This window comes from Mesocricetus auratus, unplaced genomic scaffold (assembly GCF_017639785.1).
Source record: "Mesocricetus auratus isolate SY011 unplaced genomic scaffold, BCM_Maur_2.0 Super-Scaffold_100021, whole genome shotgun sequence".
NCBI lineage: Eukaryota > Metazoa > Chordata > Mammalia > Rodentia > Cricetidae > Mesocricetus > Mesocricetus auratus.
Genome location: NW_024429202.1, coordinates 14,089,103 through 14,161,191, shown reverse-complemented (window position 1 = coordinate 14,161,191; position 72,089 = coordinate 14,089,103).

Below are 72,089 nucleotides of genomic sequence, written 5' to 3'. Positions count from 1 at the left end.
ACCAGGATCCTGATTGTCCCAAAAACTTTTAGAATCTTAGAAAAAACAAACCTATTTTTAGAGTAATTATTACTACACCTCCTTATTCATTCTATGTATGTATGTATGTATGTATGTATGTATGTATCTATCTATCTATCTATCTATCCATCTATCATCTATTTTCTATGTATTTATTTATCTATCAGTTATCTTTATATCATGCTCTATCAATCATCTATGTGTCATCTACCTATCATCTGTCTCTATCTATCTAGATATCTTATGGCACTGTCCAGAAGCTACAATATGTAACATGTAGTGAGCAAATGCAGAAACAGACACTAAATAATGTTTGCAAGGAAAAAGAAGAAGAAGAAGAAGAAGAAGAAGAAGAAGAAGAAGAAGAAGAAGAAGAAGAAGAAGAAGAAGAGTAATGCAGCTTTCAAGGAATAGTGAGTGAAAATTCATGGAGAACTATTATGCTACACTGCTACTTCACTTCAGGTGCATATGTCCTGAGATGGACCAGTGTGAGATGGATAGGAGTTAGAACTGCTCTCCTTAGTACCTCAGCTCTGAATTTCATAGAAATGAAGCCACAGTCCTTAGTCATGGCCATTATTAGCAGAAAGTAGGTAATTTAAGACTACATTATTAGATGATGTTGCAGAATCATAAGCATGAGGCAAAAGGAAGCAATATTCATCAGGGACACATCTCTGACTGATCTGCAGAACTGTAAGTCTAGGATCTTTCTTTATTTGTACCAGCAATTTAATGAGTACCTCCAGTATGCCAAGCACTGCACTACAAGGTGCACAGATGATCCCTGTTAAATCCTAAGTGAGCTAGCTATTTTCTGAAAGATTAATGAACCTACCTGTACTGACTACTTCTCAGAGTCATTGAGGCACTGAACATAATGAGACAAGGAATGCAGATATACGAGAGAACCAGTAAAACAGGCTACATCCATCATCTGCTATAATATTCAGGTCTTCTTAGGCACTGTCTGTTCTTTAACACAGCAAAGAGAAAAAAGACCCTACTTGATGTCAAGGGAGAGACAGCCTTCCCACAGTGTGACACACAAGTGGGTCTACTGTCAGAGGAAGAGAACAGAGCTAATTACAAGGATCTGAGAAATGTCAGACCACCAGGGCTGCCATGTTCTGGGACTACTGTGATAATTACTCTTTCACAGAAATTAAGAATCTGATAGGCCAAGGATGAATGTTAGTCATCTCATCGTAAGTGAAAAATGAGTAAGCACAAGCATCTTGGTTGTTTCCAAATACGTTAAAAAGCTTGATATCAAATGCCTAGAATATGGGAATATGCCACAAAGAAAGCCAATTCACTGGCTTGAGATTTCACTCATTGGGTAGAGCGTTTACTTAGCATGCTTAAATTCCTAAGTCAGTCTATAGCACTAATCAAACTGCGTGAAAGTGCATGCTTATAATCTCAGTACTAAAGATATGATAGGAAATAGACCACAGGTTCAAGAACATGCCTGGGATACACTAGAACTTCTCTCAAGAAAACCAAACAGAAAAGAAACAAATCAAACAGGCAAAAACATCAGAAAAACACAGGAAAGCCATTTGCTTCGGAAACCATAAGTTGATCCTTGTCCATAAGAGGACCAATAGTCTTTCTCTGGATCAGTTTCATGTGTGTCACTGGGAATAATCTGCTGTGAAGAAGTAATCTATTACAAACATACTTAAGATGGGAAGTTAACACTGGCAGGCTCTATAATGCTCTAAAGATGTCCAACGTCAATCCCATGTTCTTGTGGCACAGCTCTTTGCACAGTCATACACTGAAATATAGAGGAATTCTGGGGAAATGGACCAGGGAGGCCCACTACAATGTACAGAACTTGGAAGTAGAACTTCAGCAAAAACAGACTCAGGTGATAAGACAGAGTAGCACAATGTAATAGAATGCTTTGCTGTTGAGAAGGTCTGTGACAAAATGCATTGCTCTTTCTTTTTAGGGAAAAGTTGAATTTGCACTCCATGTGTATGTGTGTTTTTTCTTGAATCTCAGTGTACCAGGGGAGGGCAGCAGATACCCTCGGGCAGGAATCACAGATGGTTATGAGTAGCCGTGTGGGTGCTGGGAATTGAGTTTGACTTCAGAATAGTAGTCAGTGCTCTTAATCAATGAGCAATCATTCAAGGCCATTATTTTTCTTTCTTAATATAGTCCATAAAAATTTACCTAGGTCCAAAAATAACAGCTTACTTAATTGGGAAAACTGACAGGCATTTTTGTCAAAATCAGGAAAAGTGAAGGCATTCACTTTCAGTACTATTCAACATTGTACAGGAGGTGTATGCCAGCATTAGATGAGAGAACTCAGCTAGATGCTGACAACTTGCAAGTAGAGGTACAGAGAACAGCAACACTATTTGAAGCTGATATGATAATAACTAGAAATCCCCAGATATTAAAAAATAAGAATTACTCAAATAAGGAAAGATAGCAGGACATAAAATTCAACAGCCTGCACATAAACACATAGTAATGTAAAACAGACAATGGTGAAAAAACCACATTCTTAATAATTTGGAAATAAGATGTGCAAAACTAACCTGATAAAAATTTTTACTCATAGTCATATTAGAAAAGATATTATCTTATCCTGTGAAGGATGATTATACCACACAAAATGTTGAATTTCTTCAGTTAATATACTAATTTAATGAAAAAGTATTTTAATATGTATTGGTGGCATCTTTTGTTTTGAAGGTAGATAAGTTGATGTAAAAACTGATAAGAGACAAATAAGCATGAATGTGGCCAGGATATCCCTAGGAATCAAAGGCTCCCAAGGGGATTGTCTTGTTTTCTATTAAACACATTTGAAGACACTGATTACAACAGTGTGGAAATTGGTACATGAGCTGTCCAATTGAAGAGAAAGTCTGGAACAGAGAGAGCCTGTGGGGACATGGTGTGTGTGGATCAGGAGGCATGTCAACTTTCTTGGGACAAGATAGCTTCTGCAACAACAGGACAGTCATTTCAACATAAGGCATTTACTCTGTATCTTAGGAATTATTTTTCAGGAGATCAAATCTTTAACAATTAGCTATGGACCCTCTTGTATGTTATTTATCAATTGTTTTTCTCACAGTTATGACATACTACCCGACAAAAGAACATACCTTCCAACTTAAGGGAGGAAGAGGCTTGCTTGGATTCAATGTATGTGTCTGAGGGGAGGCCCAGCAGCAGAAGCAGAAGCAGCTGGTCACATGACAGCCGCAATTAGGAAGCTGAGGAAGATGAACCCTTCTGTTCACCTTGCTTTCTCTTTTGTGTTCAAGATGGAGAATGGTTCTCTTATGAAAACAGGCAATGAGGAAAATCTCTATGAACTAGTAAGGTGTGATTACATTTAAAGATGGAAAGAACTTGAGCTGGGGAAATGGCTCAGCAGTGAAAAGCACTCACTGCTCTTACAAACAATCGGGTTCAGATCCCAGCACCCACACCCAGGTATTTCACAATCACCTGAAACTCTAATCTAATAGGATCCAAACAATGCTTCTGGCCTCTTCAAACATCTGAACTCATATGTACAGACCCCCACACAGACAGACACATACACACAATTAAAAAAATAAACAAAGGAATATCTCCACTGTTCTTTTCTTTACTGCAACTTAGCCCAACCAAAACTGAATGGAATCTCGAACATCCCAAACCAAAAACACTCTTGAAGCTTTTCTCTCAAGGTGTATGTTGCAGGTGTACTTAAGTGATACATGACTAAGCATTCTGGGGAAACTCATGCAAGAACCAGCACAATTTCATGAATATGGTGATAGTATTTTTTTCTTTTACTAATCACATATGAGCAACAACAGAAAGAAAAAAATTATTGATGATGCAGGGGTAATTTTGCAGCTTATAATTAGGACAGGTTTTGAAGTAAGTTAGGAGGCTAGTTTTGTTACTTGTTGATCGTTTGACTATAAGACCTTCCTATAAGTCCAAAGAAACCAAAATATCCATACCTACTTTTTGTTGATATAAAGTTTAAATGATATACAGCATAGCATGTCATCATATTCTCAATAAAAATACCTGCTATTACTGTCTTTGTTAGTACCATGTGCTTCTTTTTTGGTGCTATGCCACAGCAGTGAGTTTGAGTTCTTGATACACATAGTAACAGCATGCATACGCTCAGGATGAGGCACAAACAGATGAAGTCAGATGTCTCCAGGTGTAGTTTACAGCTTTTTCTCTTGGTACTCAACTTGGTGTGTTTTACATGTCAAATTTTCATTCCACTTTAAACAATGCATGTCATGTTTTTTTCCTTCTCCCTTGAGTTTCAGAATCCGTTCAGCTTTTGACATGCTGCTGGGAACATATCACACTTTCAGAGCCCACCGGTGTGTAACAGGATAGTGTCTACTGACTTGTTGTCTTCTTTAGTTATTTTATATGTTTGGGTCGTGTTACATCAACAAGTGGTCAAAGATCTTGAGTGAAGGAGTCAGATTTTGTTGCTCTGAGAAATCTACCACAGCAACTAATGGGTTAGTTGCGTATTGTTAATTGCCTATAAACTCTCACCAGATAAAATAATTTGCAAAGTGTCACAATATATTTTGTAGTTATGTTTCAAGATAAGGGAGTCAAGCAATAAAAGTAGGCTACACACTTATAAAATCCATCCAGACTGTGAGACTGTATATCAAAGAATGTAGGGCTTGTATCACACAAATCATGCCATCATATAGCAATATGTGTTACCCTCGAGGGGCTCTTATCAGTTATGGAAAGTCTTTGACAAGTTGTCATATTTCAATCCAAGTTCTAACAGATTCTGACACTCTCCGAATCTTGATGTTATATGCCAGAAGTCAGCAGCCACCGTAGCTGGGGGACTTGCCTGCTCTGTCCATATTCATTCCTTAGGGTCTTACCACACCACCACTAAGCAAAGAGATTTCAACAGTATTTCTGATTCAGGCCACTGAGTAAGATAGCATACGCCAGGTTTTATAGAGAAGCAATAAGTGTATTGGGTTTGCTTCTTTGAAAATCAGGTTCTTTTTCACCCCTACCCACTAAAAGTTAAATCAGAAAAAATCAAACTTCAGAAACCTAAGAAGAATGAAGAGGGACACTTTCTTAATCACTAATTCTCCATTTAAACTAAGCATGAGCCTAGACTGCAAGACAAAACAAGAATAAAATCATGAGATATGACACATGATTTTAGTTATATTAATATAAACTGAACACCAAATACCCGTTCCAAACATTTCAGCTCAAGATAAAGTATTCATTATGTTGCAAACGGAATAATGACCCATAAAAATATGATTGTCTCCAGAACCCTTGAATTGCCCTTCTCATGTGGGAAAAGAATATCAAAGGTATAATTAAATGAGGTAAAATTACCATGGAGGGCCTGGGTGGGCACCGTTTATCACAAAATGAGAAATTGAAGAGAGTGGCAGAAAGGGCAAATCAAAGACAAAAGTGAAGGCAACACGGATGGGAGACACGCGGCATTGCTGGCTGTGAAGCAGGATAAAGCTGGCCACGAGTTGAGTCGTACTCACAATCACTTTCCAGCTGGTAAAAGCCAGGAAAGAACTTCCCACCTAGAACATCCCGAAGGGAAGCAGGTTGATCGCATCTTGATTTTATTTCATCCCTCTGAGACCCACACTGGACTTCTAAAACAGGAACATGAGGCAATAAAAAGGCATTGCTTTCAGTGACTAAGCTTGTGGTAAGTTGTTCCTGCAGAAGTAGAAGTAGAGAACAAATGTGCCTGAGGAATGGAATCTGCATGAGGGCGAGACATTGATCTGCTGACACTGCATTTCCATGGCCAGGAACTTGCTGGACCTACAGAAGCTCTTAACAAACATTCTTTGTTTTTTGTGTCTTTTTTTTTTTCGAGACAGGGTTTCTCTGTGGAGGCTGTCGTGGAACTAGTTCTTGCAAACCAGGCTGGTCTAGAACTCATAGAGATCTGCTTGCCTCTGCCTTCTGAGCGCTGGGATTAAGGGCATGCAGCACCACCAACAAGCCAGCAAACATTCTTTTAATGGAATATTCTTGAAACCATAATGCTTCATCCCAGTCACAGGTTTGAAGTGCTTGTCCCTTTTATTAGACATCGTCGGAATCACCTGAATTATTTTACTGGAGTCATGCTTAGGAACATTTTTGTGGTCTAGATAAGTGCAGGCAACTCTACCGGTAGTTCTAAAAGGCCACAAGTGGGCTGAAGGAGAGAACTCTCAATCTTCTCTGTAGGAAGGGATTTTATGGCTCATCCTGCTGTAAGTACCACATGCCCAAGTTGGGATAATATTCTGAAATTGCATGGGACTTTGAAGTTCATTCAAATTAGCAGTAGAATGCCAAGCTCGTAGCTTAAAAGAAATGCTTTGCCTTTCTCTTTGGAAATCTCATCATTCAAAGGAAGACAGTGCCCCCGGCTTCCTTCGCTAGTCATAAAGAACACAGCAGTAACTCTAATGGTTTCTTCTGGGTCAGGAGAATGATGAAGGAAAAGTAGCCACAGCTCTGCCCATACACCAACATCTAAGTGAGAGGGGCAAACCATCTCCTGAATTAGACCTCCCTCTCACCTTGGTAGTGCACAGAAACTCCACTGTGCCTGTACTTTGATTCTATGCTAGGTTTACTGGAGACCATATTATTCCCCCTCAGTGTAACAAATTGTCCTCAAACAACAATACATAATTCTTTTTCCTTTAAGACTTTTCAAGTCATTCATCCCAAGGGACACAGTAGAAATGTTTTGTCTCTTTTTCATAACATGGAGGGCTCAGCTGGACAACTTAACACTGGTGTCCGAGGTCGTGTGACAGCTTAGTGGACACTGTAGGATCTGCTTCCAATGTAGCTCACTTGTGTGGCTGTTAGACTGTAAGGGATGCTGCCAGAACACCTTCATCCTTGCGTATGCAAACTTACCCTCCAGAAAGATTTCCTGACTGTCTTCATGAGATGCTACCTGAGTCTCCTAGGGAAAAGAAGGGAACACAGCTGCCTTCATTCCCTTAAAGGCACACACCTTCATTTTCAGATTTTTCCCATGGTCACATAGCTTAGTCTTGAAATCACAAGAAAGAAAAAGAGAAGAAAACCAAAAAAAGATAAAGAAAAAGAGGGAACAAATTCATGAATTCCAGGAAGCTGGGGTTATTGAGATACATCTTTTCTGGCACATGGGCTGAATCAGTGTTTCGCTCTCAAGAAAACACCGTTAAACTTTCTATCATGTGAAATAGGATGATGCAGGATGACTCCTCCTCACAGTTAGGGCTGCCAAGGAGACAGCACTGTACCATCCCCTAGATGTGTAGCATCTGCTCACCGTAAGCCATGCTTATTCTACTATGACAATGACACACTGTTGTCTAGAAAACAAAGGTACTGACATCCACATTTTTATTTCCGAGCAAGATAGAAAATATTTATGCCTTGTTTTAATTAATATTAATGAGAATAGAAGCCAGTGGTTGGGTTGATAGTAGGAATCCATAGTTTTTACATGACCTCATTGTCATCAGGAAAGGGAAGCCAGAGAATGGAGGAATGTCCAGGCTGAGATAGAGCAGATCACACAGTAGGGTTAACAATTTTTACTGATTCTCAGCCACCAACTGCAAGAGAATCTGGAAAGTGTAGCTTTCCTTATTCCCAGAAGAATAAATGGAATAGGAAGAAATCAGAATAGCCTCTGCCACACATGATTTGCACAGAACCACCTACATCAACACACTGCTTTGATGTTAGAGGGAACTTTTTAAGATAGGGCCTTGTTTTTGGTTTTTTGCTTTGTTTTGTTTTCCTAATCCTGCTAAAATCTAGTTTTCAAATCGCCACTAATGGTAAAAGTCCAAGTAACACAACAAGGCATTCAGAGACCTGGGTCAGGGCCTTCATGCTTTCCTTCTCTTCCCATTCATCTTTCTCCTCTTCAGTTCTGAAATTTTCCCTTATCTTTGGCTCACTGCTTCCCTTTAGTGTTAGGTTCTAATCCTGGTTCCAGTTATATATCCTCAAGCAGGTGAATTAAACTACTGTAAATTACAGCGGCATCATTTGTGGAATTAAAGTCATAATATTCAGCACAGGGTTGTGAATATTAACGAATATTCTGCATCTATATCTGACTCTATAGGTATAAATGTAACATAGTACCTGGAGCACAGAAATAGCTATAAGTTCTGATGGTAAAGTAACTATTTTCTTTCCCTTTGCTTGATTAAAAACAATGTGTTGCACTAGAAGAATAATGGTATCTCACATTAATAATAGTAGTTGTTACTATATTTTTGATACAGGGTCACATATATCACAAGCTGACTTCAAATTCTCTATGTAGCTGAGGGTGACGTTGTCCTTCTTATCTTCTTGCCTCTACTGGCATTCAGGGATTTCAGGTACATGCCACCATACCTAGCTAATTCAGTATGATTGAATCTAGAATGTTTATGTACATGGCACATGCTAATGATAATTCTTATTATAAATTACATGTAATTTGGAGAAAGAATTTGAGTAATTCACTGAGAGGATGGATTCAAGTTGAATCATACATCTTTTACTTTAATTTTGAGCCTTATAACTTTACTTGACTTTAAACTTGGACAAAAGTTAGAATTTTTGGAATTTTGATTTTCATATCTGTTGAATGTATAAAGTCAAGGCAATAGGTAGGAGGAGTGGAAATGACTCAGTCAGTAAAGTGTTTGCCAGACAGGCAAGGGGACCTGAGTTCAATTCAGTGTCAACTCAAAAGTTGGGCATGACGCCTCAACCTCCCTGGAGAGTCGAGTGGGGATTGGATGGGGGGTTGTGGAGGTTTGCAGCAGGAGCGGGGGTGGGTTGGGATTGACATGTGAAGCAAGCTTGTTGCTAATTTAAATAAATTTAAAAAAGGAAAAAAAAGTTGGGCATGCCAGTACACTGTTTAATTCCAGAACCTGGAGAAGCCAGTCAAGAAGATCCCTCTGGATTGCTGGCAAGATATTCTAGCCAAGACATTGAGAGCTCCAGACTAATGAGAAACCTTGTTAAAAAACTAACACAGAGTTATTGAGGAATCATTCAACTTTGACCTCTGGCCTCCACATGCACATACATCCAACCCCAAAAGACATAGACAGGCATACACATACTTACATCCACCACCCACACTCAGGCATGCACACTTACATCCACACACCCACACACGGACATACATACACTTATATCTATACACCCACACACATTTAAACACACATCTACATCCACACACCCACATACGGGCATGCACACATACACTTGATAATAAATAAATGAATAGATGTCTATCACATGTTCAAAGATTATTTTCCAGTAAAACCCATAACTCTGAGATATCATTTCTTATTGATCAATTCCTTAAAGAAAAAGGTACCCTACCTAACTTTTACTTGAGTTGATTATATTTAAAAGATTGTGTTTGTTTGATGGTAGCATTTTCTTAGATTTTAATTCTTGTTTAATGGCCCAATTGTTGCCTAATGTTTTTCTATTTGTCTGATTTCTATGATGTTAGAGCATACATGATACTGGTTGCGGTAAGTCCACCTCAAGATTCTTCTTTATATACTATTGTTGAAAATTGTCATGCATTTATTCTTCCTTTATGGGAGTTTCTATAACACTGCAAATTTAGGTGCTAATTTTAATTACATTAAAAATACACACACCAGCACTTTTCTATGATACTGCTTTCTCATTTATCATTATGGTATATCGTTCTAATTTTTCCAAACCATCCAATAGGATTTTGTGCTTTGATTAAGAGATTTTTCAAGCCTTCTCTAGTTGAGGTTATCTTCAAAGTGTTAGGAGATGGAGTCTTGAAGATGCTTCTGTACAAGAAGCCTACTGTTTCTTACATAAACTTAAATGTCCAGTCGGAAGTACTGGGGGTAATAAAGTCTTCATGATACCCCTGACCCTTCCTTTTCATGAATCCTTGTCCAGCTACTGGACTTGTGAGCATAAGGCGAAAAAGTAGGAGGTGTTCTCTGTGTTAAATACCTGTTCTGTTTGTTTATGCTTGTGCTCATGTTTCGTTCTATTGTCTTTTCAAGTATACTAATCAAACTGGGTCGGTCTTTGGTTTTGGACACAGATGAATCTCAGAAATTGGTGAGAGCTATTGTGGAGCTGCTGGCAGCTGGACAGCATATGCCAATATCAATAGTGTTTTCGTTTTAAGGACACTAAGATATTTGCCATAAGATCTTACTATGAATGTAGTCTAATTTTAATGACAACACAAAAAAGGAATCATTATCTATCACTCTAAATTCCTTTGCAAATAATTTTCCCACTGTTGTTGGAAGACACTTGTGCTAATAAAATTTGTGGGTTCTAAGTTTAATATCAGTCTTAATAAACATGGCATTATTTCAGTATCAATGAAACTTATCATTCAGGGTCAACTGTGGAGGGAAAATTAATTTGGAACTGCTTTAACAGAAACTTTCTCTTTGTTGTGCGTCTATGCCTGGGTTTTACAGCAGAGGCTTTTACTCTTCTATAGTGCAATCATTCCTTTAAGGGGATGTACTGAATGCAAGAGCCTGAAGTCCACTGATGGTCATTCAGGGAATTCAGAGGGGTATCAGCAGGTGCGACACGTGGGTGCTACTTATAGAATCTGAACAAAAACTAAGACCTAATATTTGTAAAAATATTGATTCGCTCCATGTTGGATTTATCTTTTAAGATAAGTTTGTAATTTAAGGTTTGTATGGTAGAGGAGGGCACACATTCAAATCTTAAATATTAAATTAAGAAAACAAGGCTTATTCAAGATGAAGGAAAATCAACGACAAAGTCTATCTACTAATGCATAGTTTCTGTTTTAAGTCACATGGAAAAGGAAACAAGAGAGATGGGACTTGGTAGAAAAATGGTAGAAGTTTCAGAACAAGATAGGCTTTATCAACTCTATTTGAGTTAATTATTAATTTCTGCTTATTAGATTAGGAAGTGTGCTGTTGAATCCTTTGGGGACTATAACATCTTTATTGGTTTATATTCTCTGTGACGTCATTATGATAATGTAATTAATGTGAGGATCTTAGAAATGTGTTGATGTATGAAGGGGAATCCATTTCCTAAGCACAAACTGCTATAACTAGTTATTTGTTTAGCATTTTGTTGCATTGGACTACAGAATAAATGTGTCCATATATCTTTGTCTTCTTCAGGTCTGCTTTCCTAAATTTTTTTATATACACTGATGAAAAGAAACAGCCAAAGTCATTTTCAGGAAATATTCCAGCACAATCTGTTTAAGGGGGAGATGATAAATCACTTTATCATTACATAAATAAAAATACTGAATGTTCATAGTGAATTATTTTAATTTAAATGACTTCAATTTCCAAGGCTTTTCCTAGAACATGAAAGACCACACTCTCATGATTGTCTGTACCCCAAGTAAATCATGACACAATTAAGAAAGAATACTACACATTCATTGTCAATAATGTTATAATAAACATGGGAGGGTATATATTTATTCTACATACTCTTTTCCTTTCTAGTGGATATATACTTAAAAGAGTAGAATCACTGTACTCCTACACTAGTTCTAATTTTGCAATGTTTTTAAAATTTTAAATTATAATATAGTTGCATCCTTTCCCCCTCTCCTTTAATCTTTCAAACCCCCCTGTAATCCCATGCACCCACGCATATTACCTTCTCTTTCTCAAATTCATGACCTGAGTTTCATTAATCACTGTTACATATACTTCTCTTTATAGGTAAATACAACACAGTCAGTCCACATGATGCCACTTGTATGTATACATCCTCAGGGATAATCAAACATTTTAAAGTGACTCTAATCTGTTTTCCTTAATGGCTGCATTAATTTAACCTCTCATCAAAAGTGTGCAAGGGATTCCTTGATTCCATATTCTCATTACTTTTTTGTATAATTTTTACTGATAATAATAGCTATTCTTACTGGGATGAGATGGTGTCTTCGAAAGAAGGCCGGTTGACCTTCTACAAACAGAATATTTGAACACCATCCTATAAAGGCTCATTGGGAGAAAGCATATGTCTACAAGTCAGGGACTGCCTGAAGCTACAAGAAGTTAGGAAACAGGCATATAACAGATTGCTCCCTAGAGCTCCCCTACAGGCAGTGTGGCTCTGCCAAAAACTTGATTGTTGTTTTCCTGTCTCCAAAACTATGACACAATACATTTCTGCTGTTGTGAGCTACCCGTTTACAATACTTTAAAATCTCAGAGTTATCATGCAATTACAGCGGCAAATAAGATGCTTTGGATTAGGGGAAAGGAAAATGGGAGCATGCACAGGCCACCACTTATATTACAACAAAGAAGATGCTTGATCATTTAATTCTTTCTTTTTATAGAAAACCGACAGTAACAATTTAAGAAGATTTTTGATAAAAATCACAAAGCATAGAATTCATTAGTTTTGAAGACAGGAATTTGAGCCACCAAGTGCAGAAAATTCTTTCAAGGTATTTTGTTGTCAAGGAGTTAAAAATTGTGGTAGATGGAAATCAAAGGAGGCTTGTTTGTTGTTGATTGGAAAACAAAAATTGTATGTGAAAATTTGATAAGGACACCCAGATGCAGAAAAGAGCATTGAATGAGTGACCATGTCAGGTGCATGAAAGGGACATGTTTCAAAGATGGGTATGGCCTTGACATGTAGTAGCAATTTTTTCTTTTGCCCATACTTTTCCAAACCATTTAAAAAATGTTTATAATTTTAAATACTGTAAAAATTTCTATATTAAAATTTTACTTTTCTAAAAATGGAGAATTAGGGGTTGATTAACCCTATTATAAAAGAATCTTTTAAATAGCAGGCTCCCCCAGTGCACTTAACGGAATTTAATATTGTATTTGTACTCTGCTTTTTTAAAGGAATGAGTCTATTGCATAACTCCGGGTACATCTGCATACAATTATACAGTGCAGAAGTAGAGACACATGTGCTACACGGTTCTGCATATAGTTTATAATGTAGAGCACTTTCCTAAACACTTGGACTTTAATAATTTGGGAGGCTGTTTTGTTTAATTTTTGTGCTGGCAGGATTATGGAGTGGGGATTGCTGACATGTTTGCATATTTCTCACTTGAGTGGATGTAGCAGCTGTATGAGATTTTTTTTCATAAATGAGTAAGTTAAATGTAATTTTTGGTTTCCTTGACTGCCTCTTTGCCTTTATGAAGCCTACACAAGTGCCCCAATGTTCCATTGTAATTTAGCTATAAACTATAATAATGCATTAAAGGGAGGTGGTAATGTTTATCATAAAGTTGTAGTTTTTCCACTTTGCTTTCCAAATCTATTTATGTTAACAGCACAAAGCATAGTTCCTTTATAATCCTTATGTTTCTAGCAAAGGCATATAAATATTCTACCCACAAAACTGGTTCATAAAGGGCATGTCATAAGAATGGATATTTTAGGTAACATCGGTACATATGTGTAAACCCTACATAATTGAGGCCATAAATCCACAGGATCTCAAAACTGTGCTCAGAGTTCATACAAACTTCTTAATGAGATCATAAGAGAGGCACCTGCTAAATTCCTCTCCGGAAATTATGGTATTGGGGGAACTCCCACATTAAATATAAGAAAAACTGGTACTTAATTAAAATTACAAGTCTTTATGATACTAAGTAATCATTAAATATTTAAATTAAGACTACTGCCCAGATCTTCACTACCCAATATGACAACCATGATCCTCAAGGGGCCACTGAGAATTTGGAGGATGATTCTCTTTATGGAGGTGTGCATTAAGTGGAAAACAGACACTGGATTCTCAATATTTAGTATAAGAGATGTGAAGTATCTCATTAATAATTTTTCACAACGATTATATGTTGTCAAAATATTTTGGATATACTAGATTACATAATGCATATTATTGAAATTAATATCATCTGTTGCCTTTACTTTTTTTATGAGCCTACAGGAAAGCAATTGAATTGTGAATGTGACTCATACTGTATAACTATAGGAGAATACTTATCTGGATGTTTGTCAATATACCTTATCTAGAATCTGTAAGTAAAAAATATCTGGTGGTTTATGTGACCTCTATAATTTTCCTAACTTTTTGTGTGTGATTATGATGGCAGATTATGAAACCAAAGTGCCTGTCTCTATACTCTACTTCATGGTGGCTTTCTTACTTCTCTGAACATGCATTTTCTCAGTGAGATGGTATAAGATAATATATCATTCACATCATCCATTATAAAGATTTAATGAAATATTCCACAATACTAATTTTAGCAGCTGTCACTCGTGTCTGTTATTCAAGAGTTGGCCTGCACTTTGTTTCAGGGTAGCATTTTTCAAACATTTGAATTTGACTACCAATAGGCAAGGCTGATATTCTCCAGTTTAACCACGTGTGTACCATTTCTCTTCTGCGATTCACCCAAAGAATGAACTGTCATCATAAGGAGACTTGAATTGGTAATAGTGTTGCTCAAGACAAAATTTTTAATTAACATCAGAAGAACTTCAAACTAATTAGAGATTCTGACCAATGAAAAATGCATGTATTTGTGCATTTGAGTCATTTATTCTATTTATCTATTTGCTATATGCAAAGTGAAACACTTTCAGATAGATTCCCAGTCATTACTCATTGATGCAGATTGATGCCATTCAATTCCATGATGATCCCTCAGAGGTATTAGAAATATTCTTCACCAAATGTGCAAGTCTAAAAGCTGAGCCAGACTATGCTATTCTAGAACAAGAGATATGCAAATCTAGGAAGTAAAAATATTAGCTGATGAAATCAGGCATAACTAGAAAATGAAAAAGAAAATCTTATGAATCTGTAAACTACCAACTCATTTAACTTCCCCTACAAGATACACCATCAAACTCATAAAACAGGCAGTAATTCATTCACTTACACACACACACACACACACACACACACATATATATAAATAACATTTTTAAAGTATATGGCACAAACTTCCACAAGCAGAGCCAAGAGAATTACTAACAGGGAAAATATTAGCAACACATACTTCTGTGAAACATGCGGATCTTATATAACTAAATACAAAATATGCCAACCACTCCATAGAAAATGGAGGAAATTAATAAACAGAGAGTTCACTGAAGATAAATGTAAATGTCTCCTCAGCACATGAAACTAGGCCCAAAGCTAGCCTTACTTAGAAAATAAAATTTTCAACTACATAAATACCGTTTTTCTTCTACCAGGGGAGATAATTTGTCCGAGGGAGATACTTTCAGATAGAAAGCGCTTTGAGGACACCTTTGGTTCTCACTCTACACAGATATCATTGGTCATTAAATACAGAAAAATAACACTTTCCACACACGTTTTATGAGAGCATAGCATGATACAGAGGGAGGACCCACAAAAAAGAATGAGCAACTCACATGCCATGCAACCAACCAATTGCATTCTGAGGAATGTATGCTGCATGCATACTTGTCATTTATGGAATCATCATTATGGAAAACTATTCATTATGACATTCTTTGAATTTTCTTCATATTGAGAGAAAATCTAAATATAATATGATTAATGAATGACCATGTGTTGGAAGAGTAATCCCCTACAGCAAACACAGATAATTTCATATATGAACATAATGGCTTCGGGAAGGGGGCACTGTTTTCCTATGATAGTAGAAGCCATGACATTCAGAATCAAGGAAACAGTTCTGTCTGAATGCATTCTTTCTTACCTTAGACAAAACCCCAACTGGGGATGAGGGTGTTTTTTTTTTACAAACATAAAATTTTCATTTATTATTTGGGAATTTCATACAATGACCCTGATCTTACTCACTTTCCGTTTTTCCCAGGTTCATTTTCTGACCCTTGTGCACTCCCCACCTTCAAAAAAAATCTACCAAGTATAATTTCTGTCACTCACATACTCAGTTGAGAGTATTTCACAGGCTTAGTGTGTGTGTGGCTCAGAGTTCAGCCTCCAGCACCAATGAAAGACATAGCAAAATCTATACAAACAATATATCCAGACCAAAAACAAAACAAAACAAAACAAAAAACCATGGTCTAGCCATCTTTTCTTTTCTCAACAAGCTCCAGGGACTTTCCGCCTTGGGTATTTCTATCAAGGATACTGGTCTCAAGGTCCTTGAAACAACACACACACACACACACACACACACACACACACACACACACACACACACACACACGCACAAATGGGAGAGAGACAGAGACAGAGAGACAGACAATATAGTGATCCAAGTGGTTTGAATGCTCCAACTCCTTCCTAGAGTACATGGCCACATAAAATATATGAGTTGAATCCCTCATTTCAGGAAACAGCAAAGCCATTTTAGATTCATTAATAACCAAGATATAATGGTTGTGGGTTGAGGATTTCATTATCTCTACTTAAGAGTTGGTTACAGATAGTACAGTATAATTTAATTAACCTAGGAGTTTTATATAGTAGATGCTTTACTAGGCATACATCAGTTTGCTTATTTATATGAGCACTTGCTATTTGAATTTCAGTTTTGTAGATTATTTATTTTAAAAGGCATCTCTGGAAGGCTTAAGTTCTGTTGCATCCCTTCATTTATTTAGATATACTTACCAACCAATGTATGTCATGTTCCATTCTGAGAGTCATCAGGCCAATGTCTTCACCCTCCTGGAATGCGAATGTTAATCAGTAAGGTAATGAATAAACAGGCATAAAAATACATGATTAATGAGTCTCAGGTGAGGACTAGTGCTTTGAAGGAAAGACAGGCAGTTGTGAGGGAATGGGGCTGTGAGGAGACCCTATGTGAAGGGTAGTGATGAGAGAACAGGGAAAGACATTCCAGGGAGTGAGAACAGAGCGTTAAAGGGCCTGGGATGAAAACACTTTGATGTGCTCAAATATCAGCTAAAAGGGGTGTAAGGGGAGCACAGAGACCAAGGAAACAGATGTCAGAGGACTTAGAGCAATTGACTTGTATTTCTGAACACTATTCTGATAATAGAGTCTAAATAAACAGTGGTGGAAGCAAGATAACAACCAGAAGGCTAATCCAGTATTTGACACAGAAGTGATCAGAGGAGAGACAGTATGGGAAGCTGATGTTTCCATGAGTGGTAGAGCCTTGGGGTATATTTCGAAAGCAAATTTTTCAGGATCGTACTGGATGGGAAAATGAACAAATGAGAATCAAGGGTGACTGTGTGTGTTTGTGTGTCTGTTCAAAGGCCAGAAGAGGTCATTAGATGTGGTCATCAGATGTCCTTGTCTATTGCTTTCGACTTTTTTCCCTTGATATATGATCACTCACTGAATATGGAACATGGCTGGCAGCCAACAAGCCTGAGAAATCCTGGATCCTCATGTCTCTGTTCCCAACAATTCTAGAATTGCAGACATGTATATGGCCACTCCGAGCTTTTTAGGTGGGCCTTGGAGATTTGAACTCAGGTCCTCACGTTTGCACATCAGGTATTCTTATCTATTCAACATCACCCCAGTCTGTTTTAACCTGAGCACATAAATAAATATTTATATTCTATATTGAAGTTGGGATTCTAAGATGCAGTGGAAAGATCCAGGTTGGAAAAGAAGACTCTGTTGGATTTGTTGATTTTAACAGGCTTCTATGCAAGTAGAAGTTCCATATAAAACATGGAGCTTTAGAGAAAGTCATGTCTGGAGATGTAAATTACCCATTATGTTGATCACATTTAGCTTTGCAAAAAAGATGAATGCTGTATAAAATCAACCTATCATTTGGAACTCTATGATGGTAGACCATAGCAAATCACAGAGCTCGAAGTAGAGGCATGCACATATTTTAGTTGCTTGGAATAGTCTTATTTTTAACAGATGATAAATATGACTTGGGCCAGTGCCTAATAAGACATCAGGATCAAACCTCAGTCACACATTTATGAGCCATGGAGCACTATTATTTAAAAGAAATAAAAAGGTTGCAGTGTTCAGTGTTTTCTTTATATGACATATTAAATGCAAAGAATGTACAGGGCTTCTTCTGTGGAGTAGTTTGTATACTAGAATGAGAGGTAATTGTAGTGAGCAAAATAAATATGCCATTGCTATTGGGACAGTGAAATTTGGTGATCCCAAAAGGAATAATGCTTCTCCTCCCTGGGTTTAGTAAGGATTGGATAAAAATGATGCTTACCTTGGCACTTAGCACATGCTTCATCAATGCTGGTGTCAGCTTTGCAATTAGTCATTATTATAGAGTTACTGTTAGTAATTAAGTTAGGTAGTAATCTCTATGCTGGGAATTAGCAACTAAGGAAATACCTCGAATTTAGAAAGAATGAAAATGTGAAAGTGTGCAACTTAATTAATGTAGAATCGTAAGTTGGAAAATAATGATATTCTTTTTTTAGATAGTATTTGCTTCAGGAAGCCTCCTCTGTACACTCTACACACAAGGCCTACTCACAAGGTTGTCCACATTCCTTCCTTCTTTTACAAAATGTGAGCTTGAGGGCATAGGTGTGTTGTCTGCGTATATGGCTGTGCACCACTGCACCCCTGGTTTTCTGCAAGCAGAAAGTGTTCTTAATCGGTAGCCATCTTTCCAGCCCTTCACTGATTTATATCACTGTGAGAAATAGAAATTCTTCGTGTCCAGCTGCAGGATATTTTTAAAAGCTGCTTCCTTTCCCTGGCCTAGGATCCATGGGACCCACTTTGCATTCAACCCTCATCACCACCCTTTTCTTCTTGGTTATTCTGCTCCACATACATAGCTCTCCTGGAGATCTCCAGCCATGCAAGAGCTCACATCCAAACCTTTGAACTTTCCTTTTTTGCTTTCCTGCCTAGAACACTGCCTCCCTTGATACACACATGGCAGTCTTCACTTCTTGTCTCATCATATGCAAGTATTTCCTTACTCCTAAAGTGATAAGTGGCTTAAATGTGTTGAAAGGAAACCATATTTTATAGTCTTTTTTTTTGAAGAAAGAATATATTACAGTATGGATACATTCCACATTCTAGAGAGTATATCAGCTCTGTTGTGACAGTGGGGACTTACCTCTCCATAGAAATTTCTCTAGGAGTAGAGAAAGACACGCTTCTCAAGGTAGAAGAAAGTAGAGGGAATTGTTGATAGAGCATGCATAAATACTCAGATCTACTGTGTTAGGGAAAAGTAATAAATAATAAGAATATTTTCTTTTTGGAATCTAGAAAGATGGCTTAGTAGTTAAGAGCATTTGCTGCTCTTTCAGAGGACCTGGGTTCATTTCCTAGCATTCACATACTGGCTCACAACCACCTAAAACTCTACTTCCAGGGAACCCAATGCCGTCTCTTCCAGTGTCAAACATACCTGTAGTGCACACATATACATGCCAGCAAAGCACATATATAAAAGATTTTTAATGTTTAAAAATGAATCTTTCCCTTGTATAATTCAGACAGCTATGTGAATGAACACAAAAGCCTTCAGGTATAATAACTATTATATAATAAAAATGCTTATTAACTAAGTACAATAGAAAAAATGAGAAGTCTTGGTTAATTAGTATTGGGTGGGAAAAGAACATACAGAATGTGCAGTTTTTGAATAAGCATTAGAAAGACCTCAAGCCAACTGGGATTTTCACACTGTTTTCAACAGTTAAGGGAAACGATTTGAATGGGCACCCCGGGAAGCCTTTGCTTCATCAATATTAAAATAGAAGTAATGTTCAAAAAGTTATGACTGCCCTGGAACACGAATAGCTTTCCTGTTGCAGTACTGGAGTCAGATAGTCAACGGTCAGAGAGCATCCTCCAGCAGCGTGGGGTCCAGCTGTTACATTGCTGTTCTCTGGCTCACTGCAAAACTATGCTTTTCCCAGAGAGTCTGCTGTCACCTTCTTTGAGAGCAAATGTTACTGAAACCCCAAACTCACCCAGGAGCCATCATACAACTTAGGTTAAATAAACTAATCTTCAAGGCAAGGAAGTACACGGTTTTTTTTCCTCTTGTGTTCCTGGTTGTGTTGACATTGGAATTAAATGAAAAAAGCAACTTGAGAGCTCTAGCTAGAATCTTCTACCTTAAAGTCAGAGTGAGGAGTGGGGGAGGAGAGAGAGAGAGAGAGAGAGAGAGAGAGAGAGAGAGAGAGAGAGAGAGAGAGAGAGAGAGAGAGACTGACTGCAAGCCCTCACTCTAGACAATCCCAAGTAAAGTCACAAGCGAAGGACAGGACAGGATTCTAGTCTGCACCACCTCGAGGCCTCAGAGCTGGAAGATGCCTCAAGTAGAGAGAGCAGTGTGTGAACACTTACTCTCACTAGTGTGCTGTCAGGAGGAACCATCCCCTGCTCCAAGTACAGGCTAATTTAAGTCTTACAAAGAGAAACAGCCTTAGGCATGTGAGAATGTTCTGGAATGCTTGGAAGACCAGATAGGAGAGCTGGCTAAAGACTCGCATAAGGGCGGGGATTAATTAGAACCGGGGCGGTTCCCGTCATAACACGCAGCACTATCACGCTGGCAATAAAACATTCTGGGGAGGAAGTCAAGAAGGGAAGGAAAAAGCAGAAAAGCCCGCCCCCCCAACCACCACCTCTTCACAAGGAAGCAGTTCGTCTCCTTGCAGAACGACAACCCTCAGGATACAGCAGTTGTCTTCAAATCTGTGACCATAAAAAATCATTATCTCTGTGAAATACAGCAATTTGGGAGATAATCAAACGGTGACCGGGGGCAGAAATGCCAATCTGAAGGATTATGCTCCCTCGCCCGCCTGCTCCTGACCTTCCTGGGAGCCAGCTGTCTGTGCACGAAGACGCCCCTTCCACTCCGGGCACCTTCATTAGGCTGCCTTCTTCCTTCGTGGACCAGCTATTTGCATAACACCCTGGCTTTCTTAATTAGCACTTCATTTCTCCCTTGACTTATTTTGTGGCTGAGTTCACTGTCCCCCGCCTTCCGATTTTCTCTTTTACAGAAATACAGACAGGGTTGGAGGAAGTGGGCAGGGCGGGTAGCAGGGAGTAAAGGAAGAGGGCTTGCAAATTAAGGCCTTAGTGATTAGCCTTTTAATACTTTTGGGTTTGTGCAAACCTTTTTCCCTGAGACTGTTTTAGGAAAGATTTATTCTCGCCCCTTCTAATCCTGCAATATGCCAATACAAGGTCATTGGCTTCCCAGGTTCTCTTCTTTGGGATACATACACCTTATCATCGTTGATGGATCTTTGGTTTTGGAATTTCGGAACTCCCTTTATCTCAGTATGATAAAGAGCCTGCTGAGAGAGTCTCACCTTGTGGAGGAAGGCTGATTGGTACTCTTTTCTTGGAAGACCTGTTTAGTTCTGATTTCTTTCTTAAATATCTTTAACAAGTGAAAAGGGATGAATAAAATCAAATATGACAATGTGCTTCCCCAGTACAGGCAATTCATTTGCTTTTACCTTTTCAATTTTATTTTTTGGAGAACTTCATTCTTCAGCCCTGCATCTGATCTCTCCTGTCCATACAGATGAGTAATTATTTCTTAAGAATATAATATAGTACCCATTGCATTTTTTAATTTATCTACACATTTAATCCTATAGAGTGTCTTTCCTTTTGCACAATAATTCAAGGATTGTTTACGTCCAAAGTCTGATAAATCCATACTCATCAAAAGTGTCACATTGGGCAGAGTACACCTAGAAAGTGAAAAGACAATTTAGAAGCTCATGAAGTTACTGTCCAACTGACAGGAAACAATATGTACATACATAGATTGGCCATAGTCTGGTGACAATAAGGTAACCAGCAAATCAGAGCCCACAACCAGCAAATCAGAGCCCACAACTAGCAAATCAGAGCCCTACAGCTAGCAAATCAAAACCCACAACTAGCAAATCAAAGCCCACAACTAGCAAATCAGAGCCCATACCTAGCAAATCAGAGCCCCATGACCAGCAAATTAGAGTCAACTTGGTTACTAAGGGAATCTTGAGAATTAGGAGGCAAGCAGTAGTTTCTGCTTTTGCAGTCCCGTGGAAGCTTAATCTAGTTTTACATTATTAAGTGCACGCATACAGACAAATAAAAAGAAATAAAATGGAAAGCAGGTTCAAGAAAAGAAACATATTTACTCCAAGCATTTCTTAAAGAAAGGATCCTTGAAAAGAAATTTATATCTCTAAAAAAGATTCACACACACTTGTAAATGTAAAACTTGTAAGTTCATGTGAAAAAGGTGCTTTCCTTCATACATCAATATGTACTTACATTTAAAACAAAAATATTTCTAACCACAATAATATGCAAATGCTAACAACTTTACCACTGATGTATTACTTTTAACAAGTAATCATGCATGCACACATACCTTATAAACAATTTGAACCTATTCTCACTCCCAATTATATCTCTTTTTATTATTTCCCCTGATTCAATTTTCACTTTCAGAAGGAATCTAGTCATTTTTTCCTCTGGGGACTTTCCCTCTCTTTTCACAAACATGCTGAATGTAGTTCTATAATCTCTACAATTAAAACAGAGTAATAAAAAACACAGGGCAACGGATAGAGCAAGAAGTCACATTGTCAATGATAGATATTACTCATGAGCAATAGGAGGGGGTAAAGTAGTGCGGGAAGCAACATTTGAAATGTTAAGGTTTGAAATATTTGCCCATGATGTTATTATAACATAGTTGGTTGCACTGAATGGATGTGGGTCTGTGTCCATAGAAATAGATCTGTGAGCACTAAGTGTCTGCAGGTGTGTGCCTCCAGGTAGGTCACTGAAAGACAATGCAAATGAAGACAATTTCCCCAGTTGCAGCAACCATAGAAATTAACAAGCAGAAACCTGGTAGACACTAGCATCACTCTCTATAGCAAGATAAGTTTCAGGGCAGTTTTGAATTTGCCCTCCATTAATTCCTGGATTACCTTCTCTCTCAGATTTATGCCACCAAATCATAAGCACAAAAACTAAATCTGATAAGTCCTTAATTATCCATGCATAGACTATGCAGGTTATATTTTACTCAGGACTTATTTAATCCTCTATATGGCTGGTCTATGTCACCTACTTGCTCATTTTTTCAGCATTACCCTCTATGTCAGTAGGTCAACACCTTGGCAAATCATTTAAAATACAAGCTGAAATAGATTTATCTTGCCCACCCGCATAAAAGCTTTATACTACATATTTATTTAGAAACAATCAGTTGTCCCAAATCTTGTTTTCAGTCATGTCTACTTATGTAAAAATTCATTCTGAATAATGAATATTTAAAAGTGGGAAATGGAGAATGGAAAAACACTTCATCCAATGAACCAGGCTCTTTTAATATTTTTGTACCTCAGGTAGTTATTGTCATCCTCCCGTGAAGTATATAACGAAGGTCCCTATTTCACAGATGAGGAGACTAAGGCATATGCATATTGGATAATTTTCTGAACATAACAACTGGAAAATAAGAAGGTCTTTGCTTTCCATCGTGCCTCTGACGCTGATGGAATCTCCATTGTAATTCACTTGATTTTCCTGAAGTACAGTGTTCTCATAAGCTCATGGATATGCAAAGTTTGTATATGCATTATGCATATGAAAAGCTTCAATAATTATAAAAATGAAAGACATATACAAAAAGGAAGTATTCACAGTGCAGCAGAACTTCATTTACTGAAATAAAATAGCTTGCAGATGTATATATTATACAAAGCATATGATAAAATTATTCAAGCTAAACTATATAGAACTTAATGATACACCAAATTTGTGTGTCAGGGTGCCTTGCAGTCTACTCAAGGCAAGTAGATGTAATGTACAAGACCTCCTGAACATGCTTTTCTATATGTTTGCTGATAATATATGTGTTTACTGGTAATAAAATGGAAACATGAAAGCCTACAAGGCTGATGCAGTGGAATGTCCTGCTACAGGGCAGCTCGGCCACCAGATGTTCACAATAGAAGGCTGAGGAAAGACAATTAATACAGTACTCTTCCTGCAGGGCAGTATTGATCAAAGGGGAAACACACAAACATGCTTCATCATTCAACTGCTAATGAATCCATAAACCTTGTTATTTCTTATCTATCTTTGAGTTTCCACAGGAGTTTTTGGTGACATGCCAAATTTATATGAGTGATGTTTACTCTGTACATGAATTTTCTGTTATTGAACAGACAGGAAACTGTTAATAAAGGAAAATGGAAAATATAGATACAATCCCAAAGCATATATTATTTGTGAACTGGAAATGTATGTAAGGTTTTTTTTTTCTCTTGTAGCAGACAAGGGCTGTTTGCTGGGTAAAGCAACCAATGACATTTGCAAAGTGAAATGACAGAAACATTGGATCAGAAATTTGGAAATTACTGGATACATACATGATTAAAGTGTTTTATATTTCACAAAGATTAAGTACAAAGATCAGAGATGCAAGCAAGGAGAATTACCTGAGTCGTCTGTATAGGCACAAAGTACTCTTTCTGTTGAATAGCCGCCTCCTTCTTGGCCAATTGTGTGATGCATTCTGCCGCTTGTCTCATTGGTTTCCTTAATTTACTTTCAGGGGATATAATGTTCCACTGTGCAAGCCTAGAAACTTGGAATGAGAAGGTTCTAGTTAAAGCACGACTTGTGGGCTTTAGGGGACGAATGCCTCAGTGGTTGCTGCTCTCAGTTTCTCACTCCCATGTCAGGGGATTCACGAGCACCTGTAACTCCACCTCTAGGGGACCCTCTAGCCAAGTACAGACCTACATCTGTGTGCATGTACTTACACACAGATCCTCACATACACATTTTGAAACGAAAAATGAAATCTTTAGGGTCTGGTGAGAAGGTTCCGCAGTTTAGAACACTTCTTCCCTTTGCTGAAGACTCAGATTGATTCCTAACAATCACATGGTTGCTCATTACCATTCATAACTCCAGTTCCAGGGGTCACGATGCCTTCTTATCTGTATACACACACACACACACACACACACACACAAACACGTGCGCGAATGCACATAAAACATTAATACATAACGTAAGATGAATAAATCTAGTTTTTAAGAAGAAAGCCTGACTTGTTACAAATTTGCACCATGACCTTGATGAGTTAATTATACTGCCTGATTCTTGCTCCTTCAACTGTAAAATAGTGATAATAATGTTAGCTATATGATTGATCTAGTGCAATTCCATCAGAATTAATAATAAAGAATGACTTTTGATCCATGTAAAATGAATTTATAGTTATTCTAAAGAGTTAAGTGCCCTAACTGCTACAGAATCCAGAATAAATCCTACCACCCAGTAGACACTGAGTATATACCTTGCTAGAAATATGTATGATCATGGGATATTTGAAAAATAATTTCAATTGAGGACAAACTTTTCGTATTTTGACAATCATTCATGCAGCTTTTTGTTTTATATAGCTGAGATGATCATGTCTGTATGTTTACAGTTTCTATAATAATTTGTTGTGTGAACAACATTTCCATATATCTCTACAAAATTTTTATAACCATCCTGATAGATCATTTTATGTGTGAATCTGCCTGTGCTGGAGGTTTACAATATGGCTGTGACAATATGGTTTCACATATTGTGAAATGTGGGGGGTGGAAATGAGAACAACCCAGGAAGACATTAAAATGTGAAAACCGAAGTTGAGTGGGTGGGGGTAGAATAGGGGGAAGAGGGAATCATAGGATAGAAGACAGATCAGGTACCAGAGTGACCTCGAGTGATCTAAAGGGATAACACCAATTGGCAAGCTAAGCAATAGTGGAGAGACCACCTCAAATACCCATTACTGATAATGAACTTGATGTCTATAACCATCCGGGAGCCTTCATCCTGTGACTGATGGAAGCAGAGGCAAACACACAATTAATCACTGAACTGAACCCAAGGAACCCAGTGACAGAGAGAGAGGAGTGATGAACAAATTGGCAAAGATTGGGCTGGCAAAACCAGCAGAGACAGCTGATCTGAACAGGGAAGAGCTCTTGGACCCCAGACCGACAGTGGGGAGGCCAGCATGGGACTGATCTGGACCCCCCAAATGTGAGTGTCAGTGAGAAGGCCTGGGCAACCTATGGGGCCCTGAGCTGTGGATCAGTGTCTATCCCTGATATACAAACAGTCTTCGTGTGCCTATAGCACAAAGAGGGATGCTCTCTCAGCCTGGACTCTTAGGGGAGTGCCTGGACCCTACCCAGAGTGAAGTGACAGACTCTAGATATCCCCTATGTGGAAGGATTTGGCAATAGGGTGGGAGGGTTGGGGGGAAGGGGGGTGCGGGAGGAGGGGAGGGAGAGGGAACTGGGATTGACATGTAAAACAAGCTATTTAAAATTAAAATAAAAATGATAATAAAAAATGTGAAAACCAGAAGGAGCTAGCAGGATCTGTCTTCATTAACTGGAGTGGGAAACACCAAACCCAATGAGAGTCTGAAGTGACCAAACACATAGTGGAAGAACAGGCTCTCTCCTGTACTAGAACACTTATCTTCCTCTACAGTCAGACTTTAGAGTACCCAGGCTTTTGGGTTTGGGATCTAGACCATCACTTTGCCCCAAGACCCTGTGCCCTCCTCTCATTCTCAGACCTTTGAACTGAAGATGAATTAACTCAGTTTTTTTTCTATTTTTCGAGTGTGAATGCAATGGACTACAGAACATCTTAGCCTTCCTAATTACCTGACTCTATTCACATAATACATGGGAATTCTTTTAAATATTCATATGAACACCCATCTGTCTATTTCCAATTGGCTGTGCTTCTTTGTGGAGTTCTAACATAATTGTGGTTCCTATAGCTGCATACTATCAGATTTGTGTATATTATACAATGTGCTTATTTTAATTAGGACTCTGCCATTTTAAGCACTATATCATCTGCATTATGAGTTCTTTATTTAGTTCTGTATAGGGAAATGCTTATCTGTGGCCCTGTGCCAACAGATACATGTAGATGGGGGAGATTTTGTAAATAATGCAAAGATGAGTATCATTTGGAAGCAGCAAAAGAGAGGTATAGACACACACAATATCATTTCTGAATAATAAAGGAGAGAAAAATGAGATCTCCTTTATAGAGGTCCTATGATTTTTCAAATTTCAAATTTAAAAAGTAATAGAGAATTGCATGAGACTTTTATATAGCAAGTAAAATTTCCTTTGGGTAGATCTACAGGTGGTCCCTCAATAAGTCAGTTGCTGGAAGTTTTACATGCATTCAAGGAGGGTCTAGAGGGATGAGATGTTAGTAAATCTGAAAATTAAACACAGTCCTGAAGTTCCTTAGAAGGATAAGAAAACCTTTGTTAAATGACCCTACATTTTGTTACTTTAATTCTATAATGTATAATAAGATTCTTTGGCAGACATAGTTTAATAAGTGAGAAGAAGTAAGTTTTCTGAAAGTAATGCAAATTAGTTGATTGTATACATGCATACATATGTACATGTTTGTGCTTACATATAAAAGTCTAGCTACATATACATATGCACGAGAATATGTGTGGGAATCTTGATACACATACATACATGCACATAGTAGGCAAAACAAAAAACTATTGCAATTGCATGTAGGGAATGTAAGCAAAACTTGCTAGAGACCTCATCTCTTTTCCCTTTCAGTGGGTATCTTATTTCCAAACACCAATTGAAGTAACTGTGAAAAGACTGTGTTCTGAATCTAGACATCAAACAGCTTGATTAACAAGTTTTCAAACTATTATTTGAATCCTTGGTAATGCCTTATTAGTACTTCAGACTTGGTAAAGCACATAGGTGTTCAGATCACATTCAAGGTTCTAGAATGCATAATAACTGTTATCTTTTGGACATTGTGTATATTATGATTTGAATATGAAACTCCCCTTACAGGCTTATATGTTGAATGCTTGGCGTCTGTTAGGGATTCTCTTTTGGGAATTGGTAGGAAGGTTAGGAACTGGGGATCAGCTGGAAAGACTAGGTTGGTCTCTGAGATATATCCGTTTCAAGAATGTATGTGATCCTCTTTCTCTTCCTCCTTTCTGCTTCTTGTTCACAGTGATGGAGTAGCCTCACCTACATTCTCATGCCACCGTGAGGGTTTGCTTCATTGTGAGCCTACAATCCAGAGAGCTGAAGACTATGGACCGAAGCCTCTGAAACCATTCCTTTAGCTGCTCTTTCAGCTGTTTCATCACTGAGACAGTAAAACTGACTAATGCACTGTCAGCCATCTCACTCTCGTGTTTTTACACTTACATATGTTTTCTTTCTAACTCCTTCTCACTTGACTCGCTAAAGATGCTCAGTGCACCAGTGTTCAGCCAGTGTTGGTTTCTTTAGTTGTGTACTTTCACTTTCCAGCCTGCTATTCCCACTCACATAGCCATCTCCTCCTGGCCCTGGGGATTCAACAAAATGACCATACACCTGGGGTAAGGCTGGGTTTTCTCTCCTATTCTTTATGTTTCGCAGTTTGAATTGTATAACACGTTTCTGTTTAGTGTTAGTCTCCTGGGCTTTGGCTTGCTACCAGACAGGCACCTCCCACTCAAACTAACCACTTCCTGATTTTCCACACTCACACAGTAGCAGTGCATAAGGTTGCCTAAATTGGAGAACAAAGTAAAGAAATGCAATACTTAAAATGCAAACACGTATTTGTAGGGGAAGACAGACTCACAAAAGCAGGTAGGTGCTACAACAGGTAGGTGGATAGGCCAAGTTAACAGAACCTACATGGGGGAAAAGAGTCGTGAAATTTTAAAAAATTATTTATAAACCGTGTACTTCTGGATTTCAGAAACCCTAAATCTACAGGATCTGTGGTCTGGTCAAAAGGCTCATGATCTAGAAAGTTTGGCAAAAGCTAGCTGTCATGAAAGCAATTATCTCCCAGATTCCTACTTGTAATAATTTTTAAAGACCCTAAACCCCTCAATCTAGGAACCTTCACATGTGCCTTTCCAGCCAATAAGAAGTACTAACATTTCTGCCCCCATGCCTCCGTGGCTAGAGAGTTTCCTATTTTTGAAAGTAGGTGCAGATGTTTGTGTAAGGAACCTCCTTAGAGTGAGGCTCATTTTGAGTCTCTTGGATGGCACCTCCTGCTTCCAGAGTTGTAGTCTCAGTGTTTCCCCGAGGTATTCTCACTGGGTAGATTCTCCCTGCCCTTGTTTACTAAACTGACTGCTTTTCTAAAGCTTATCTTTGTTACATGAACTGGAGCAACCACTTCGTTTTCAGCCAAAGACCTCAGATTGAGCAAGAACCACGGCCCCAGAAGTGAAATAACAGGGTTTTATTTACTACAGTATTCAGTCTCTTCATTCGTTTTTATTGGCATTGAAACAACATTTGGGCAAGATTATATTGCAGATCTTGCTTGTAATATGGCTGCTTAAAGGCGCAAATTAAAAAGCTACCATTAATGTCATGAATATAAATGAATAGTAGACATAGTACCATTGATTTCCCACTTAAATGGGGGAGATGCGGTGGTGGGTAAAGAAAAGAGGAAAATTTTCAGAATGTGTAGGCTTTAATGTAACAGCAAAGGAAATATTTAGTTACATGATCTTTTAATACCTAGTAATATGAACAAATATCAGTGACATAGAGAGGAAAAAAGAAAGCAGAAAAGAGAGAAAGAAAAGTAAAACAAATACCAAACATATGGAAAAAGTGTTTTGCAAATATGGGAGTTTTATTGTGTGGTGTTTTACGGCATATACCTAATAGAACTGGGAATTTAAGACTATTTTTAGAGATACATATAACCTAGTAAGTTAGATGGATGTCCTTTGGAATGTTTCCTAAGTCTTCCTCCTCCTTAGCGATGCAGTTTCCTTTCTGCGTTGGCACCGGCACGCTGGCCTGTAGGAAGACACTGCGGAGATGACTGGATGACTTATCGACCCCCATCTCGACGCATCACTCATGGGCTTGGGTTTCCTATTCATCCATACCTTGTTATAGATTTACTTTGAACACAGTCTGAAACAATGAAATCAAGCCATTTTGAGCGAATTGGATTTTATAAAACAATGAGGCAGTTTTGCTTTGACGATTTGCAATCATTATTCATCTCAAAAGAAATTCTGATTATCAAACCAAGCCAGAGCAGAAGTTACAAAGCAAAGATAAAACCAACCACGGGCATTACCCAACGATTTCCAGAATACAAATGATCCTGCAAGATACACTGCTGTACTAAAGCTACTTTTATCCAAATTCATCAAGTGTTCATTTTAATAACTTTCGTTGCCTTACTTCCACCATTTACATTTAAATGCAAATCTTATTTTGTGATTCTACTAAAGATCTTATATAGAACCAAGGAAAATTACTATACAAATGCCATTACCTAGAAGTTTGAAATCCTGAGACTACAAACGGGTTAATTAATTACATTATCTGTAGCATTACCCTGGCTACATTCTGCCTGGAAGGCATATGGATCCACTCAGCTGCTGAATTCGAAAGAGCTGTGTCCTTTTCATGCAGAAGAAAAATCATCAACCTAACCATCTCCCACCCCCACCCCTACCCCCACATTCTGCCCACCACCCACTTCCATACCCACTGCAAGCACTGAAAGACTGTTTCTTTTTCACCTGATTGTTGCATTCCTGGTTTAAAAAATAATCAAAAGAATCAATATTAAATAACAAAATATTTCATAGCATCATGAAAGCTGAGTGCCACATAGCATTCTAATTAGAGTCTCTACCAAGCTTCTCTTGTATTCTGGGCAAAATGATTCTCAGGCTTAAAAGCATCCGTGATAAAGGACAGCTAGCATCTGCCTATCAGAAACTCTTATCAGAGTATATTCACAAACAGTTAAACAAAATTGCGTGATGAGAAAACTACTCTGAGATTTGATCTATTAAGAAAGTATTAGTGTTATGTAAACCATTTACATAGTCTAAATTAATTATATAATTGTTCAGCTTGTTGTTTGGTTTCATTATTTTGCTCTCTCCCCATTTTTTTCTTTTTCTATCTAGCTTTTGTCCTTCCAATTATCCCTCTATTTTTCAAGAGCACATAGCAAAATTGAAACATAAATATTGTGAAATGGGGAAAAAACAACAGTAACAAATAGACCATTGGCTCTGGCAAGATGACTCAGTGAGGAAAAGCAGCTGCCACCAAGCTTGACAATCTGAATTTGATCCCAAGGACCCATGGAGTGCAAGGAGACGATGCCTGTAAGTCATCCTCTGACCTCCACACATATATATCATTGCATGCAAATAAAAACATATATGCCAAACACCCAAACAAGAAACAATGAGCAAAAAGATAAATAAATAAACACCAGGAGGCAAAGAGAGAATTAGCACACATGTATATATTGAAATAGGCTGGGTCTGGAGAGAGGACTCTGTAGTTAAGGGCACTTGTAATTTTGCCAAAGACTCCAGTTCAGTTCCCAGCACCCACACAGCAGCTCAGTATGTAATACCAGCTCCTGCCTTTTCATGCTCTCAGTGGGCACTAGGCATGCGCATGGTACATGTACATACAAATACACACACATATGTATACCCATAAAATAAAAAATAAGTAAAGCATTAAAAATATATTAAAATTGCTATGCCAAATTATATAGCAAATGCTCTTACATATAATTGTTCAGTCTGTATTACATGTGCCCCAAGTTCCCTGATGGCTAAAGATAATTGGCAGCATTTTAGCAATTTCTGAGAAACATCAAAACTTCTTAGTTTAAAATGGGGATAAATGACATTTCTGAGCCCACTGACCAATGGTTGTTGAGAGCAGTTAACAGACAGTGTTTCCCACAGTATCAGACCATGAGCAAAATGCAGTCTCTTAGTAGGAAGTGGTAGAGATTTGTTTGGCACTGGGATGACAGAAGGATTGGAAAGCTAGAAAAATCTGGATCTTGCTATCATGAGATAAGGATCTTGCTCTTCCACACTCTCTATGTAAAAAACGTATACGTTGCAGATGAAGAGATGGCTCAATGGTTAGAAGTATTGTAGAGTGTTTACAGCTCTTGCAGAGGACCCAACCTCACATCCCAGCACCCACATCTAGTGGCTCATAACCTATAGTTTCATGTGCTGGTGGGATCTGACTCCCTCTTCTGAACTGTGTGGGTACCTGCACTCACATGTACATGTATACATGCACACAGACACACATAGCTTGTAAAATTGTGTGTTTCAACATTTATTACCAATGGAATTTATAATTTATAGAGTTTAAACACTTGATTCCTCAACTAGATTAACATCTAAATACACTTCCCTTTCAATGATGATTATCAGATTTTGTCAGATATTGTTCCTTTAGGAGTTCAATGTCTAGTTTTGGATTTTGTTTTGGTTGGGTTGTATGTATCTAAAGTCAGGGCTTTGTACTTGTCAAGCATATAGGAACATCCCAGAAACTCAATACTTAATTAAAATGTTCAAATCTTATTTCCCATCTTCCAGATATTAAAAATTTCTCCAGTTTATAGTTAACTACTCTTTCTTACCATTTTAGCAGCTAATTTTTATCAGAATGATTACAATATTAATAGAATCATATAATTATTTTCTTTTAAGATGTTACACATTTAATTTTCATTTCTAATAAGAATTTGTCATCATTAATTTTTTCTAAAAATATTTGGTGTATGTAATGAAAATGCTATACTTATTTCTAATAAGTAATCCTTCATTATTCACTAAAACATTAGGATATTATTTTCTCCCTTCATCACAGCATGATAATCACCATGGTCTATATACTCAGTTACACACACTCTCAATCCCAAGTATGTGTTAATCATGAACAAAATCACTCATCATTTTAGCCAAGATAGATACTTTGTATCAATAAATATAGCCATGGCGGTACATGCATGCATACACACTCACACACACAAAAATCCACACAGAAATTTTATTATTCCACTAACTTTTGATAGCATGATCAGTTGAGTACCTATTACATAGCATAATCAGAAATACAAAATTTCATTTAGCATAAACAGAAGGTACAAATCTAACACGTTAACATTTTTGTTAGGAAACAAAATTCATGCTTAAAACTAAGGTAATGCCATTGCCATATACATTTTCACTTTCCATTTTTGGAGTAACCTGAAGAAAGACACCAAGATGTGTTACCTTAGTTTCCTCATTTTTCATATGGAATCTTTGAAAAAACATTTTGGGGCTCACAGTGAAGCTCTGTCAAAGAACATATTCGAGACTAACAAGTGACTATGAAGTGGAAATGAAAAGCTTTTCTTGTGTCAAGAAAGGTAGATACCTCTGAAATCTCATCTAGCATCTGGAAGTTCAAAAATAGGATATAGCCCTTAGTTTCCAAAATTCAGGCTAATACATAGTAATAAGCAGTTTGTGTGGACTGGAGACACGTAGCTTTTCTCCAAACTGGTCATTTGCCAGTTATTTGGTCTTTCTGAGACCACAAAACAGCTTGCACTATTTTATTTCACTGATGGGGTCTTTTGCTGTCACATGATTTTACCCTGAAATTACATAGTGGAGACTTAGATTTTGATATGGTTATAGACTCAGTAACCAATGTTGTTAACAAATGGAAATTTCTAAGATGAAAATTCCTGGTTAGTTTGGTTAAAAAGACATCGAATGCTTCAATGCTTTGTAGGAACAAAAATTCCCAAAGGTGTAAAAAAGTTTTATTTGTGGTTTAGGGTCTCTCTTGGCTTTAATCAAAGAGGTGAAGAGAAAGAAAGCCTCTGAGGTGTTAGGGTAGGCTAACCCCACAGACCAGGGAGAATATGTTTCTTATGAGTACAGAATAGTGTCTGAAATCCTGGGCTGACTGTGACCCAGGGAGGCATCATTGCACTGCCTCTACGGAAAACGTCACAAGCCTGATGCTTATAAAATGAGAAAACTGCTCGATGTAAATACGTCTTGTTGTTCAGGAAGTATTTTGAACTCCTCAAAGTCACCTGGCAGCAATTATTGAGTGCCTACTGTGTGCTTAGCACTGTGCAAATACAGGTGTCAGGTTAACAAATCATAAGCCTTCTGGCTGCAAAATAATTTTTTAAAACCCTCAGCTACATCAATATTCCATGCCACATAGCGGAGAAAGGTTTAAGTTCTATCGCTTTTGCTTTTACAGATAATTTATGAAAAAATGAAATATTAACTAGAAATGTGGTCGAATAGATTTCTATTTCACTAGCAGATGACAAATGAAGCAGCATAGGCACACATTTGAATAAGGAATTATCAATCAACCTCAAACTTGACCCACAGCTGTCATCCCTACAAATTAATGTTTACCATTTTTAAATATGTGCAGGACATCTGGAAGCAAGCACAGGCTGTGGCTTGCTAGAAATGGTATATCAAAAGCTAATTATAGCAGCAGTGAGCCTGGGTGTCGTTTTGTGATGGTAAATTATAGACGGGAGCTCTGTCACCACAAACTGTTATTCATAACTAAATCATAATGCTTTTAAGTTTTAATTAATCTGCTTAGCTTTAGTTGCAAGGGGGAAGCTTGCTTAACTGTTCAGCCACTCATGTTCTCCTGGGCTACCCTGGAACTACATCTGGACACCTGAGGGAGTAAGACCACATTATCAGGCTGACACTGCCTCTATTAAAAAGAAGTTCTTTTAATATGTCAGAGTCTGACTATTTCCTTCTATTTCATTATCAGAAAAACCAATTAATTTTCCATAAGGGCACCAAATTAATTACAAAATACTATGGAAATCTGAGCCGTCTCTTCTTCCCCCACCATTATGGAAATACCAAGCCCCTTGGCAGTACAGTCCTTCGGTGGTAACAGGTTTTCTCCATAGTTAACATTTTATTTGTGATGTTGGGAGGAACCCTGGAAAACGGATGCTCTCATTTCTCTTCTGCATGAATTATTTCCTCCCATTTCTTAGCCCTTTCTACTGAACTATCCTTATTTCCTGAAGATTAATTAGAGAAAGGAGCCTTTCCATAAAGAATTTCTCCATTAACATGACTTGGGGTTTCTGCCACCTAGTCTATAAACCCTCATTGTGGGAGGCACACAGATTCCCTATTTATCTCTGGTATAAAATCATTCTCTGAATTCATGTTAGAATTTTAGTAGGTTTTTTTACAGTTAAAAAAAACACCCTAGTTTTATTTAACTTTAATTCATTAAACTTTGTCTCAAAACAAGTTTTTAAAAGATAATCATAAAGAGTAACTCAGTGTCTTCAAGAAATCCCTCTCAGAAACGGCTCTGCAGCATGATGTTTATCGCAGCATCAGAAAGCAAGCAGAACGTAGTCTTTGCAAAACAGTATCCAAAGAAGCAACGATATCTTGCTGGAGACAAAGCACACACTTCTGTTTCTCTGCAGCACCCATTGCCTTATCATGACCAGTGACACGGACTACAGTTCTGATGACTGAGCAGCAGAAGCAGGGTCTTTCATGGCTTCCTGCCTGGCATCAGTAGTTGATGTATTGTTGGCCTATGTCCACATTAGCTGAAAGATAAAATTTTCCCTGTCATTTTTTCACAATGTACTAAATGAAGCTTATAGATGAGTGTGTAGTTCAAATGCTATAGTTTATCTAGTAACGGGTGACAATTTCAATAGGCACTCTATTGAAATTTTTTTCTTTGTTTTTTGTTTCTTTGAGAAAGAGTTTATCTGGGAAGCAATCCTGGCTGTCCTGGAACCCATTCTGTAAACCAGGTTGACCTAGAACTCACAGAGATGGGCCTGTCTCTGCATCCTCAGTGCTAATATTAAAGGTGCGTGCCACCATCGCCTGGCCTTGAAAACATTTTTAAAATGACTACTGCATTTCAAAGCTGCAAGAAGATGTAAATCAAGACTGCTTAGTTGCTTCTTTAGGTGGAGATCTTCACAGTAGCTGTCCGTGTCACATAAGGCTTCTTCCAGCCTTCATGGGAAATTTCATTATAGATTCTTGCACTCTTCATATCAAACAATGAAGCTGCTTGTTTGTATTTGCTTTCCAAAGAAATACATGGAGTTTAACAGACAGAAGATGGGTCCATATTTAATATTAGTTCAAACATAAGATGGTAAATTTTTAATTTATCTCTCTTTGGTAAGTAATTTTCTCTACCTTAAAATGTCATTAGGGATTAAGCAGCTGCCTTGAAGCACCAAGTGCACCTGAAGCCTCAAAACAGTCATTTAAATCATATCAAATGGATTATGCAAAAATGTAATAGGATTTCATACCTTATTACTTCTAAGGAAACTGAGGCACAGAGTAGCTTGTAACTTGACAGAGGCCAAGTTTTCAAAGGAAGGATTGAATTTTCTTTCTTTTTTTCCTTTTTTTTTTCTTTCTGGTCCATTGAGGTTTTCTGTTGAAATCAAGTTTGTCCCCAAACAGGTTTCCAGGTGTAACATGCTGCCATCTGTAAACACGAGCTTCTGAGCTGTCTTAGGCATTTATTTTCCCTCATTAAATGTCATTTATTTCATGCCAGACATAAAACAAAAAATAAATTTTAAAAGGGCAAATCATTTTTGACTTGATTTCTCCTATATAAGAAAAGTAAATGCTGGCGGGATACTTGCTAAAATGCTGCTTGCATCTGCATCAGATACATAGTCAACATCAGAGGACAAGTTAAAATACTGGTGTTTAAATAATTGAAACATTTGGGGACATTGGGTTCATATTCTCTTTAATAAAATTACAGCTTGAGTCTCTGGCAGCAAGCCTCCAATGGGCATTAGCTGAGGGTTCTCTGTATAAGTCACTCCCATAGAAAATGTGTTACCTTGAAAAAGTTGTTCCCTTAATTTACAAACACCAATAGAGAAGATTTAACTCAATACTCATGTTTTTTGTCATTTCATAATTCAGAGGTGAGAAAATTCTTTTCATTGTTGTTGTTCCAAAGTGAGGCACTTGTAGAATACAGAAATATGGATGGGAAGCCTAGTTAAATCAACCCTTGATGCTGTCCATCCTAAAAAACCTTCCCCACACTTATTACCAGGCATACAAACTAAATGATGTTTCTTGAGGAGGTTGTTCACATTTCAAGTGATGGTGTCATAGATTAGTCAGATACTAAGGGCTGCAGGTAGCAAGAAAAGACCTCTCAACCGTGGCCTATGCCTTTTTTTCTGAATTACATCCATAGTACAATTCAAACGGTACTTTTTTGCTGTACTGGGGTTGAACTCAGGACCTCTCACAAGGAAGGCGAGAACTCTACTGCTGAGATGATGCCCCCATCAGTTTTTACTAATGTAGAGACATTCTTATTTGGTTCTCCATGCTTGCTTAGGTCTAGTGGTCTTCTGTCTCTGCTTTTTGAGTGGTTGAGGTGAATCTTGTGCCACCATACCTAGCTGAAAGTTCACATTCTTTCTTTGTTTCTTTCTTTGTTTCTTTCTTCCTTCCTTCCTTCCTTCCTTCCTTTCTTTCTCTTCCTTCGTTTAATTCTTTTCTTTCCTTCCTTCCTTCATTCTTTCCTTCCTTCCTTCCTTCCTTCCTTCCTTTCTTCCTACCTACCTACCTTCCTTCCTTCCTTATTTCCTTCCATTTTTTTCTATGTTTGGGATCAATCCCAGGGATTCACGCATGCTGACAAGCTCTCTATGTACTGAGCTACACTGAGTTATGAATGAAGTGGGCTTTCGTGAGATACTGGTTCATCATGTCTTTTCCCATGCATTATTTCCTATGGGTCTGCACTATCCAAACCACTTTTCCCTTACATAAGTCTGTTACCTTCACAACAGCTCCGTCTATACAAACCAGACCTGTTCCACCGGAAGAGAACTGGTCAGAAAGGTGAAATACCTTACCAGAAGCCACACAGATAGAGCATGAGAGACTAGAGCTTACTTATCCATAAGGCAAGAGTAATTACAATTACACTAACAGACCCAGATTATCTTGCCAAATAAGTTATTCCACAACATTTACTATCTGTTTTAAATGTTCTTTTTAGATCACTCTGCTAGGCAGGCACATTCAGAAAATAGCTTGACTTTGAATTGTAGTAGCACAGAATTGTCCATGTGTGCATTTTAGACCCTTATCATCCATCTTTCCTCTCACTATGTTCATGCTCAGATGTGCATACGCTTCAGTTGGTTATCCAGGTGGATACTCATAGAACCTGCTAGACAGAATGTGATCTAGGTGAGTCACTGTAGAATTCTAGGCAAAGAATCCTTCAGCAAGTCACATTGTTCTTCGTCCTTCATTTCTTTTCCTTGATACTAGTTAAATACTTGAAAATCAGATCTGCTTTTTCTTTTTAATTGGTTTCAGACTCATTTACCATTGCTTCTGAATCAGCTCTTTAATGCAATAGTCAAAAGTGAGCATTTCATTTGCTTGTGAACTGCTTGTTCCAGGAAATAATCTTTTGTAAAAGAGAAAAATATCACTTCCCCTCCCTTACTCATCCATCTAGGTTGGGGTAATTAAAGCATTCATTATCTCTCAGTACGATTTTACTACTTCTCTGGAGTTTTTAAGTGTTTTGGCTTTTTTTTTAATCCTTAAATTTCTCAGGCTCCTATGTGGTCCTTTTATAAATTTATAGGTATGAAATATTTTCAATTGCTCTTTATTTTGGGTAAAAATTACTCAGACTTGAAAATAATTTTGGTATATTTTTTAACACTCTTTGTCATGTATGTGCTTATATGTGCACATGCCTATGGGTGCACTTTGTGTAAGCGTGTGTGCATGTGCCCATGCGTGTTAGTTGTAGAGAGCTTGTGAAAGTCATAGTACCATGTGGGACCTCGCCTTGAACCTTGTTTGAGATACGGTCTCCCTGTAATATGTGCCAGGATAGCTCCTCTGGGGGCCTTTTGAAATGCTTCTCTCCACGACACACCTACTGAGAGAGGGATGCTGTGAATCTAGCTTTTACAGTGGTTCTAAGGAACTCATCTCAGGTTATAAGGGTTGCATGACAAACACTTTGCCTACAAAGCTGTATCCTGATATAAGTTATGTATTTTTCTGACTCTTTCAGGTTATGTCCTATAATTATTTTAGGTCAGTAATTCACATCCTTTATCCTAACTACATGTATGCTCATTAAATGATTCCTAACAAAGTTTCAACCTCATCATTGTCAATCCTATAGTAGGTTTGGTCTTGCATCAATGTTCTAATGAACCTAATCCCCCAACAATTATTTTAGGTGTTAACTATACCACATTGATTTTTGATGAATGTTTAATTTTAAAACATTACTGATAGAGTTTTTATTTTCTATGGCAATGTTCCTGCTTCACGTCTTGATTTGGTGGACTGTCATACGTCTACAGTGCACTGTGAGAGGAACCTGATTTTCTCTGCAGTTTATTTCCCTATAATGATCAAATTATTACTTCTAACATATGTTTCAGGACTAATATCAAGTCTCAACTTCTTCCGCAGTCTGATATTCCTTCATCACTGTGAAGTTGGATACTTTCCGGGCTTGCATATCCACCTTAGAACAAGCTATGGTATTCAGATGAAATGTGCGTTCAGGATAGCTGTGTTCAGGATAGTTTCAATACAAATCAAAAGTCTCCAATTTTTGTTCTATTAACATCTAGGCTGTGTGTGTGTGTGTGTGTGTGTGTGTGTGTGTGTGTGTGCGTGAGAGAGAGAGAGAGAGAGAGAGAGCTTTGTAGTAGAACTAACCTGTTCACTCGTAGATGTTGAGCTACAATCCAGTGTCTCACCCATTTGCTGCCACAAGTAACTTGTGCTATTCCACAACTAAAACTGTCTTAAATATTGTTAAATATTCCCCTTCAGGAAAATCACCCAGTTTCACCTGCGAGTTTCTGTTATAGGTGGCACATAACCAGTTAACATTATTCTGGGTTTTCCTTAAAGAATATATGATGTCTTATTCATGATAGACCAAAGTCTCATAGAACTTTTGTCACAGCACATATACAGCACTGACTAGTTGCAAGTTAAACTTCTGAAATCACGTCAAAAACATAGCTACGAAGTTAGAACAACTCAGAGGATAACAGATTCAGGGATTACCAATATAATGTCTGGTCAACTGAAGCAAGTTTAATTTCCTCCAAGGAAAAATTAGAAAAGACTATTCCGTTTGTGTTGCTTTACTAAGACTACCAAGAAATTATAGATAGGTTGTTTCTCTACTTTGGAAGATGTTATGGAGTCTTCTGGTATGTGTGTGTGTGTGTGTATGTGTGTGTGTGTGTGACATTGTCCTTTAAAGGTCATTTTTAGTTGCTATTTTACTAACTGTACCCATATTTATTTGTGTATGGACTTTGCCACTTTATCTGGAAAATATTCCCAAGCAATAGAATGCTGTAAAGAACAAGCTTGATTTCTACTCACTCACTGACCACCTGCATCCTAATGCCACAGTGTTGGACACTGATTACTTTGCTTCAATTCCTCTTAGTATAAGATTTTCTGAACTCATAATATGATTAATTAGATCACTTTAATGATAAAGTGTTGCTTTAAATTGCTAGATGAAATAATCAGTTGGCTGATTTTCTTGCCCCACTCATCAGGCAGGCATGTCCTGAAACAGGAAAACTCCATTAAATTTTGGCCCATCAGTTCTGTGTCTTTGCTTCCTAGTAGACTACAGGTTCCTAAGTTCAAAGGTATTTTCTTGGTATAATCAGTACAGCATCTAGTGGAGGATGTTGCATACAGTAGCCCTCAGTGATGACTGCCCATCCTGTTCCAGGAGTGGCAGCTTCACGAAGGAGAATTGCATGCTCTTTCCAAGAATTCATAGTTGGTTCTGATGGGAGAAAACCTAGAGGAAGTGTTCAGGACCCCAGGCTCTCTTTCTAGATTAATTCTCTGGGACATTAAAAAGGTGTATCTGGAAGCCTTTGTTTTTTGCTGTGCTCCAATTACTCTTCCCATGTCTCATGAGAAGCAAGCATAGTGGTTAATATAATTCACTCTGGTGTCTGGACTAGATGTTGTAAAGGAAAGATGAAATGATGTAATTATACTTTAATTTCAAAAAATATATTTAACAATTTAAGAAAATGTGTGTGAAGGAACTGACAGTTCCCTCAAGGTAAGTCGTGAAGATGGTTGGATCCAGTCTGAAATCAGTTCTAACAGAAAATCCTTTCTGTCTATAGAAATGACATTTCCCAGGCTTACTGTGATTGTCCTAGTGACTGTGCTTTACTAAGTGACATTATAGCATGGGATACCTTGGTTTTCTCCCTGTGTTGCAAAGAAAACTAGAGAGACCCACTTTTCAGGCAGTTTTCCATTTGTTAATCAAGGTACTAAATCAGCATGAACCAATACCATGCTAAATTCTCTGTCAAATTTTTCAAAAATGCTGCCACCGGGACCCCATTTGTACTGAACCTGAAATCATTCTTTAGCTCACAGACAATGACTTTCTCAGAATATTGGCCCCACCTAATCATCTCCCTCAGTAGTGCCAATAGTCTCTATTTCTCTGCCCACCCCTGTCTGACCTCTTTTGTTTACTGGAAGGGAGACAGAGTCTGACAACCTTTTCTCTTTAGGTCTTTTTCTCAGTTCTTTCCTTCCATTTTTTCACCTGGCAGAGGGCAAAGTTCCTTCCCGAGCCAATGAGGGTTCTTACATATGTCATGGCAAGGAGGGGACGGAGTGAAAACCCACCCTTAAAATCAAATGCAATTTCAATTGAATGACCCCAAGAAGCAGTTTTAAGGAACAAATGATGAGGTTCTGTGTGGAGGTTGAGAAATGCAATCACCATGGAAGGTTTAAAATAAATAGTGCAATGAACCTTCGTCCTTCTCGTTCCGTGTTTCCACCCCCTCCACTGGATAAATACACAAATCTACACGGGTGCACACCATTTGAGAGGGTAATTATCCAAACTGTCTAGAACAAACAAAACAAGTGCAAACGTTATGTCCATGTTTAATGAAGACTTTGGAGTGGTGCAATGAAGTGAAACCCATTCTGCTCCGGTCACGGTTTCTCATCCCCTGACCCCTCACGCATGCAGCCAATAAGAGGCCTCATTTGTAATTCAGAGTCTCCAAGCCTGGGATTTAATAACACAACTGGCACCTGTCACTGTTTTCTACATATTAGTAGCAGTCTCTTGATTTAACCACTAAAAGCAGCCCATCTAGGGAAAATATAAAGCAACTGTCCAGGAATATTTATTCTTCGGGTTTACAGACCCTGTGAGACGTCCTTGGGTGTGCACTGATAGTTGAGGGGGAAAAATCACCTACCAAGAAGTTATTCATGTGGTATAAGTTTCATTACTCTCTTGTATTTTTGTCTGTATTGTCTTTTTCATAATGGCACGATGTATTTCTCTGTACACACAAGCATCCACCTTTCTTGTATGTAGCTAAAACTGCTGAGTGGGAACATCAGAGCATCTATGCATGGGGGTTTATGCTCCTCTACTTCATTATTTAAAAGGTACACAAAGTAATGCCTAACTAAAACTGTTTTTGACATTTTATATCCTGTGAAGAAACGAAGTGTCAATTCGGAAGAAATATAAGTATGGTTGATATAAGTAAGAAAACACAGGCAAGCTGAAAGCCCATCCTGATGCTAGGTGGGGCAAATGTGTGCAGTCTCAGTTTCAGGGAGTTTGGGCTGAAGAAGAAATTGTACCAGGAAGTTTAGAGAGATCCAATGCAGTGAGGCCTTGTTTTGGGGAAAGAAAAGAAAGGGAAAAAAAGCATGTCCTGGAGTTTCACTAAACTAAGCTTAGCTATAAATTTCTCAAATAGATTAGACATGAACAATTCAGAAAAGGCATATTGTCGCTTATGATCATAAAGCTACTAAGGGGGCTAGAGATACTACTCAGAGATTAAAAACACTTTCTGCTCCTATAAATCAGAGAGGAAAATCTTGAAGAAGATACACAAAAATAATGGAGAGATTACCCACATTCATACACTGCAACAGTTGCTGATCTTAATATATGGTATCATCCAAAACGACCCATAGATTCAAAACAGTCTCCACCAAAACATGTCAAGAGGATTCTGCACAGAAGCATGGAGAGTGATTTAAAATGAATGTGGAACTACAAAGGTCCTCAGCCTGAAAATCTAATACTACTATTCTAGTAAAGTAACATAACAATACGTATTTCTAATTACATATTTCTATACCCATAGATCAGGGCTTCTCCTAGGCCTCATCGGGAATGCTGCGTCTTTCAGGAGATTAGAACTGGACAATGTGCAAGAGAGTAAGACTTTGCAGCACCCAGTCCTAAAAAGGACATTTTCATCAAACTCCTGCCCTTGGGGTTCAGGGATCTTTGTAAAAGAGAAGGTAGAACGTTTGTAAGAGCAAGAGGTGATGGATGACTACAAAGAAACTGTGTCCTGCAGACACAACGGGAATGACTCACATATAAACTTACAGAACTGTGGCAGCACATGCAAGACCTTCACAGGTTCAAGTCAGATGGGGTCCCAGCCCTGAGAAGGGGAAGTGAACATGGGCTTTACTCCTAACCAAGAGGCTGTCTACAACTGATACTTGCTTGCAAAATTTTAACAAAGGGCTAAGTTCCTGAAAATATTACAATAGAATAATGCATAAAGGTATATATTTTAGAACATTTGTATATAATCTAAAGATAATACCATAAGAGCATAGACCAAAACAAAACAAAACAAAAACTTAAAATAGACAAAGAGGATTATATCACTGTTTAAAAGTTTCTGCAATGGGAAAGAAACCAATTAGCAGATGATGAAACAACTTGTAGGATGGGAGAAAATACTTGCAAACTATTCATGCCACAAGATGTTAATATCATAATAAATATGAATATCTGATGACTAGGGGAAAGAGTAGCTGATATCAAGATGGACATAAATTCTATATAGATATTCTTAAGAAAACACATTGAAAATAGTATCATCAAAACTTAAGGAAATGTAACTCAAAGCCCCAATGAGATATCACTGCATCCTGTTCTTTGCAGTCACTATTGTTGATGAGAATTTGGAGGAAAGAGATGTGATAATACACTATTACAGGGGTAACTTAGTTCAGAACAGTATGGTGCTTCCACAAAAAGAAAATCTAGCAGAATGTGTTCTCATTCATGTGTACAAGCTAACAACAAAACCAAAATAGTTCATGGAAAATTGAGAAAATAGGAATAATAAAATAGCCACCAAAGACTGGAAAGAAGAAGAGGAGGGAAGATGGAAGGAAGTCATGGAAGGTTCACCAAACGGAGAGACGATAGTAATTAATCCTCAGGTCAATAGGATAACATGGACCAACTGTACGTCAAAACTACATATTTGAAATAGATAAGAGCCTGACAGTGTGGAATGATAAATAGAACTGATAAATGTTGGAGGTAGAAGTGTTCCGTTCTTAGACTTGATGATTGCGCATGGAGCTCAGGTGGCACGCTGCTCACCAGTGCTCCACACATACACATAAATATTAACAGGTTTCTAAAATGAAACAAAATGCATTGTTACTCTGGGGATTTCATTTTTATTTTAAAAAGAAAGCAGCTTATGAAATAAAGAATGATAATTGTTTATTTTCAAGTCAAGAATTCGAATTATTAAGAATGTCTCAGCTCCTTTTATATGAATAACTAAACTATTCATGCTTTTATTTGGTTTAGTTAAGAATTAGAATTATTAATGATGTCTCATCTTCCTTTTTTATGCCATAAAAATTTTATAACAGTTAAGCTAGATTGAAAGAAATTGGTTCAGTTTGAGGCAAGCATAAAACTCTCGGCTTTCTCCTTCATATCATAGTTAAAGAAAAGAACATAAATCCATAAAGATTGTTTTGCAATATGAATATTCCATAACATCCATTTCCAGTCTTTTAGAATACATAGTAATAACTGTGTTGGAATATTTATGTCATAGTAACAGAGTAGTAACCAGAAAAGTACAACGCATACCTTGAGGTGTCATGCCTTCCATATTTCACATACAAAAGATTGCGGCTTTTAGTGAATGCCTCCCTATATTTTAGATGTCAGTACAAGTTTTTGTTTGGAAAGAAAAAGCTTCAAGTACCCTTTCATTGAGAGAGCAGAGACTGAGAAATTGGTATCATATTTCTAATTGACAACACTGAGTTCTGGAAGACAAATAGCAAACTCTAAGCCAGCAGTTCTCAACCTGTGGATTGCAACCCCTTTGGGAGTCGAACAACCCTTTCACAGGGGTTGCCTACAACTATTGCATGCCATACTTCATAACTGTAGCACAATTACAGTTATGAAGTAACAACAAAAGTTATTTTATGGGTGGGGATTTCCACAACATGAGGAACTATATTAAGGGGTCCCAGCATTAGGAAAGAACAACTGCTCTAAATTCAGTAACAGAATTATTTTAAACCTAGTCTCATTTCCAGTTACTAGCATTCAAATACATGAATGAAACTTTCACTGTTTATAGAAACTTTCATTTTTAAAAAAGATGCCAAAACTATGTTCTCATGAAACAAATGTTATACACAAAGAAAAGGTTATAAAGCTTAGAGTTAGAAAGAAATAAAGTGGTAATTGAGGAACATAGTCAGTGGCCATTGTCAACTGCCAACTCCTGGCCTCTTCATACATACACACATACAAGTACACATATTAAAATAAATAAATAAATATTAACACCCCAAAAATGTCATACTCCAAGTGAAGAAATAATTAGATAGTGTGTGAGATTCTTGCTGGGCATTGCTGGTGCAAGCCTTTAATCCCAGCACTTGGGAGGCAGAGGCAGGCAGATTTCTGTGAGTTCTAGGCAAGCCTGGTCTACAGAGTTAGTTCCAGGATAGCCTCCAAAACAATACAGAGAAACCCTGTCCCCCCAAAAAAGATTCTTATATTGTCTAGGGCATTGAAAATATTTTATACAAAACAGAAAACACAAGTAAAACAAATATGTATAAAACTAAGAATATGAGGAATAAAAATCATGATTGGAACACAATATAAACTATAGCCTTATACTACTAACCCTGTACAATTCCAATGAAAAAAGTCAAGAAAAAAGCTAATAGAAGAGGAGCAATACATATAAACAGTTTGAGACTGCACAAGAGTAAGCTCAGATAATCAAGATGACCAACTTTACTTGTAGCAAAGACAAACCAAAAATTAAAGTAAGATATTATTTTTTATCATCTAATAAAGTATGAAATTTTGCATGGAAAGAAAGAAGCTAAATGCTCATTAAATAAGAAGTAGCTCACAGTATAACTGGGTTATAATAATGGGTTGGGACCAAGAGTGGCAGGTTCCCAGTCCTGCGCTGGGATGGGGAGGATCAAGGCAGGTAGGGGGTGGGGCAGGGATTGATGAGAAAACAGAGACTTATAGATGCGACTTATATTGAAAGTGTTCTTGAGGGGGAGTTAAGAAACTACGGTAAAGAGACACTGAGAGAACAGAAGAGAAGAAGGAGACAGGAAAACTCCTGTCTGTCCCAGGGGAACAGCAGGAAAGAGAGCACAGTTTGGTCAGGTTCTTTCATTTAAAGGGATCCTTTGTACCTGTGTGCAGGCTAGTACTCATGGAACCTGGGCTGACCAGAGTACTGCCTGAGTGCATTCTGCCAGGTGACAGGGTCAGGCCAGCATAATGCCTGAATCCTATACCATGAAAAATAGTATCCTGTCTTGAGAATAAACATCGTGACAAGATTGAAAAACTAGTGAATTCATACATCTTGGGGAAGAACCTGTAACTGTCACTTTACTAAACCATCATAACGCTAAGCACTTTCTAAATGTTTGCTCTTATATCCACAGATGTGTCTTCCCTACCCATGGTCCTCAGGGAAACTTCTCTTTGCAGCAGAAGGAAACCATTACAGAAAACCAGAACCCATCAAAATGCTGTGTTCTGGAGCTCAGTCCAAATGGGTAAATGTTCAAAACAACTCCTGCACCCAAGGACTGGGGATCATGGCATAAGAGGAGGTGGAGCTACGAGGCCCTGAGAGATTGGGTTTCCCACTAAAGTCACAAGGTATATCCATGAAGTCTCACCAACGTGTCTGCCTAAACAGGAAATGAACAAGAATGACACCAACTGATGTTAATGTGGGTTGGGATAAACCTAGGAGACTTCTGCCCTACACAAAGAACTAGAATCTGGCATTGTTAATCGTTAAAAACAAAGGTAGTTCCCTTCTGCCAAAAATGGCAGGTGAACTTAAATATTAAATAGTATTATCTCAAAATAGATGTCAATAAAAGAATGAGGCTATGAATGAACCTGTTAGTAAAGCTGGTAGTACTATCCCAACACAAATTTACAAAACTGACTCAAAATATCTTTCCTTTTCTCACGAAACTCAGTCTTACACATATATGTGCACAGCAAGAAATAATACCGAAAGCCTTATCTGGATGGTTCATTTCTGCAGTTGTGACCCCAAGTCAAAAGCTCTTGAGAAGTGGTTAATACTTTAACACTGGCTATAACAAAATGGTGTTCACATATGATAGATTTCATTATAGCCTTTTGTGAAATGCTTTTTTCTCTTAGTCCTCTATAAACTTAGTTTCCACTACTACATAACCTGTGAACTTAAGTAGATGATTCCTTGTGCCTTTTTCAGAGGTCCTACTGTTTTTTTTTTACTTTACCCTCCTCCTCCCTAATTACAAGCCCATTTTTCCTATTTTTACCCTTCAGATCAATTTTATCCTGTTCTTCGTCTTTATTACTTCCCCCATTCCCTGAAGTTCTCTGTTTTATTTTCTTGGTTTCTGCAGTAATGCGACAACAACAAAGGAAAACAGGAGCCGTGTATTTAAAATATAGTAAGGAGAGGTATATGGGAGTGTTTGGAAGGAGAAAGGGGAAGGAGGAGACGTTGTAATTATAGTATAATCCTCCCAAATAGAAGAAAATATTTTTAAATCCCGCATAGCTGATTTCTTTGTTTACAGGCATTTGGAAAAATAAAGAAATGCGTAAAGTGTACTGCCATTCAACAATTCATCTCTGGCTCTTGGATATGCAGTTATTGGGTCTGTGGAAAGTACACAATTTTACTGGTAAAGACACAAGAGTGCTTAATTTGTAGCAGTAGGGGCACCTAAAGCCATGGAGAATGCAAGTGAAAAATCAAGAAATAATAGAGTGGAATGCATACCTTTGTTTAGGTCCTAAGGCTCTAATACTGTGTTGAAGTTACATGATCTTATATTTATACACTATTTGGGTTTAAAGTTGGTATATTATAATGAATAATTTAATAATGCTACAGCCTAAATGCAAAGAGGAAAAATAAAACGTAATTACAACCTTGTGAAATGCCTTCCACAACAGCAAGAAGTCTTAAGGGCAAGTGGATTTAATAGATTCAATGACGAGCATATCATCATAATTCAAATTTGATTTTCTTTCTTCTGCGTTTCCAACCTCAAAAATATTGCTTATTGTTTCATTAAGTAGTATAAATGCTGAATTCTAATGGTAAAATAATATTGCACATTTAAGTTTAGCAATCATTTTTACTCCTCGTCTTTGCACACAAGTTCATACTTTTCTTCAAATGAAGATCCTTTATTATCTAGTGATGACCTTAGAAAGGAGCCCCCAAAACAAAAAAATATAAATTGAATAATACTATATAATAATTATTTAATGTGTTCATGCAGCTGGACAGCCAGGTAATTTTGTTAAATACGGAGTTCAACCCTGTTTGCTTCAACCCAGGTTGAAAATCCTATAAAAGTGTGCATGTACCCACTCCTTTCTTAATACATGGAATTAAATTTCTTGCCTATTGAGAGCAATATTTAATAAATATGTCATGGTTGGAAAAACCACAGTTGGCACTATAAGGACTAATTTAAAATAGTGGGTTAGAATAGAACTTCAAGATTAACACAAAAACAAAAAACATTTCACACAAGTATACTGAATTCTCTAAAGCCAATGTAACAAAAAAAGAATTATAAAATATGACTACACATAAATTGTTTTCTCACATAATTCAAGAAATTTCTGGAAAGTAGATTTCCTCCTAAAGAACATAGGCCTTATAAACTTTTTTTGAGTGAAGTCTACTGGCTGGAAGCTAGGGTCTTCTTGTTGCTATCTCCTTTGCTTTAGTTTCTCAAGACTCAGATCCACTCTGCAATCATAGCATCTTTCTTACAGATTGTCGGCACACCCAGACCAAAGCATCCATGGTCAGATGGGCTTATTCAAAAATGTATTTCCATAATTGACATTTTGTTTCTACTTTAGCTCCACACAGATGAGAAATCAAGTCCAGGCAATTGGAAAGGACACTCTTTCATTGATGAGAGCCACTGGAGTTTCTAAATGGGTTTTACAGAGTATCTTACAGAGGATCTGCTGGATCCTCCATCCTTGTGGGCAAGCATCACATACACAGGTGGGGAACATGGGAGGTGGCTGGTCAACAGGAGCCATCTGCCTTTCTTGTTTGGTATCCTGCAGTGTCTCTTTGAGGTGGTTATGTATTTGAGACATTGTGCTTAGCACTTGAGCATTTAAAAATAGGGCAAAAGTCTATTATTTTAATTTAGAAGTTGTTTTGCCTCCCAACATATCTATTAAATGAGGATGCACAGCAGTAACCAGGTCAATGAGTTTTAACGTGGATATTTTCCATTCTGGTTTTTCACACTCTTGCTTGTCATCTAGACCAGTGGTTATCAACCTTCCTAATGCTGCAACCCTTTAATATAGTACCTTATGTTGTGGTGACCCCAACCTAAAATTATTTTCATCATTATATCATAACTGTAATTTTGCTACTGTTATGAATTGCAATGTAAAGACCCTTGTTTTCTGATGATCTTAGGCAACTTCTGTGAAAGGGTCATTGGACGCTCAGAGGGGTCACAACCCACACCTGGGTCTAGATGATGAAGATGGGAGTAGACACACAGAGAGACTTTACTCAGTATTCTAATATTTTCTCCAAAGCCAGAACAGAAATGGTGAATTCAACTCTCTTTCAAGGAGGCAGAGCAACTGCAACTTTGAGGACGGGGTCTGACATAGAGAGAGAAAGGAAGTTATGAAATAAAAACATGCCATAAACTGGTAGTTACATTCTTCACAGATTTAAGGAGCCTATCTCACTGTTTTCTGTCTTTTATTAATTACTATTAATAAATTAGCCCTAAAAATCTGTTGTCAACTTACCTACTTTAAACTTCTGTTAGCTTCAATGTTTTTCTGTCATCCCTTGGATTGTTTAATCATGAGAAGTTCTGCACATGATTAGACCTCTCACATTTGAAGGACGTCCTCCATGAATTCTTGGAAAGAGTTAGTAATTATTGAAATTTCCTTCTCCAGGATCCTCTATGATGCCAATTTGACTTTTCTCTCCTCACCCCTTCCATGCCTTCTCTCCAACAGGGTCTCATTTTGTAACCCAGGCTACTTTCAATCTTCTTCCTTCAGCTTCACCCTTATCTCTGATATTTTAATAGATCATCAATTCATGGTATCTCTTTTTTTCTGTTACGACTCTGGATAATTTCTTCAAGTCAGTCTCTAGAAAATCATTGTCTTAGGACCATCTGACACAGTGACCAGCTAGTTGTGGTCTCCAGAACAAGCCTGGCTCACAGACTACATTTGGGTAATTTTTAAGCCTGTAGTAGTCAGAAAACAAATAACAAAGAAGGATGTGAGATTAAAAAACAGAAAATATGCCCCTTGTAGGAAAGGTTGCTGATGCTTAGGAAATCTGCTATCGTGTGCTTTACAGCACAGTATTTCTCTAGCTTGTTCATTTACAAATTTAGTCTTTTGTTTTCTTTAATACATGTTCAAGATTCATATTTTTCACATTTTCAAGTTCAATACTTTAAAAAAATTCCATACTCTATATTTCACCTACTTCCCAGCCTTTGGGTCTCACATTCCTGCCCATTGACTCTGCTGATTACAACCATGTTGTTTTAGGTCCTCTGTTCACATAGGTCTCCCTATTCTGCTACTGAGTGAGTTTTCAAAGCTAGATTGAGGATGATTGGCCCAGGCAAGACATTATATATTCCCACAGACCCTCAAACTCATGGTTTTCCTGAGAACACTTCAACTAAAATTTTTTGTTTCCAGAGAATTGCAGAAACTCAGACTCCAAAGCCATGTGGATATTGGATCATGTACACAGATTCGCTAGGAAGGACACTTTTGCCTCTAGCCTGTGTGAAAATTGAACCAGCTGGGTTGCCTGCCTTCTGCAGCTACAGCACATGCTTCTTTCCTGGCTCCCTCTGTGGCAAGGTATGGAATTTACCAGATCACAGAGTATTTCAGACAATGGTAGGCAGTCATCCTCTTTCCTCAGCTCTTGGATGTCAAAAGAACTGTCACAGTTGACCTGATGCAGCATCCTTTCTGAGCATTCATTGTTAGACATAAGATGGGCACTCACTATCTTAGGTATCAACTATGCTTATCAACTAGATGCTGAAATACTTCTATATTTAACATTGATGCAGTCTGAGATATTATTTGTCCATTCTTCACTGTGTGCACATGGTATTAGCAAACGAAAGTCTGTCATGTTAGAGCTCCAGGAACCAAGAAGAGAATCTTGCCCTGAATTGCTTGAATTTGATAATACGCATATTATAACCCAAAGGAAAATATTAGTGAACCAAGAACTATGCTGCTTATTAAACAGTAATGTTTATATGTTTGTATGTTGATACGTGGTCTCACCATGTAACTCTGGCTGGCCTGGACACCCTATGTAGACCAGGCTAAATTTAAACTCTCAGAAATCTGCTTGACTCTTCCTCTGTAATACTTGGATTAAAGATGTTCACCATCACACATGGTTTAATAGCAGTCGTATTTGCACTAAAACATCTTTGTCTAAATGTGATATTGACCTTAAGCTTCTAATTCATCAAAAAAATCTTATCTCACCTGTACCCCATATAATTACACATCCTTTGGGATATTAATGGTGTTGAGGGTGAAGGAAAGAGTAGAATGAGTAGAAATGATGAAGTGATAATAGACCCAAATCTATCTCTGGCCACTGATACAACATTGCATGTATCTGGTTGTTTAAGAGTGTGTTCCGTGAATTCATGATGGTAAGGTCTTCCCTCATGCATCCTTTGTCTGATAGAAGTCTTTTGAAAAAACAATCAGTACAAGATTATTTTGTTATTTTAAATTAATATACAAAGTAATAAGTTTCCTTATTCTATTTTCATACAAAATTATTTTTTAGTTGATCTTCTGTCCTAACTTTGTGCCCTTCCCCACAATGTGTGCTCTTTGGCCCCACTAATCCCCTTTCTATTTCAGTGTCACGAGGACTCTACCACCCCACCCACCCCTTTTACTTACAACATCTTTTCCATGGGTCCCTTTCTAGTATAATCATCTCTAGTCACAGCAACTGCTGTAACGTGTTGTCTTCCTCACAAACCGCCTGGGCACTACCGAGCTGTCTGAAGCCCCAAGTAACACACAGGACACTATATTTATTATGAAGCTGTTGGCCATTGTTTCTCATTGGCTATCTCTGACTTAATTATTGACCCATAATTGCCAATATATATTTTTATGAGGATTTATCTTTCTGAGAATGCAGACTTGTACCCCCTCTTCCCGGGAATCACATGGCACCAGCTACTTCACGACATTTCCCAGAATCCTCGTAGACTCCTAGTCCCACCTATCTTTCTTCCCTGTTGGCCAACAGTGCTTTATTGACATATACACGGGACTCTCCCCCACCCCGCATCAAACTACCACATACGTACATACATATAAAAACAAGGTGCTATGATCTACATATGAGAGAGAGAACTTGTGGAATTTGTGTATCTGAGACTGGGTTATCTGCTTTTGTGTGGTATTTTTAAGCTCTATTAATTTCCCTGCAAGTGTCAGAATTTATTTTTCTTTACATTTGAATAAGATTCAATTTTGTATATGTAGCACCTTTTCATTATTGCTTCACCTGTTGATGGACACCTAGGCTGATTTCATTTCCTAGGTATTGTGAAAAGAGTAGTAATAAAAATACAGACATACAAGTGTGCAAGAGCCTCTGTGCTAGGATGTAAAGACATTTGGGTATGTGCAGAGGAACGGTGTAGAGGAGTATATGGCAGTTATATTTTAGGCTGGTTTTTTTGAAACTCCTCTCTGATGTCCGTATTGGCTGCCTCCATTTACATCTCTATCAACAGTGAAGAAGGGTTCCTCTTGTTCTATAACCTCAGCCGCATTTATGGTAATTTTTTTCATGATGACAGCCATCCTGACTGAGGTGAGATGAAATCACAAAGTGGTCTTTCCAAGGAAACATTTACCTAGAATGGTTGCTTCTGTTTTCATGTTAACTCCCTACAGAGTTTCTCAACTTAGCAAATCAGAGCTCTGTAAACAAAGTTACTGAATCTGAATTATGGGTGTGGGTTACGGAGATAAGACATTACATTTGGGAAACTGTGTATTGCTAGAAATTGATGCTAGCCTTCTTTGGGGATGAACAGTGATGGGTAGCAGAGGCTGAGGATCGTCATTTGGAACATGTAACTGTTTCGTGTGCACTCACTTACCTTCCAAGGTACTCCCCCTATTATCAGCTCTGTACAAAGAGGACAATGGAGCCAGAGAAACACTTTCTACCACGGACTCCTAGCGGCTACACAGAGCTGGGATTCAGTCTTTTCCTTTTAGACAACATCTATTCCTCTCTGTTGCCCACTGACCTACAGAAGCAATCTTTCCCAGCATTCCAAAGCTATCCCAATTTCCTAAGATCCAGAGTGCAATGGAAACCAAGGAATGAACTACCCATACAACAAAGACAAGACTATATATCAACACCTAGAATAACCACAATCATCATTTTAACCACAAATGCCTAGACACCAGTGCAAAAACGGGAACATACATAGCCAAGACAATATACCTCCACCATAACTCAGTAACCTGATCACAGTATGCCTTGAGAAATGCAATATAGTTGAAGCACAAGATAAAGATGTCTAGACAGCAATTAATAATATGTTCAAGGGCATTAAAGCAGATATGAATAAATCACTTAATGAAGACCACAAAACACAAATAAACAGTTGACTAGAATATAAAAACATTTAAGGATGGGCAGTGGTGGTACACACCTTCAATACCAGCACTCAGGAGATAGAGGGAGGTGAATCTCTGTGAGTTTGAGACCAGCCTGGTCTACAGAGCTTGTTCCAGGACGGCTAGGGCTGTTACACAGAGAAATCCTGTCTCAAAATAATAGGTAGAATTCAGTAAAGAGATGGGATAACCTTTTTTAAAAATGCTCAAGCTGAACTAAAAGTGCAAATTAAATTTTTAAAAAAAGAGGCAGAGAAAGTTATGTAATTTTCACAAGCCCAAACAACTAGTAATTGGCAAATATAATTCTTAAACCAGTAGAGCATAGTCCAGGATTGGCACACTCAACCATGCACTGCTCTGCCTCAAACTGAAAACTAAGCCCACCCAATTCTGAAATGCCAAAGTGTTGGAGAATCTTCATGTTTTTGACATTGAAATTTTATTATACATGAGAAAAATAAAATTCTTGTCACAAAACATTGTTGTTTGTATCTAAAAGCCAATGAATATATCCACAATTTTAAAATAAGGTAAGAGAGTCCTTACCCACATACTTAAGTGAAATCTTCTTGATAACATCAATCACTCAGTGACATAACTTACGAATTAATTTTACCTGGAATTACATTTTAGCTTATTTTTTCAGGCAATATATGTCTGGCATTTCACTATGCCAAGAAAGTTGAGAATATGTTTTTAATTGTTCTGGACAACCAAAACATTCTACATCTTGTTTACCTCACAGGTGTTTAACCTGAAGGAAGCAGAGAATGCCAAATTATTGTGATAACACAGTTCCTTTTTATCATGTAAAGAGCCTATTGCAGAAGGAGCAAAGAACCCTGTGGAGTCCTGCAATTGGAGAGTAGACAGTGAGGGTGGGTGTGGACGGTAAGCATGGGTGAAGATGGTGAAGATAGGTGTATATGATGAAGGCAGGTGTAGATTGTGAGGTATTGGTACATCCTGTGTGGGTGCAGAGGAATAAGCAGAGGTCATTTTGTGGCTAGAGATTAGAGAACATTTATGAGAAACGTGCATTTCATAACACTGATTATCTTTCAAAGTCATTATATACAGATTATGTAACTTGCAAAGGGTGAGTATATGTGAAAAATAAGGTCACAGGTTGGAAATCATTAAATTATTTCTAAGTAATAAGGAAAAACTATTTTTAAAATATAGCAAGAGCCAGGCCAATAATATTATTCAACTGCTTAGCAGACTGAGGCAGGAGGATTATAAAATCAAGGCTTGTTTGGGCTATTGAGTTCAAAAGCAGCCTAGGCAACTTGTCAAGACATTGTCTCTTAATAAAATGCAGCAAAGATGGTTAGTGAGGTAGCTTAAGGAGTTTGCCTTGCATACCCAATGTTGTGTGTTCAGCCGCTAGAAGAACAATAACAAAATACAAAAGAAGGAGTTTCAAGCATGATCAAATGGATATCCCCATCTTGGAAGTACTTGGGTTGCATACACTCCACTTAATTAATTTATTATTAAGTTTTTAAAAACAGGACACAAAGTTGGAAGGGAGTAAGGAGGTAGGTTGGGTCTAGGAGGAGTTAAAGAGGAGAAGTTAGAATAAATGATTAAAATACACTCTGAAATTCTCAAAGAATTAGCCATTTCCTAACTGCATTCTAAATACTTGATCTTTACACCCACATATGAGTGTAGATCTCACCCCTTGTCCTCAAAGAAACTTCTCTTTGCAACAGGAGACCATTACAGAAAAACACCAATAGAAATGCTAACAATGAAGGGAGAAATGTCACATAGCTTCATCCCTAAACAAAGAACTACAGACAACTAAGGAAATCTGGGAAGGAAAAAATGGTCTTCTTAAGCCAAAAGCTCCAAAATGGTTATCTAATAACCACAAACTGTGAAATGATATCAATAGGAGTATTTATATGAATTGAGCAGTGTTTGTGTGTGTGTGTGTGTGTGTGTAAAACAATATCAAGAAAAGAAGACGATAATTTTGAGAGGGAGTAGGGAGACACACAGAAAGGGTCAGTGGGGTGGGGTGCATCTTAGTTGGTGTTCAATTACTGTGAATAGACACCATGACCACAGCATTTTAAAAAGGGTTTAACTGGATCTTGCTTGCAGTTTCAGGGCTTTCATTGTTATTGTTGGGAACATGGGGGTATACAGACTGACATGGTGTTGGAGAAGTTGAGAGTTCTACATCTGGGTCCTCAGGCAAGAAGAAGCAAGAGAAACTGGTCTTGGCTTGGACCTTTAAAACACTTAAAGCACACTTTCTTTGACAAGGCCACACCTCCTCATCCTATGGGGTCCATTCTTACTTAACAGGGGAGAAAAGAGAAAGTCAGAAATGATGTAATTATATTTTAATTAAATACTCTTTAAAACATACTGTTTTTTAAAATGGAGCAATTTGGAAGCTATCATGTTAAATAAACTCTGAACAGTTATTAAATATGACATGATTCCACTAACTAGTGGAATAAAATAATGAATTTATTAAAGAAAAGAGTTTCTATGATTCTTGATGGTATTTTTTAACATCTGTAAGGTAAGGGGAAATGTGTTGTGATATAATTTATTGCTAAACCACCTCATGTCCTTTACTCATTATAAAGCTACTAAAGTGTGGCTTACTGAATTCATCCTTTGAAATTTTATAGCTTACTTTTACTCTTCTTGGTTAAAAAATTCGGAGACTATCAAAGTTATCAAAATATATTACATGAGTTTGATAAACTGGTCATCTTTGGAGGACATTATTACTTCAGTTTTGAATAGATTAATTTAGGGAAGAATAAGAACATTGCCGGGCATTGGTGGTATACGCCTTTAATCCCAGCACTGGGGAGGCAGAGGCAGGTGGATCTCTGTGAGTTCGAGACCAGCCTAGTCTACCGAGCAAGTTCCAGGACAAGCTCCAAAACAACACAGAGAAACCCTGCCTCGAAAAACCAAAAAAAATTAATAAGAAAAAATAATCTGTGAACCACGTTGCAGTAATAAGTGCAGAGGTAGATGAGTAGTCTTTCCTGTGACTAAGCTCCATAATGAGAAGCTAAGAGCAGTCTTTCCAATTGAGATCAGCCAGTAGCATCTTCAGAGAGTGTGGAATGTAGTGACTGTGACTACATGGTATGGGGTCAGTTAGAAATTGGTTAGACTCTTGGATGCTCTACTGTGAAATATTTCAACAATCTGTTACCAACTTATAGGGAGGGTTTCCTAATGTGTGAGGGTTACAGGAATAAAATAAAATAACTCATGGTTTGTTACAGATTTGCTGACTGGGTTGCTATTTCTGGAACATTCTCTCTTGTTACTGTAATGCCCAACCTTAAAACTATCTACTCTTGGTTTTGAATGCAAGTATTCTCTAATCATATGCCAAGTTTTCTTTGTTCACTCTCAGTGTCATCTCTTTCGTTTCTATTCCCTGAGGAATACCCTATACCATTGTTATGAAGCATAACCCTTGCTTATGCACTTGACACATGTCACATGTTCTCTCTTATTTGTGGATCCCAGATCTGAATCTTTATTTGTAAGTATATATCCTAGAGTAGCCACAGAAACCAGGTAATTCAGAAAATGGGGACTGTGGTACAGGAAATAAAAGGAGCTCTGGAGATGGAGAATATTAGGACATGGGGACTATGAAGAAGGAAATGGGAAAATCAAGGAAGACTTCAACTGAGAAGGCGATGAAGGGAGAAATGAGAAGGAAAAAAACCACTAAGGATATCTGAAACAGTCATGGGGAACCATATGTTGTTTCCTTCCTTTAAAATACAGTGTGTGTGTGTGTGTGTGTGTGTGTGTGTGTGTGTGTGTGTGTACAATTAGATACAGTCAAATGGCAAATGTAGCTACATCACTTGAAGTGACAGCGCTTTCTTCAAAAGCCATAGACTGGCTAATAAAAACCTTGGTATGGGGAAAATCCTTTTGCAGGCATGGGGAGCCTCCTTTTGCAGGCATGGGGAATCTCCCTTTGCATATTGCCAAAGCAATAGGGTCTATTGCTGTTGCTCTAGAACTTAAAAGTAAGACTTGATTTTCTAATGCCCTACACACTACAAAGACTTTGGGAAAATCAAGGTTGTATGACCGGGAAACCTCCTCCTTGAGTGCTAGATGATACTATCTTCTGATGCCATGAAAGTTACTAAGTGAGAAAATTTATCAACAATTCTACCCATCTATAAAGCCTTCTAGCCACAGTAATGACTGGTCTGGAAACACACTCAGTGGCTCAGTAGTGGGACTGGTACCTTGGAGGTAACCAGCAGCTGTGTAATTAGATTTAAGAGCTTCTCAATAGGAAGGAATTTACGTCTCATACTATAAAACAATTATCTGTGGTTGGAGAGGCCACAGATTCTAGAGGAGAACCTATTTCTGCCACCTTGCTAAACCAGTATAACTTCTGTGTTCTTTTAAATACTTGTCATTATGCCACAGATAAGTATAGATCTCACCCATCATCAAAGAAGCTCTTTTTGTGCAGCAGACAGAGAGCATTAGAGCAACCATGCTGGTTAGAGTGTAGAGAACAACAGAGTGCGAGGCTCCCAGCCCTAATTGATACATATACAATACAACCTCCACACATAAAGCTCAGGGAACATTGTGGAAGAAAGGACAGAACAATCATAAGATCCAGATTCCTATGCTACATAATATCTTCTAGACACGGCAGGAAAGTTGTGTCCGTGAAATCTCAACAATATGGTTGCCTAAACAAGACCTGCATTATGACAACACCAGTTGACATGACAACATGGATGGGGAAAATATGACAAGGAACCCATTCTTAGATGGGGAACCACAAGAAATCAATTATTGTTGAGAGAGAGAGAGAGAAAATCAGTCTTCTCCAAGTGTAGCTTCACTGATGGCTTAGCCCATAGCAAATGGTTAGTGCTAAACACATAAGCATGCAAGCAACACTAAAGAGATTCAGTAAGTTGTGTATATGTGTGTGTACACATATGGGAACAACAGTAGTAATTAAAGAAGAGGTCATGAATTTGAAAGGGGGTAAAGAGGCATGAGAGGATTTAGAACAGAAAGAGGGAGGTGTACAAGTGGTGTAAATCCAGTACAAACTTCCAAGGTCCATCTGTTCCCTTCCTTTTGGTGCCCTCTATCTCTCTGAATGACCACAGTCCAACTCAAATCCTGCCATGAAGAAAGTGCTTGTGAACCCTGCATTAATTGCTCTGCTAAACATATTTGAACATACTCTTGAGTTAAGTCAAAATATTGTAGTTTCGGTCTGTGGAACAGTCTATTTCAGAGCCCTTTGAATAACACTACTAGATACATTCATACCAAATTCCTACACAACTGGCTTCCTTCACATCCCTCTCACTAAATGGGGCAGTTCAGACACTGACAAGTCAAGTCATTGTCTTCATATCTTATAAATAGCTGGGATTAAAATGTGAACTCGTGACTTTTGAACTCTGGAGTCTTGCTTCAGTAAGATACTCCAGATAGTTTTCCCTCGTATTGCTTCCATTTGCCTAGCCTAGCCTATCTCTGTAAAATGCCCTCTTCGCTTTAACCCTCATCTTATCAGAAATTGATTCTAGATGCCTTTCTGTCCTCTATCCTTATCTCCACTGTCCGGGCAGCCTTAACTGATGTGGCACTTCCTGGACAGCTATGTCATCACCCACACCAAACTGACAGAACTTGAGAGAGGGTTTATTAGTCTCCTTATCCACCCTTTTCTTTCCAAAGGAGGGATTGCCACCTAGGGAGTCACAGTTATCACTGTTGCCACAATTACTTTGGCCCTCTACCACCCTCTTGAGTTCTAATATTGTCCCTTGTTTTTACTTTAATAAGGTTCCTCAGACTTTAATTCTCTGGACTGTTATGTTCAGTTTTCTCATTTTACTCTGTGACCATCATCACATGGGCGATAGTATTAAACCTGTTGCTTGTTTTCTTATTTTCAATAAAATCTTACCTGTCCATAAGCAGGAGGTATAACGTGACCTCTCCTTCAATTACATTAGCTCCAGTTGGTAACAGAAAGTCACAGTTTCCCAATTCAGTAACTCCTTTGATCATTCATGAGTCTGCTACTGCAGATGTCTGGGAATCCACATCCCCATGGAACTCAACATTATGAAGGATTCAACTGACATCAGCTAGTGGTTTTTCTCTCATCTATTGTTTCCTTGGTCTATCACAGATGTTCCATGACACCAACTTTGTGCTCTCTCTCTCTCTCTCTCTCTCTCTCTCTCTCTCTCTCTCTCTCTCTCTCTCTCTCTCCCCCCTCTCTCTCTTCTCTCTCTCCCTTCATTCCATCTTTCATTCATTCTTCCTCCCTTCTCTACCTTTCTCCTTTCTCCCTAGTTCAGGAGTACTATGAAACCTAACTTATTTATATTTAGGCTACTCTAGGAAGCACATGAGAAATGAAATCACATTTGTCAAATCTAATATTGAGGGGTTTTTTGAGCAGGAGGGTAAAGAAATAGGTTGATTGGTAAGGGTGGCAAGAGAGAAAAGACAATATTCAATCTTTATTGGTTATCACTATTAATATATAGCATACTGTATTCAATTTTATTCAGTAGCTAGTCCAGCTGTTGTTGAGCCCAAGGCTGATAGATACAACACCACCATCCTTTAGGAAGAATTTTTGCTTGAGAAAATATTGCTGAGGTAACATGATGCTGAAATAACAGGGGACAATTCCCATTCCACAACTTTCCTCAGACAATAGAACAGATCACACAAAATACTCTGTGCCCATTCCTCTGGATCTGTTCTACTTTGACAAGGACTAATTTCTAACAGAAAGCTAAAATATTATACTTGGGGTGCTTATTAGAAGAGATTCAGGAGACTTTCATTATTGTGCTGCCATAATAGAAGAAAATGTTTTACATAAATCTCAAATGAAAATCTTCAAGTGGAGTTCCAGCAACACATTGTGTGCCAGAGTGGTAGTGGGTGCAGATTCTGCAGAGCATGTCCCCTCTCTACATTTCCCAATATATTTAAATCACACAGCCACTGCTGTCCTCAGCTTACTCATCACTAAATGGGTGACAATAGCAGCCATTCGTCTCGTGGGTTTATTACAGGGATTATGAACTCTGGCAGCTTAGTGTGATTCCTAGGACACAGCAAGTCCTTGCTTCATCAGTATTATCCACCATCCCTTTATGCTCTGAAACGATAAGCTGATTCTAATATTAAAATGTCTAACCCATGTCATTAATTGTAGAGAAATTTTGTGGGATGATCTCTGTTTCTACTTATGAGAAAAGTCAAAAACTGACTATATTGTGACAAATGGAACCAAAAATATGCATCATCACTTACTCAGAACCATTTCCTGCCTAAGGACATTCTGCTACCAAGTGAATTTTCACAGATTGTGATCATTCTCTGTTTAGCATCATAAAATCAAAGAATTTTAGAAGTAGAAGGTGTCAAGTGCCAATTTATTATAGCTCTATGCAATTTCATAAAAACTTTACGTGTTTTATGAATGATTCCTCTTACATCCTCATGAACTTACTTGCTCTTCTATCTTCCTACCAACATTCTATAGGATAAAATACCCAAATGCAGACAATCCAAAATGACCAGGCATAAGTTGAACTGTGGTTGAAGAGAGGTTCATTGGGATTTTTGGAATGCACTATTCCCATGTGTGGTGTTAAAACTGCCCCTCTGTCTCCTAGGTAAGATCCACTTTCTATGTCATACCCCACCCAGCAAGTGTATACACTCTGTTGTTTTAATGGAAAAGTCAGCAAGTTCCTATGTAATAGCCTTTGCACTGCACCAAGGACAAAACTCCCTATTGCAGCCACAAGAACAACTTGCAGTTCAAAGGAACTTATGCTGAGGAATTGAAAAATCATAGCACTCTGCTCAGTACCACTCCTAGTGAAAGGATATGGCCAACAATACACTAAGCAATCATCAGCCTTGGCTGATGCAAATGTCTTAAGTAGTCACATCGAAATAAATTATGGAGCGAAAAGAGTTCTCTAATATATAGTCTACAGAAAAACTGTGGCATAAGCCTGTTTAAAAAGAAACACCATCCCCAAAATAAGTGGGCATTTGTCTATTGACTTCTAGTTAGAAATGCTAAAGCTTGATCAAAGTGCTGAGAATAAGGAACTGTCAGCAGTAAATGGAGTGCCTTTACCAATGATCCCTGGCCCCTGTCTTTTCCCTCCAAGGTTCAGGGAACATCACAGAAGTGGAGTGGAGAAAATGAGCAGGTGATATGAGACACAATGTCTTCAGGACATGGCTGTTGCTGTCATGAACTTACAGCAGCTTTGGCTTTCAGAATGAGAACTATGCAAGAGCAAGTCACCCCAAATTCCAGCATAAATAGGAGAGGTACTTTCCAGTGCACACCCCTTAAGGAGGAGCTGTTGGTAGTGTTGATGGCTGTTGGGGGAAGAATAATTATTATTTTTCTTTGAAGACGTGATCACTGGTAGGTTTCCCATGCTCCACATGCACATATAGGTAGCACCAATTAGACACAGTTGGTTATCAAGAGAGAGAGAGAGAGAAGGAGGAAGATGAGGAGGAGGAGGAGGAGGAAGAAGAAGAAGAAGAAGAAGAAGAAGAAGAAGAAGAAGAAGAAGAAGAAGAAGAAGAAGAAGAAGAAAGAGATGAAATTGAGAGGGAGTACTGTGGAATATACAGAGGGATATGAAAATATCTATTTGTTTACACCTATGAAACTCACAACAAGTAAATATGATTTTCAAAGTGTTTAAAGTTTTCTGGCATCAGTGAGAAGCCAAATGTAAAGTGAGAACTGTAACCCTAAACCCTGCTTGTCACAGCATTACAGCATTTGCTTGGTACTTTTTGTGTTGCTTTCATGAACTTTGAACTTCATCATCTTCATATGTAAATGAATATTATAATCATATCCCAAAGAAAAAGGAGGGGTGCACCCATCAGTAGATGTCTATGATTCTCATGTCACAGTATGGGACAGCAGAGGTACAGTGAAGAGGTAGAATAGAGATAAACTAGAGGTGGCAATGAATAATTGCAAACCAGTGCCATGGCAAATCCATGGGCAGTCCCCAAGACATTCCATTGCAAATCTCAGCCCATGAAATGTGTTCTTCAAGCTGCTAAGGAGAGAGCCTGGGAAGTTGAATCATACCACACACTTGCCTTGCCCGCCAGTCCAGTAGCTTTGCTGTGGATCAAATTCCATGTAGATAACAGTAAGATGTAAGATGGAAGCAATTGGCAGTGGAGGTAATCAGACCCTCTTTTGTTTTCTTTTCAAAATTTAAAGTATGATCCAAATACCAATGATTTCTTCATGGTTTTTAAACAGAGTTCATGTAAGCTGTAAGAACAGAAGTGATCAAGATTTATGCTTCAGTTTCTGTCTTCGAAAGGTGTTGAGTAGCTTTCTTAACCTCTAAACTATTGACATTTTGGTCAGAATAATAATTTATTGCAAGGGGTTACTTGAAGGGTGCCCAGTAGTATTCCTGAGTGCTACCTACTATGTGCCAGTAGCAACATTATATACACCCAATCATACTGACCAGAAGCATCTTCAATACATTGCCAAGGGTTTCTAGGCCAAATCCCCCAAGATAAGAACCACTGGTACCTGGTACTATGCCTATTTTCTATAATCAAATCAGTTGTGACTTCTCCATATATTCTATCCTGCTATAGGAACAATCTCTGCCTTGCTATAATAGGTTGCTGTGTGTCTGAGCTCTTCATTTGGCTTTCTGCCTTTGTCTCACTTTCCTTACACACACACACACACACACACACACACACACACACACACATTTAAACCTTTTATCTTCCAAACCTTCATGTTAACGATGAAAAGGAGCCCATGGGTTTGTGCTGCCCCACTGACTCGTAAGCCTTTTCAGACTTATAACTCAGTAGATAAAGAGCTGTACAGTAACGTGACTTGCCAATTCACTGTCCATTCTTACAGTAGTGCCATGTGGTAATTTCAGTCAAAAGAATTTTTTTCCAAAGTCCAAAACCAAATGACTCTTTCATGTAGTTCGCACTTTATAGTCCAGTGTGGAACGTCCTCTTCTTTATGAGCTGGGTGCTAGAAAGAAAGCGTATAGGAAGATGCTTAATGTGTCGTTGAGAGGAAAATTATTAGTGTATTATATATGAGGCAGTCACATAGCAAAAGAGCTGAAGCTGTGTTTGCCCTTAAAGGAGATGCAGTCATATAATAGAGAGCCTTAGAGCTAGGGTTTGCTGTACTTTGGGAATTAATCACATAAACTATAAATTGGGTTCAACAGGCTGGCTGGGTAAATAGGCGCAGCTAATGAGGACACTATGAGATCTTATAAGAGAGCTGACTGCCCCAGGACAAATAGTCCGTGGCGCACCTGATGGAAAACTAGAAGACATCAAAGCATAAAGGATTAGTGCTCTCACAGTGCTGAGAAATGGCCGGGGGGAGATTCACCAACTTATTACCCACATCCAAGCTAATCCTGTTATCTGCAAAATATAACTGTGTTCAGGAACTGCCACCACCTCGACTTGCAGAAGGATAATTCTGCATTTACATGGACAAAAGTACAGGAAATTTTCATATGGCTAAGGAAAAAGGGAAGATGATAAATATTTTAGAGATCTTTTTCCTCCCTCTTTCTGTATTCGGCTGCATGCACGAAGAAATAAGGAGTACAAAGGCTTCTGTTTGTAAAATTGGTGTCATACAGATAAGACTGGAGATGAAGAGAGGTATCTGCAGTGAAGAAACTACTGTGATTTCCCCCAAATTCTGCTTGCCTGGGAAATGAGTATCAAGGGAAGAAGGGCCACACCGTGAATAATGAAATCAGTACTAAATCCCAACACACTAGATTTACCTTTGCAAAGCAGGTGGGCGAGCATTCTCTTTGAAAGGAGAAGGAACTCAGCAGAGAAAGAAAAGTCGAGAATAAGCAGAGGCTCTGCTATCCTCTCCTGCCCTAGACATTCTCTGAGTATTGATTTCTTTGGGTACACCCACCTGATCCCAACAGATGATCTCTGCAGGGAAAGCAGCAAAGCCCCTGAGCTCCTGAACAACCTGCCTTGGGGAAAACATCTTCCTGGGCTAGCGTTGTTGGGATTGTTTATGAAATCAAGAGTCATGGTGTTTGGAAACAAGCTGCAGTTTATCCCCGGTCTCAATAGACCATGGAGACAAAGCACAAACCTGAAGCTGCTTCAGCCAGTAGCTTGTCTCACTGTTCCAGGGGCACAGTGATTACCCAGTGATAAGAAGGCTTGCAAGTGAGTAGACAGCCGAGCTAGAGCCTAGCACAAGCCCTTGCTCATGGAAGGAACTTAAATCGTTATAAGTGAGTGAATTCTCCAAAGATCTGGGTGACAGTTTCAGCAATTAACAACCCACAGAAATCTAGGGGAGCATATTGCTTTCAGGTATTAATTTGTATCAGAACCAGATCTGTAATATATGTTTAAAAAAACAAACAAACAAAACAACAGCATTATAGCTCTCCTGTTTGTCTGAAGAAACAGTAAAAGAAAAACGCTCTCTGAAATGACGCAGAAACAAAACAATAAACAAAAATAAAAGTACCATCTGGATTTTTCTATCTGTATTCAAAGCCAACTCTCTATTACAATTCTAATGTCTGAGGGTTGATAGACCCACCCACCTTTTTTCCCCCTCACTTTCCTACATTGCTGCCTCCTCTACTTCTCCTGCTAGCCTGGTCTTTTGTTCTCCTTCCTTCTGCTCCAGTGGGCAGTTTTCTCGCCATTCCCACCTCGTTCCTGGAAGATTTATCCTCTCTTATCTCCATTGCAGCTTTTCCTTGTACTTGAATTGCTTCATTGCTAGTAACTCCTGGAGCTCCAACTCTCCAGCTCTATTTCCTGCCCTACATGAATTCCCAGCATCCTCTGCTCCCTGCTAGTCGAGGAAATCTGTTTTGCCTGGGGTTCCGCACACCCATGCTAAGTACCTCCATCTCTAAGGCAGTTCCAGTCTCCACCTAGTATCAGGAGAATCTAATGTCTTCAAGTTTTTCCCATTTCCAAACATTTAATCGTCTTGATGTAGTCATTTCTAGTCAATTCATCTTTCCTAAAAGTCTAGAATAGCTTTGTTGATCGCCTACTTTAGAGGTTTTCCTGACCACCTTAAACCTATGGTGCCTTCGTCCATAACTTCCGGAGACTCTAGATACATTACCTTGAGATTACCTTTCCATGCTTGTTGCTTTGTATGCTGTGACCTAGAGAATTCTCAGGCTTTCAGCTACTGAGTTTGTAGGAACTATGGTATGTTAGCTGGAGTTCTTCAAAGACACGGAGCCAGTTGGATATGTGGAGCTATGCTGTAAGTGATTCACTATGTGTGATCTTCTCGTGTCATCATAAAGTCTAAGCCCCATGATCTGCTCACAGAGAGCTGAAGGATCAGAAAGGCAGCAATGCCATTCTTGTCCAAGTTGGAAGGCCTAAGTACCAGGAGAGCCAATAGCAAGCTTCAGTATGAGGTCTGAGGCCTGAGACCAAGAACTGTCCCCATCTGAGGGCACGGTGATAAGGGTGTCCCAGTTCAACAAGAAAATGAGATCTGTCCACCCTTTGTTCTGTATGGGTTCTCAGGATATGTACCTAAGACATGGCCCCCAGGACATGGGCCCTCAGGACATGGGATGCCCCCTATGTGGATGAAGGGGTACTCAGTACTCAGGACATGGGATGCCCCCTATGTGGATGAAGGAGTACTCAGTCCTCCTTCACAGACTTGACACTGCCCAGCTATCTATACATTCCTTAGTTCAGTCAAGGTAGCAGCCAAATTTTACCATAATACCAGTCAAATAAATTCCTAACTTCTGAATGATTATTTAAAGCACTAAGCCTAAGGCCTAAAATGTGTAATTTTTTTCTCGCTAAAGCACCTATGGGGTGTGTGTGTGTGCACGTGTGTGTGCATGTGTGTGTCATATCACCACAGAAATAGCATACCCTCCTAACTGGCTTCTCACTGGTTGATTGACAATTGACCATTCTTTACTATTTCTCTGGTGTATATTTCCTACTCACAAACCATGGCTGTCTGTCTTTCTGGAGCCTGCTTAAGTCCTTCCTACTTCCTACATATTAGCAAGCCCATCTTTCACAGTTGCTTCCCTTCTGGACTTTTTATCAGCTTTAGCCTCTGCTACTAAAAGTCTATCTATGTTCCTTGCACTGATAAACAATCATGATAAAGCTCACATAGCCCCTCCTTTACAGAAAATAATTTACATATCAGAGTACTCTTGTGTCTTCTATAGGGTTCTGGCCAATTTCTAACAGAAGCAGATGCTAGTAATGGTTTTCAATATCAGATACAATTTTACTGGGTTTTGAGTTTTGAACACTTGTTACTTTGTTCACCCAAGACAACTAAGGAAAACCTAAGAAGAAATCCTACAACACTCAAACATGTCCATCATACACACACATGAGCACACTTCTGCATAGGGAAGTTGTTGGGACTAATAGATGCTTGGAAATTAATTAATCACCAAAGATTAATCACCACGAGACACGTGAGCCCCTGTCACAGGTATCTTTAAGGGATTTGGAAATTCCTCCTTTTAAGATTTTAAACAAAAGGAGAAAATTGTCTAGTTTAAATGAACCACTGCCTGGAGGCAGGGGGATAGATTGGATAGCTTTAGGAGTTTCATTTCATCACTATAATCCTATGATTATCTTACTTATATCCCTGGAAGCAAGAAAGAAGGCAGGTTGAAAAGGAGTCATAAATCATCTGCTAGGGGAGCAGGAATCTCAGCCCTGCCACCTCACCCATCACCTTTTCCATGTATGGCAGGTAAAGCAGCCTTGCAACACAGAAATCATACTCTGAACCCTATACTCTCTGGATTCTAAGTGTTATGGCACAGAATTAAAAAACAAAACACCTCAGAGTTCATCAAGAGACATATATGGGAATTACCAAAATATAATGGTTTTAGAAACTCATGCAGCTTTCCTGAGTACATATTTCCTGCTTGGTAGCCTGACATTATAACCACCAAAGGGTTGATGCTGACTCAATGGAAAGATGGAACAGACAGCCTCACCTTCATAAGAAAGCACTCTTGATGCTCTAGATGTGTTCCTCTATGTACACACACTCCAGGGGATATTGAGTTCAACTCCCTCTGAATGGACTCTAGGACTGAACGGGTAGGCATTTATTTCTAGCAAAAATGCCACACTCCCTCCTGGTCCAGTTTTCCAGCATCACCTACCTAGAAATTTGATGATAATGGTTTTCATCTCCTTTCAACTGTTTGAGGAAATGTTGAAGCCAGGAGCTAAACCTCTTGAACCAGGAGGACTTTTCTATCCTTCTTATTGTGTAGACTTTTAAGTTCCTTTCTTTCACAGGGGAAGCTTACCTTTCTCTTTTGAAATATCAGTGATGAAGTTACAGTAAGGTAGTGCCTCTTCCCTGCTCTGCTTTACTCCCAGCAGGGTGCTCACAAACAGATCCATGTTCAAGGATGTATCTGAATGTTCTTTCCACTGCAGGCCTAAGACAGCATTTGAATGAGTTCTGAGCAGCGTGGACAAAGGGAAGAGTGGAGAATACTGTGTTCAAAGGCAATGCTTATTCATTTTATTATAGATTTTATTATGGTTCTTCATCTCAATATCACCAAAGAGGTCTTCTCCATTTTTAAAGGTTTTTATGATTTCTGGATGACTGAACTAAAATCTCTACCCTTTACTTTTTAGAAGACATACATTCTTCTGTATGGTACAGAAAGAAGCCCTAACCTCTATGCACTCCAGTCTTTCCATGGACTTAACATTCTAAGATGGAGAACACATGAAATATCTTTGCCCATAAGTCATCCATCTCCTTCAAGTGCAGGGTTGCTGATAGGCTCCATGGTACCAAATGACATCCCAAAGCATCCCTTGGAGGCTCATCCACATGGCTTCTGTTCCCATCTTTTGCTCACTCTACACAGACCTTATTCAGGAGAGAGCAGATGTGGATGGAACACAGATCCTTCCCAAATTAAGAAGTTCCTATCCTGTTCCTCCTTGGTCAGACCAAAACTCAAGCTTTGGGATTCAAGAGTTACTGGCTGAGTTTACAATAAATACATTTGAAGATGAAATCTATATAGAACTGATAAAAAGTCATTCATCATCTCTATTCCATTTAGTGAACCAATCCTTAGATTTTATGCCAAGGCATGACCACAGACCCCGGTAGAGATGATAAGTAATCCTAACACTGTGGGTATAGAGAAAGGAGGATCTATGGTGCTTGCTGTAAACCACCTTGGCTCCCAGTTCAGTGGGAGATCCTTTCTCAAAGAAATATTCCTTGGGCACTGAGTACACACATGGCACACATACCTACAGTGATGCCAGTGTATATACCACACAAGGGCACCCTGCTCTCCAAGGCCAACAAAAAGGGGGAAATGAAACAGGTAAAGAGAAGTGCTTCTGCTCTGTGTTCTGTGTCTTACAGGTACAAACTCTTTAAAGCTTCTCTCATGGTACTATGCATCCAGATCTCTTGGCAATCTTAGTACATTCAGGTTCAAAACTTGGTCTCCGTATCTCTTTTCTCTAGAAACCAGTTGTACCTATGTTATTGGTCTGTTGTGCTGGAGAGCTAGAAAGCCTGAGTTTTAAGAAAATTCAGAGTGTGTCATGCAGATTACCAGAGTGTAGGTAAGGAAACAGAGGGTTTCAGAATAATGGGTTTTGCCACACAAATAAGAAACCTCACAGTCAGGGTTCTGTACTCGTGTCCTAACTGTCTTCTCTTTTCCCAGGTTGTCACTTAGCTGAGCAAGATGTTCCAGTAATAAAGCAGCCAGAGAAGTAGGAACAGCAGTCAAATGTAAAGAATTGTATGAGGATGTTTTCTGGTATAATACAATAACAAGTCCATGTGTTGGGAATGAGGTATAGACTGGGAGAAAGAAAGCACATATTTTGACACCAAGTTACAAGATGCATGATATACCTGGTCCTAAGTGAGTTGTAGTCTAATCTGAAGCTCAGCTTCCTACATTTCTGCTCAGTTAAGTTTATGCAAGAATATGGCTCAGCAAATGCCCATTGCTAACTCTCATAGCAATTCCTCCCCACCAGGTATTGCATGTTCCTCATTCAGTGGGAGAATCTGGACACCTAGGTCTAGGTCCTACCATATCTTTTAGTAACTGTGCAAACACAGGCAAGCCTCTTAGTTCTTCTGTGCTTCAACTTCTGTTTCTACAAGATATTGACAATGGCAGAACCCAGTTAACAGGGTTATATGAACATCTAAATCAATTAATAGGAGTGAAATACCCGGGACTCTGTTAAAGTAGCCCATTTCCTAATAACCTTACTTCTTAGACTACCATTTGTTTTCAGTAGCCACAGCATAGTCCATTGGAACACTTGAACTTCATTATTTTGAAATCCACATGAAATGTTAGATGATTTGGTCATTAGATACTCATAGTTAAAGGATATGCCAAGAGTCAATTCATTACCACTTTTTGAAAAAGAGGAGACCAAGAGTGATTTTTCTTTCAACTCTTGGGTCACGTACATTGGATTAAAATGAGGAATAAACATACAATTGCTTGACATGATATTGGCAATAAGCTTGTTCATGGGGTTGAAGAAGATGGAGGTACAGTTGCGGAGAGGCCAAGGTGGATGTGAGCACAGATGTTTCTAGGTGCCCACCCACTTGTAATATAACTTGTTTGCATCTGGCTACCCCGGATGTCCAAAGGTTATTATTAACACACTCGGATTCATCCTCTTAGCTACTTCCTTCCTTGAAATCACTTTTCTGGGCAGATGAAAGAGAAAGCAAAATGACTGGGGTAGCATATCCCATGGCTCACAAAAAAACTGTCATGAAGTCCTGCCAAAAGCTATTTTCTCCTGGAAAGGAAACACCCTTTTGAGCTTTGTAATTCATGGGTGGACCCTAAGAAAGTGGAAATAGCTAATGTCTGTGAAACACTGCCACTCACACATAGCAACAGCCTTATTTACAGTTACAGGAATCATTACTGTCTGCTACTCCCTGGAGCACAACTTTAATGCTGGGAAATTTCATAGGATCACAAACATAGAAGGCCAAATTCCAGGTGGCTTCACTCCAATCTTTGAAACTGGAACAGCAACCTGTGCACGCGATTTAAACTGACTCTTCTCACAGTCTCCTCTGCTCTCACCCAAAGTGATTTGAGTAGATACCAGAGGAATGGTTTCAAGTAAGTCTCTGCCCTATTCAAATGAAAACATGCTGTATGGATTTTTTAAGTCAATCTAAGTACCATGTATTTTGTCATAGTGAAAATTAAGTGACTTTGAGAATTCTGCATTTAATTCTACTAGTAAGTAGGAGGATTAGCTTTCCTCTGTTCTCCAAGAGACCTTTTTCTAGGAGGTTTGTGCAGTATTGGGCCACCATCCTGATCAGTGTTAAAATGCAGAATACTTCTCAGATTTCCCTTTTTAAAACGGCCACTATTCTATGTACGTACCAGTTCCTTCATAAACAGAGCAAATGATAATTCTACACGTTTGTCACAGAAGGGGTAGATGAGTTTCCCTAGTCCTCATAGCTACTAAGTACAAAGCTCCTTTTCTGAATCCCTTGAATGAAGCACTGCCCTGCACTTTGTCAGGCACAGTTAAGATTCAGCAAAAACACTTGCAATTAGAATTCCTGAACCTCTTTTTTATTCACTGAGATTACACCCATACTTTCCTTGAGTGATAATACAAGTAGACAAGTACAAATAACAATGATTATGTCACATACAAGAAATAAGTGCCATTAAATAATAAATAGGATATTTTATTTGTAAC